Source organism: Myxocyprinus asiaticus, chromosome 28 (assembly GCF_019703515.2).
Source record: "Myxocyprinus asiaticus isolate MX2 ecotype Aquarium Trade chromosome 28, UBuf_Myxa_2, whole genome shotgun sequence".
Classification (NCBI taxonomy): Eukaryota; Metazoa; Chordata; class Actinopteri; order Cypriniformes; family Catostomidae; genus Myxocyprinus; species Myxocyprinus asiaticus.
Genome location: NC_059371.1, coordinates 38,497,848 through 38,569,936, shown reverse-complemented (window position 1 = coordinate 38,569,936; position 72,089 = coordinate 38,497,848). Strand labels below are relative to the sequence as shown.

General features: G+C 39.5%; 3 protein-coding genes across 4 annotated transcripts; 1 reads left to right on the top strand and 2 right to left on the bottom strand.

Moving 5' to 3' along the window:
• Nucleotides 1-16,314: 16,314 nt before the first annotated feature.
• On the bottom strand, nucleotides 16,315-34,624 carry LOC127418776 (podocan-like). 2 transcript variants are annotated; one of them, XM_051659592.1, is made up of 10 exons: nucleotides 34,226-34,624; nucleotides 29,322-29,763; nucleotides 28,930-29,023; nucleotides 26,233-26,297; nucleotides 23,679-23,788; nucleotides 23,429-23,585; nucleotides 22,190-22,305; nucleotides 21,396-22,053; nucleotides 20,053-20,201; nucleotides 16,315-17,474 (listed from the first exon to the last, which is right to left on the bottom strand). In XM_051659592.1, exons 2-10 carry the CDS (start codon nucleotides 29,610-29,612, stop codon nucleotides 17,309-17,311), a joined length of 1,806 nt encoding a protein of 601 aa, XP_051515552.1. In that variant the 5' UTR covers nucleotides 29,613-29,763; nucleotides 34,226-34,624; the 3' UTR covers nucleotides 16,315-17,308. The 2 variants fall into 2 exon arrangements, with proteins under 2 accessions (XP_051515552.1, XP_051515553.1); XM_051659593.1 differs by having other exon boundaries at nucleotides 29,322-29,741.
• A 9,810-nt stretch (nucleotides 34,625-44,434) lies between these two features.
• On the bottom strand, nucleotides 44,435-58,708 carry LOC127418845 (sterol carrier protein 2-like). The gene is made up of 5 exons (XM_051659707.1): nucleotides 58,573-58,708; nucleotides 57,680-57,779; nucleotides 53,502-53,631; nucleotides 46,306-46,385; nucleotides 44,435-45,607 (listed from the first exon to the last, which is right to left on the bottom strand). Exons 1-5 carry the CDS (start codon nucleotides 58,593-58,595, stop codon nucleotides 45,512-45,514), a joined length of 429 nt encoding a protein of 142 aa, XP_051515667.1. The 5' UTR covers nucleotides 58,596-58,708; the 3' UTR covers nucleotides 44,435-45,511.
• A 1,628-nt stretch (nucleotides 58,709-60,336) lies between these two features.
• Nucleotides 60,337-67,679, top strand: si:rp71-80o10.4 (uncharacterized protein LOC100307105 homolog). Its single transcript, XM_051659687.1, has 4 exons — nucleotides 60,337-60,493; nucleotides 62,018-62,353; nucleotides 63,950-64,086; nucleotides 67,390-67,679. The coding sequence occupies exons 1-4, from the start codon at nucleotides 60,418-60,420 to the stop codon at nucleotides 67,459-67,461; spliced, it is 621 nt and encodes a 206-aa protein (XP_051515647.1). The 5' UTR covers nucleotides 60,337-60,417; the 3' UTR covers nucleotides 67,462-67,679.
• The last annotated feature ends 4,410 nt before the right edge of the window (nucleotides 67,680-72,089 follow it).

The window sequence follows — 72,089 nt, the reverse complement described above, 5'->3', positions numbered from 1 at the left end:
AGGGGGACACACACACATTTTTGTTTCAATTAAAAATCAAATTTCAATTTAAGGTGTACAACCCCTTTAAGACAACATAATCCATAAAGAGTGCTTCCCTTTAGTGAAGAATAAGGCCAAAGAAATTTAAATCAAGCTCAGTTATTTAACAGCACAAATGAAGCACAGTGTATGAACAAATAAATGGAAGCTGTAGAGAGAATATACAGATGCAAGCAGTAATAATGGTAAATATGCATTTAAAAAAGGGACAGAGATCGTACAATAAACAAAGACAATATGCTTCAAGGTAATTTGCCTGAATGGACACAATGGGGCAAAGCTTTCCATTGGCCATCAAATTTACATACAACACGTGATGGGCCAATCAGAGTAAAGCCCTTACTATAGATGATGATCACAGTGTCTTTGGGTTTGTATGATGGCTTCACATATTTTATCACTCCATTTTCTACCACAGGTGCAGAACATTTCACTGATACAGAGAAAACAGTATTATGTTTAGTAATGCACATTGGAAATCGCAGTATGGAATAGACAGTTATACATACAGGAGCTGTTACTGAATCTTTGATATACTGTACATAGTATATAAAGTGATTGTTTCAACAAAACAAGTCAGTCTGCAGGAAGTGGTTCTCCTAGGAACAGAATTGACAGACCCTTTTTACAAAGTTAACTTTCAAACCTGCTCCTAGACACCTGCCTTTTATGTTCAAGTACTCCTGAAAATCTTGATTAGCTGGTTCCATCAGCCATGCGCAAGTCACAACTTGGACTAGTTATAACGTAACTGGGCTATTAAATTACAATTTAAGGTCTTGCCACAAGTAAGAGCAGGTTGTGATTGGAGCTGAATTTGGATCTCCAAGAAAAGAAATAAAGCCCTGCTGTAACATGTTAATATGGGTGCAAAATACTTAAATTCTAGCACACCTGAAGATCACCTACCTGGCACACAGGTGGGGACATTTGGTGTCCAGGAAGCATCTGCTCCACAGCGAAGATGACTTGCTCCATTCAGTTTGAATCCAGGAGAGCAGGTGATCTGAACACTGGTGTTAAACACAACCTCACGTGGAGAACCCTTAGCATTAGTTACTACCATACCCTTGGTGACATTAATGACTGCACATTTCACTGAGGAACCAGAGAAAGATATCAGCAGCATGGGGATAAACTCATTTGGAATCAGTTTTCTGAACAGAAGTGATGTTTGTGCTCCTACCACTGACCATGTAACATAACTTTTAAACAATGGGCGAGTAGTGTAGACCATTATTTTGCTTCATTAGCCTATAATTGCAAAAGACTGTCTTTAAATAATCAACTTCAAAAGAACAAAGAATATATTAGTGCTGTCAGTCGATTAAAAAGTTTAAATCGGTGATTAAATCGCTTAATTTTCTCTAGTTAGAAAAGACTGAACATGCTGAAATTTGACTAAAAATTTACTTTTCCTGTGAAAATGCATTTCATTAAACAAAACTAATGTAATGCAAAGCTTCCACAAGCCTCTCTGGAATACTTCATTTTGATTTGTCAATGGCGCAAACCAGAGGTCCAATATTGCTCTGAGACAAACACACATCCACATATCAGACTGCTCATCCAGGTATCGTGAGCAGTCTCCTGCTTCTCAGATCACAGTGTAATCTCTACAAGTAAGCTAATAAAATAACTTCAACTCAAATCAGTGTTTCATGTCCATTTGTCAAGTAGTCTTGTAATAGGCTGAATAATGAGTCAGATGGTCATTTTCACAATGGAATTCTGATGCAAACCGTGGATTTCAGCAGTTCAGCTATTTTTCTTAAATTACATATGCAACACAAATATAATATGTCCAGTATTTATTTAATTTGTAGCAGTGTCATGTGTGGGATAAATGTACAGTTGGCCTGTTACCAAAAACCCCTTCAGGGTGATACGAGATCGCCCTGTCAGGGTTTGTGCGATAACAACTGGCTGACTGTACATTATCCCTTAACATTTTCCAAACAAAGCCTTCCACAGTATAAAAGATAGAAATGCACTAAAATAGCACCAATTCAAGTAACATTAAATGTTTCCCAAATTCCAAGAGTAAGGTTTACTAATCGGAAGATCTAGTCCCCACATAGGTTGCATTTCGATTGCAATGGGCATTAAATCTCTTAAACATCCTCTACAATATTTAATCGGCCAGCAGACTGTGGCTATCCACTTTGCTTCAAAAAGGAGAGATGTTTGCAATGGCTGCTTCTATATTTAAAGCCATCAGAATTGAAGGTGTACGGAGTGATTACTGATATACAGTACATCCGGAAAGTATTCACAGCACTTCACTTTTTCCTCATTTTGTTATGTTACAGCCTTATTCCAAAATGGATTAAATTCATTATTTTCCTCAAAATTCTACAAATAATACCCCATAATGACAACGTGAAAGGAAATCTTTACAAATTTATAAAAAAAAAAAATAATTAAAAAAAATCACATGTACATAAGTATTCACAGCCTTTGCTCAGTACTTTGTTGAAGCTCCTTTGGCATCAATTACAGCCTCAAGTCTTTCTGAGTGTGATGCTACAAGCTTGGCATACCTATTTTTGGGCAGATTCTCCCATTCTTCTTTGCAGGACCTCTCAAGCTCCATCAGGTTGGATAGGGAGCGTCAGTGCACAGCCATTTTCAGATCTCTCCAGAGATGTTCAATCGGGTTCAAGTCTGGGCTCTGGCTGGGCCACTCAAGGACATTCACAGAGTTGTCCCGTAGCCACTCCTTTGTTACCTTGGCTGTGTAATTAGGGTCGTTGTCCTGTTGGAAGATGAACCTTCACCCCAGTCTGAGGTCCAGAGCGCTCTGGAGCAGGTTTTCATCAAGGATGTCTCTGTACATTGCTGCATTCATCTTTCCCTCGATCCTGACTAGTCTCCCAGTACCTGCCGCTGAAAAAACATCCCCGCAGCATGATGCTGCCACCACCATGCTTCACTGTAGGGATGGTATTGGCCAGGTGATGAGCGGTGCCTGGTTTCCTCCAGACATGATGCTTGCCATTCAGGCCAAAGAGTTCAATCTTTGTTTCATCAGACCAGAGAATTTTGTTTCTCATGGTCTGAGAGTCCTTCAGGTGCCTTTTGGCAAACTCCAGGCGGGCAGTCATGTGCCTTCTACTGAGGAGTGGCTTCCGTCTGGCCACTCTACCATACAGGCCTGATTGGTGGAGTGCTGCAGAGATGGTTGTTCTTCTGGAAGGTTCTCCTCTCTCCACAGAGAAATGCTGGAGCTCTGTCAGAGTGACCATCAGGTTCTTGGTCACCTCCCTGAGGCCCTTCTCCCCCGATCGCTCAGTTTGGCCGGGCAGCCAGCTCTAGGAAGAGTCCTGGTGGTTCCAAACTTCTTCCATTTACGGATGATGGAGGCCACTGTGCTCATTGGGACCTTCAATGCTGCAGAAATTTTTCTGTACCCTTCCCCAGATCTGTGTTGATACAATCCTTTCTCGGAGGTCTACAGACAATTCCTTGGACTTCATGGCTTGGTTTGTGCTCTGACATGCACTGTTAACTGTGGGACCTTATATAGACAGGTGTGTGCCTTTCCAAATCATGTCCAATCAACTGAATTTACCACTGGTGGACTCCAATCAAATTGCAGAAACATCTCAAGGATGATCAGTGGAAACAGGATGCACGTGAGCTCAATTTTGAGTGTCATGGCAAAGGCTGTGAATACTTATGTACATGTGATTTTTCTTCGTTTTTTATTTTTAATAAATTTGCAAAGATTTCAAACAAACTTCTTTCACATTGTCATTATGGGGTTTTGTTTGTAGAATTTTGAGGAAAATAATGAATTTAATCCATTTTGGAATAAGGCTGTAACATAACAAAATGTGGAAAAAGTGAAGCACTGTGAATACTTTCCGGTGCACTGTATAAATGTTCATGATTGTCAGATTTGGCACCGTTATTATTTGACCGTTATTCCTGTCTTGCAGGAAATCATGCACAGAATGAGCAGTATGCCTGGTGGCATTGTCATGCTGAAGGGTCATGTCAGGATGAGCCTGCAGGAAGGGTACCACATGGAGAATGTCTTTTCTGTAATGCACAGCATTGAAATTGCCTGCAATGATGACAAGCTCAGTCTGATGATGCTGCGACACCGCCCCAGACCATGACAGACCCTCCACCTCAAAATTGATCCCTCTCCAGAGTACAGGCCTCGGTGTAACGCTCATTCCTCGAAGATAAACGAGAGTCCGACCATCACCCCTGGTGAGACAAAACCGTGACTCGTCAGTGAAGAGCACTTTTTGCCAGTCCTGTCTGGTCCAGCAAAGGTGGGTTTGTGCCCATAGGCGATGTTGTTACCGGTGATGTCTGGCAAGGACCTGCCTTAAAACAGGCCTACAAGCCCTCAGTCCAGCCTCTCTCAGCCTATTGCGGACAGTCCGAGCAATGGAGGGATTGTGCGTTTCCACACACACACACACACACACACACACACACACACACACACACACACACACACACACACAGACAAGAGGAAAATGTTATATAAAATTTTCCCCTCACATATACATATGTGTGAGGGAAATGTCTGTAAGCTAGGGGACCACGTCTGCACCCACGTCTCCGATAGCAGATAACAGTAGGGAAATGAATGGAGTATTTGGGGTGAGTGTATGAGTGCCAGTGCAAAATAGCCTACAGGGATGGTACAGGATGTACTGATGTCCCATACAACTCTTCTCAGTTGGCCCCACAATGTCCATGGCAATGTGCTGGAAGCGTTCGGAAATGACGGGTAGTAGATGTAAGGGCGCCCTGTCCCGCTGGTGTACAGCACTAGTCTTCTGACAAAAGGACATGTGGTGCAGTACGTGTGGACATCAGTGTATATGGAGGGCCAGTTAAATATGAACTAGTGCAGATGTATGTCTTGTGCTGGGCCAGGGGACCGGCCCAGGGAACAGTGCAAGCAAGGTGCATGACAACAAGTAGGAACAATCAAACAGGTCACCTCATTAGTCTGCACATACAATACACAATTCAACATAACGTTCACTCACATTTGACACTCCCGTTCTCCACCTTCAAACAAAATTTGAAAGATAGATCCTCTCTTTGCAAATTACAAATATTATCTAGGAACCAGTCACTGACCTCGAGGCCTTCTGTAAATGACTCTGGAACTGGGACACCCAGGTATTTTGCCGCTCGCCGTTGTCAATGTTTTTCTTAGGCCTTTGGTCATGCCCTGCAATAGACTATCATGCAAGTCTGGCAGTGGCTACAGATGTGCCTTAGCTTAGGCCCAAGTGACAACAGGGCATGACAGAACATTTTAAATTGACTTAAGCCATAAAGAGACAACAGCTGCAAAAACATTACCCACTGAAGATCACCTACCTGGCTCACAGGTGGGAACATCTGGTGTCCAGGAAACATCTGCTCCACAGAAGAGTTGATTTGATCCATTCAGCTTGAATCCAGGAGAGCAGGTAATCTGAACACTGGTGTTAAACACAACGTCATGAGGGTCTACCTGACCATTTAGGGTCTACCTGATTTCACTGAGAGAGAAAGCATGTGAATGAGTCATTTGGAACAGACTGCTGAAAAGAAAGTTTACTTGCAGCCACGCAGAGCCACAATGCTTATACAGGCAGTGTGAATATTGTAACCCAAACAAATACATGCCATTTTCATGTGCAATTTGAAACAGGTCTTACGCCTTAAAAACCTTGCACACCTTAGGATCACCTACCTGGCTCACAGGTGGGAATATCTGGTGTCCAGGAACCATCTGCTCCACAGAAGAGTTGATTTGATCCATTCAGCTTGAATCCAGGAGAGCAGGTAATCTGAACACTGGTGTTAAAAAAACCTCACATGGGTCTACCTGACCATTCATGACATCAATGACAGGATATTTCACTGAGGAACCAGAGAGTGAGAGATCAAAGCGTGTGGACAAAACTAGGTCACATGTAAACAGCAAGTTGACTATGGAAAAAAATACAAATAAACCGTACATTTTAAAATGGACTATGCTTTAAAGATGACAACAGTTGCAAGGGTAGGGTTTCGCTTGCACACTGAAGATCACCTGCCTGGCTCACAGGTAGGAACATCTGGTGTCCAGGAACCATCTGCTCCACAGAAGAGTTGATTTGATCCATTCAGCTTGAATCCAGGAGAGCAGGTAATCTGAACACTGGTGTAAAACACAAGCTATTGTGGAGAACCCTTAGTATTGTTGAGTACCATAACATTGGGGACGTCAATGACGGGACACTTCACCACTGTGGAACCAGAGAGCAAGTTATCAGAGCAGTATGCAGAGCAGAACATTCCTCTATTGTTAGCGTATGGTTCCTGTTTGGTTATCTTTTGGAAACCCAGGACCCATCTTCTGGGTCCCCTCTCTTTAGGTTCTATTTTTCGGACCACAAACAAACGTTCCCAGAAAATTACAAGGAAGTTAAGGTGTTGTATAAAAGCGTTTGTTTTCCTTTCACACTTTGATATATTTGACTTTCATAAATGTTGCAAAGGGGTTTATAGGCAAAAATGACTGACAGTGCAGTACCGCATTTACATGTACTGCAGAAATGAAGCTCAGTGCAGATATTTGAATGCATTATAATGAACCGATACAAAAGACAGCATACAATGGTCATTCTTCAATTGCAGTGGCAAATGAGGCAGAATTTGTAAAAACGCTTTAATGATCTACTTTATTGCTATGCATTTAAAGAGTTTGCCTTATCCAGCAAAATGGAAGCTTAGACATTGTTTTTTAAATAATCAAATACTGGGGATGCAATCGTTTATGTCTGTGGTGTTACCAGAATTAGAAGTTAAATTCTTGGTTGTTGTAAAATGAGTAGGTAAGTGCAATTTTAGGGATTTATTCAGAAAAATATTAATTCAATTTAATTGCATTATTGAAATGTTATTCCTCTTCCCCTTTAAAAAGTGGACATTTTTAGCTTGGACTACTTCAAGGAAGATGTTATCTCTAATTATTCTGACATAAATTGGGGGATAACACACACGTTAAAATAAATCCATTTTCTTAACCACTTTGTTAAAAATGTTTTGTTGCAATTACATCCTACAGTACCTCTTTGGAGGTATCAGGGGGAAATGAAGATTTTGCTACACATGATCCCTTAAACTCAGGAAGATGTGTTTTAAGACAAAGTCAACAATGCACAAATTGCTTTCACCCTACAGAATACAAATGTGAAATTTTTTTGATTTATTGGTATTTAAAGTTGATTTCTATTGTTGAACAGCAGAGAGACCATTAGCCACCACAATTGAAGAATGACCCACAAGAACCATATTAGGTGCCTTCTATTTTGCCATCTTACTTGGAAGTGTCTGATACTCTATGTGCCACCGGTCCTACTTAACTGGCCTGAACGGGATTTGAACCAGCGATCCCTGGCATGGGAGTCGGACATGCTAGCAAGGAAGCTAGAAAAGCTATGCATCTCTTAAGGCCAGGAGAGTGAGGTTTACACACTGCACAGTACCAGCTGGCTATCGTTACACTCAGCCCCTTAAACCTCACTCCCATCTGGGTCACAGCACCAGTGTCACCAATCCTACTCGACCTGCCCAGAGCAGGATTTGAACCAGCGATCACCAGCAAGGGAGTTGGATGCTCTAGCAAGGAGGCTAGTAAAGCTATGGCACTAGCCTCGTTCGCTAGTGCGTCTCTTAAGGCCAGGAGAGTGAGGTTTACACACTGCACAGCTATCACATACCAGCTGGCTACAGTTACATATGCAGGCACATTTGATCCACACACGCTTTATTCATTCCTCCACAGAATTCCACACGCTCACCCTATTTAAAAATCAACGGTCATTCCGGTGAATCGGCTAACATACATTTGTCTATCGATTTCCTAAAATAATTATTTCTAGATGTGAGATTAAAGGCAGCATATAAGTAATCCATATGACTTCAGTGGTTAAATCCATATCTTCAGAAAAGATATGATAGGTGTGGGTGAGAAAGATCAATATTCAAGTCCAATTTTACTATAAATCTCCACTTTCTTCTGTGTTTTTTTTTTTGCAATTCAAATTCTTCAAGGACATAGCCATCGTCACAGCTGGTCAAAAGTGGAGATTCAGAAAAAGGGCTTAAATATTGATCTGTTTCTCACCCACACCTATCATAGCGCTTCAGAGGATATTAATTTAACCACTGGAGTCACTAATATTATTCTACCATCTGGCCACCATTCACTTGCATTGTGAGGACCTACAGAGTTTAAATATTCTTCTAAAAATATTAATTTGCAATCTGCAGAAGAAAGTTATACATATCTGGCATGGCATAATGAGAAAACTTTCATTTTTGGATGAACCATCCATTTAACAGATTATTATCTAAGAAGGTATTGGACACATCTTAAGTTCACATTCCATGGTCAATGGGGTCCACTCTCCGTCCATACACATTGATGTTGGACTGCCACTTGTTTGTGTGGAACCCTGTGCACATTGATACACAGCTTTCTCCCCGTGTCTGAACGATGTTTGAAGGTTTATGTCATCCAGCTGCTTGTCCGTATATATTTTTGGTTCACCACATTGTCTACTTTCTTGAGTCACTAAAACAGAAAAAGGGATGAATTGTTTCAAATCATATCAACACCAAAGTGATTAAGGGTCTAATCTGTTAACTGCCACTACAAGAAATATTTTAAACCTTCAAGTGAGCTGAATAATTCCTTCTAAAAAAAAGAAATGAATAATAATAAAAAGAAATGTCCACAAAACTTAAACACATTGGGTGGAGACTAGCATAAAGAACAAATGTCAGTAGACTAACATATCTAAAGAACTGAATAAACTAAGTTTATAGCTTAATATAACAAATATGCTTAAAATAAGCTTAATTTAATCCAATTGCCTTCTGGCATTTGTTTAATTGGACTTTGATTTAGAGCCAGTGGGGTATAGTTGGGTATGATTTACAGTGTTTTAAAACTTTTCTTTTAGGCCTTTACTAAACTCCACAACTATTGTTGAGAAAACAGTTTCTCACCTACAAAATGCACAAACACAAACATCACAACAGTCCGTTTCACAATGACCCACATTCTGTAGAAATATTGAAGAAGTCTATCAGGTCCAAAAATCTAGACATGCAACCCAATTTACTTTCCATCAGCGCTAACCTAAATAGGATGAGAGATTGCATTCACACGAACAGACAACTGGTCATGATCAAACATGACACTTCACGCATTCGCAGTTGGCGAAGGGCTCTTTCGCTCTCTTTCCTATAAGGCGGATCTAGAAAGAAATGAGGGAGTATGTCGGTCGGACATTTTTAACGGCTGGTTTTGAGGTATGCACATACTTTTTTGCTTCATGGAGTGAAAGTTTTCGAAACACTAACCTCAAGTTTGTATGCCTCTAAATTTAAAACGATATCTAGTATATCTTTTGATGAGAAATGTACAGAGAATGGGCTGGATGATAAAAGTACCTCAGAAAATATTTGTTTTCCCTCTTCCAACTCAAGTATTATTGACAATATTACGAATTAAAATTTGAACAGACATTTCATGTTTTTCTTCAAAGTATTGCTTTTATTACATTCAAATGCATTCCCCAAGAAAATATGAGAAAAGATTTGAACATTTGCCTATCTTCAGATCAGTGTGGTCTTCTGCATGCTGCCACATTACTGATAGATAAAGATGGTGAGTTGATGCGTATTTATACCAAGTTATCCGGACAGGGACCATTTTAAATATTTTTCTGAGAAATTTGGCCTACTCACAGTGCCTTTCCCCTGCCATTCAAATGTATACACCCTCCAAGAGGAGGATAGAAAAATCATTTTAAGGGTTTTGTATGAGTACTGGATTAAAATTATACTGAAAAGTCAAACTAGTGAAAAACATACCGTAACCCATGAGCAAAAGTAATAAGAAAAGTATCCACATTTAATAGTTCACCCAAAAATTATAATTCTCAAATCATGTACTCACCCTTGTCGTCTCAAACTCGTATGACTATCTTTCTTCCGTGGAACACAAACATAGATATTTTAATGGAGATTTTATGTCTGTTTGCCCATACAATGCAAGTGAATGGTGACCAAATTGTTAAACTCCAAAAACAACATACAGGCAGCATAAAGGTAATCCATAAGACTCCAGTGGTTAAATCAATGTCTTCTGAAGTAACAGACCAAAATGTAAATACATTTACACCATACAAATTGCCATTGCAGTCTCTAGCGCTTGACTCATGCACAGAACGCTAGATGCCGCTAGGAAGTGTAATCGAGCTTGAAATCATGATCGCCAAGGAGACTGCTGATATCAAGATTTATATTAAAAAAGGAGTTAGGTTTTGGGCAAGAACAGACAAAAATATATCACAGACCACTAATGACAAGTCAGAGTAGATAATACTCTGCATTTGTTATTGTTAACTTTCGAATCACAATGTTGACTACTTTGCCATAAACGTTCTTTATTTTTTTATTTTCTCCCCTTTTCTCCCCCATTTGGAATTCCCAATGCGCTGTAAGTCCTCGTGGTGGCGTAGTGACTCGCCTCAATCCGGGTGGATGATTTTAATACGTTGAAAAGTAATATGTATATGTTGTCACTTGGTGTGTGTGCGTGCAGTATACATTTGAGCAGAGAGAAGACACATTTTAGTAAGTCGTACTGTATCTTTCAATATGCACTCTAATGTTCATTTAGGTTTCTTTTTTCGTGCTATGAGAGGGAGCGTGTGCGCCTGGCTCTGTTTGAATGGGCAGCTATCTCAATCTATCACACACTGAATTAAAGAGTATCAAAACAACACTGTATTCTTACAATTTCCTACTTCAGGCACTTACAAGCAAATATCACTGCGGTCTGGTGAATTCCAAACATGCAGTCTGAACACTGCTTCTTTCTGTGTCCTCTGACTGGATGGTTAACAAAGTAATATGCAAAACAATCTCAAAACACTATCGTTTTATCCTGGTCGGGATTGAAATGTGTAGTGATGCTGTTTTTTGTTTTGTTTTTTTACTGCATCCATGTCAACCAGTGGTTTGCATTTATCAGTGATTCATATCTACATTATGAAAACAGTGACTATGTTTTCTACTACTAGCGAGAAAGTGGCATTCCTGTTTACATACACCATATAAGAGGCATTCTCTTTACTCCTTTATACTGTACATGAGGCTCGGTCTGTAAGCAGCTTTCTCCACAACAACGTAATTTCCATGCGACGCTTGTGTAAATATCAACATGGTATCCGAGGAAGACTTTGCTATTTTATTGTCTGTTGCTTCGCTTTATTTCCAGAGTTGTTGCTGTGTTTGTTTCATTTACTTTCTATCGAAACCTGCAGCGGAATTGCGCTGCAATAGTGGGGTTTCCCTCTTATGCAAAACTCAAGGATTCCCCTAATGTACGAGCGCATATACCCAAAAACGAGGGTCAGTTGATATTTTACATTGGTGTGTATATATGGGTATAGTTTATAGTGTGTGCTTTTTCCACTGTTTTCAGAAGCATTGGAAAGAATTTTGAATTCTTTCCACTGCTTTGACTAGTTGTTGGGCTCCATCATATGACGTTTGTTAATCATCTGTTCACGCACATGCGCACTCTTCAAACACCCATCAGAACACCGCTTATGTTTTTATATGACCACATAAGCTGCAGTCTCCAGGAGAAACCCAAGTGTGTTAAACTGCTATACCGTGTCTTTCTGCAAAAACCCTGGAATAAATCGTTTTCTGAAGTGAATGTAAACTTGGTCAATACTTCCAACCTGTGAAAGAGTTCGGCCACTCGATTGCTCTTTTTTGAAGGGAAGGAAATTTCTTGAGTCGCGTTAGGCGAAGCCAAAGGCTTAAAGTGACATTATTGAAGCAGCAGCAATTGCATGTCCTGCAAAAAAAAAAAAAAAAAGAAAAAAGAAAAACATTGCTGTTTTGATCTCTCACAGAAATTAGTGTTAACAGTCCACTTTCTACAACACCAACCAAACTTTTCATCACCCAAGCCTATAATGCACTTCTTCGACACCTTTTAAATTAACTTGAATTAGGAAAATGAATATGCATTTGACAATAATACAATCTGAACAGACTGTTCACTAAACACTACTGTTTTATATTAACAGCATGACCATTAGAGACTATGTGTATGTTCTAGGAGCTCAGATATAATGCTTTATCTTTGTGAAATGTTTGATTTGAATTACAGTAGGTCTAACCGAGAACACACTAAGAGTACATACAAAAGATTGTAGATTTATTTTGAGAACTAGTGGTCTTTCTGGGAGCTAGAGCCTGGGAAAAAATATGGTCACAGCTAGCTCCATTTCAGCAAATATATCCTTTCTCTTACATGCTACAACTTCCTTTTGTTTGTACAACACAAGCTTTAACTCAAGTTATCCATAACGGGGTGTAGGATTACCCATAAAATTATTTTACTCTACGAGACACTTTTATGGACTAAGCGTGCAAAAATATTTACCGAACAAAAACATTGATGGCACAGAGTGGTGATCGACACGTATAGAGAGGTCTCAAAGCAGGAAACACTTCAGTCAAGCTGCAGTTTGATTTGAAACGACTGTGTTACATTAGACAACACAGCTTTTCCCCCCCTCAGAGATAACCAGCAAGAATAAAGAAGAAAAAGGTAAAGTGAAACATTTGAAATCTGCATTGTGTGATGTCATTAAGTGTAGTTGAAAGTGTGTTCATATTTCCTTTAAATGTGATTAGGATCCCGTTAACTCAAGGCCAGGCGACTGAAGGTATGTGGAGGTGGACAACACTTTTGGACAATTTGTAAGGATGCAGGAAGTTGAAGACTGCTGTGGATGAGACGTATGAAGGAACTTGGAAGCATCTCTGAGGAGTCCCGAGTGAAGTACTTGTATGTGTGAATCAGCACATCGAAAAGAGTTTTAATTCATTTTTTATCTTTATGAGAAACAAAAAACTGAAACAAAATTAGGCCTGGCTTAAAATCTGTAAAATTGAAAGGAACAGTTGACCCAAAAATGTTGATTCTTTACTTATGGGCATATTATAATTTGGTTTGCATATTCAACAGGTTTACAGTAAGTTACACCGAAGGGTATTTATTCTCATGTGTCTCAAAGTGAGATTAACGAGAAAAATGTCCACATTTTATGGACTAGGGCTTCTCTTGAGACTGTACCATCGTAAGTGACGTATGGAATCTGGAACCGAGCGCTGTTTACATCATTGGATTTGAAGTTGATCCAGAGGCGTCGCGATCGAGCAGTGAAAGCGATCGGTCTCTCGTATATCTGACATGTCTCATAGGCAGGGTTGGGGAGTAACGAAATACATGTAACGGGATTACGTATTTAAAATACAAAATATAAGTAACTGTATTCCACTACAGATACAATTTAAATAATTGGTAATTAGAATACAGTTACATTCAAAAAGTATTTTGATTACTGAAGAGATTACTTTGCATTTTATTGTCATTTGTTTCATTTAATATTTAGTCCTTTCAGATGGAAAACATTTATACATATAAATGATGCAATCCAAAGTGCATTTGAACAGTGGTGAAACACTTTCTTATGATGTGTTACATTCATACGAGCAGACAGAGAAATAAGTTTGAAGTAAGTTTGGAGCAGAAGAAATAGAAATAAACCTTGTGTAAATTGTCAGCTTTACGCTAAGCTAAAATGCTATTTCTAACCATTTTACATGCACGTTACCAGACACGATCATATTTTGTTTAATCAAGAAAATTCACGTTGGATCATAATTAATTTTTTTCTAGTAAGACCTTTGATATTAGGGCAAAATCATATTCTTGAAAATAATTTTTGTATTGTTTTCCTGTAAAAAATATCTAAAAATCCTTAAAACAAGATCAATTTGATTTATCTTGATTTAGAAACAACACTTCATAAGATATTTAGGTTTTTCAGTGAATGTATTTTTAACATGTGTATTTTGTCTGAAGAAGTAATCCAAAGTATTTAGAATACGTTACTGACCTTGAGTAATCTAACGAAATATGTTACAAATTACATTTTACAGCATGTATTCTGTAATCTGTAGTGGAATATGTTTCAAAAGTAACCCTCCCAACCCTGCTCACAGGTAGTGACAGAGGTCGCTGACCGTGGGAGGAGAATAATCCAGCATCCAAATCAAATTCTTTAGCATTTCTAATATGAAGAGACTGTGGACATCCTGGTAAGTTAACATTGAAAATACACTCAGACAGTTTATTTAGACAGAAAGGTTAATTTATAAAAGCACAAAAACTCAGCTCTTTCTCATCACTAGCACATCTTCACACTCATCCTCAGACAGAAGGAAGAACTCTGGAACTACGATCAGAATCCTGCAGTTGTGTGGAGGGTTGATCATCCATTCCAGACACATTTAACATTAGCTGTATATTTTCCTGGATAGTTTAACAATGTGTCCAATAAACTTCCTTATTTCACCCCAACATTCCTGATCTAAACACACTCCCACAGACCAAAGAGAAAACATTTAAGTTTAAAAAGAACAGTTACTGTAAATTTGCATTGGATGTTTGGAGGACTGTGCATGTTTGACTCAACAAAACTGGGATTTTGAAACTACTTTTAAACTAAGTAATCTCAGCATTCCATGTTCCTTATTTAACTTAGGACAAAATTATTTTTCCATGACCTTACCAGTTGTTTTTGATTACTGAATAAGGATTTTACTTAGTTACTGAATCGGTTTGCCTGACTCTTTCTAAAAAATTCTTAACTTCAATGAACAATTAGCTAACAAATCATAACTATGTACTGCAAGCTAGTTTTACCCCACACTTCTCAACACCAGAGCAATATTTAGCCATTTAAATATTTTAGAGCAAAACCTAAAATTAAAATGTAATATTCACTATAGAAATTTCCATGACTTTCATGTGATTAATTATGACTTTTCCAGGCCTGGATATTCACAGGTTATCCATGACTGTTGGAACCCTGATGACATTTCTATTTCATTTTCGTGGTGAAGAACAATTTCTGAAGATTCAGAGCCAGCTGCTGCTAATGAGAAACATTTCTGGAGATAGACTTTGACCCTGTTGGGCAAATGTGCTACTCAAATAAGGATGCAGAGCAGGACAAGGATGCAAGGCTTTGACAAATGCATAATTTATCTTGCTACGTTTCACTGAACAATTCTCCTCTGAACAACTGTCCTTTGTTGATCTGATGTTGGTTTTGCTTCCAGATTCAAACCAAGAACTGACTCTTACAGTGATTAAGGATGCCAAAAAAGCAACACTTGTGCTTAAAGGGATAGTTCACCCAAAGAATGAGAATTTAGTCATTGTTTACTCACCCCTGTGTTGTTATATCCCCATATGACTTTCTTTCTTTTTCTTAACACAAAGGGAGAAATTGAGAAAAACATTTATGCTCAGTGATATCATATAGTGGCAGTTTATGGTGACCACCTCTTCAAGCTTCAAAAGGATGCAAAAGTACTGTATAAATCAGAAGTCTAATAATGATTCCATGAAACTCATGATTGTTATGAAAGCATACGATGAGGTTTGGTAGGAAACAAACCAAAATCGAATGTATTATTTAGTTGAAATCATCATCGACCGTTGCTGTCCTGTGCTTGTTCATGAGAGAGCATGAGAGCAGCAGTTACGCTGCCCCCGCTCACAAGAAGAGCGTTCAAGCTAAATTTGTTTTGTTTATCTAAAAACTGGTCCAGCAAAGATATAGCGACAACAGGCTGGGCACAGAAATGCATCTATTCTTCGACTTTAATCTCTTCAGATATGTTTAGTAAGTTAGGTTCTCTGGTTTGTGTGCAGTTGTTTTGTGTTCTGTTGTCACTATCACTGTGGTGGACCTGTTTTTAGATGTTTTGCTTGAACGCACCATCTCATGAGTGGGGGCAGCGTAACTGCTGCTCTCGTGCACTCTCATGAATGTGCACAGGACAGCAAGGGTCAATGATGATTTCCACTGAATAATACATTCGATTTTGATTTGTTTCTCACCAAACCTCATCGTATGCTTTTAGAAAATGGCATGAGTCTCATGGAATAATTTATCAGACTTATGATTTATACTTTTACATCCTTTTGAAGCTTGAAGAGATGGTCACCATAAACTGCCATTGTATGACATCACTGAGCATGAAAATTTTTTCACAAGTTCTCCTTTTGTGTTTAGAAAAGGAAAGAAATGTATGTGTATAACAACACGAGGTGAGTAAACAATGACTGAATTTTCATTTTTTGGGTGAACTTTCCCTTTAAGTGTGTCATGGTAAATAAAATATGCATGCGAGCCAGATTCTCTGGAAAAAGTGAAATTATTTTCATGACATAAATATGTTTTCATAAATGTAAAAAAACACAAACATATGTGAACAAACTGCAGCAAAAATTTAAAAAAATAAACAATTGTCTGGTATCCTGCACCAGATATTAATATATGAAGATTTCTTTTTTCTTAATATTGCTTCCTATTATTATATAAAGCATTTTTTAAAGGAAAAAGATAGAAAGTCAGACATAACAGCATGGCACAATTAGTATTTCCAGATTTTGGCATTAAAGTCAACATGAAATAACATTCAGAACCCATTTAACTCCCATAACATGACTTATTTCTGAGTAAAACAGGATAATCAATGAGATAAAAAAAAATAAAAAATCACAGGCCTTGATTTGGATCAGGTATGGATTGGATTATGAACTGGAAGTTACATACCAGAATGGAGTCAGGTGGTTGGAGGGGATGGGTTGAAAAGTAAGAGGGATTATTGAAACAGGCTGAAATAGAAAGTTGTTTCAGAGATGGAGCAAGTTGTTACATTTTGATGAAAGATTTCAGAAATATGCACAGATGAACTGAGCACAATAAGATAAAGACATGTATATAAAACCTGTATTAATGGAGTAAATGGGGTCAATTTTGATTTCAAGTGGACTTTGAAGGTTGTTTATAGAGGTATGTGGAAGTTACATGCATGAACACCCCAGAGGAAAATGCACAGGCTTAAGCTGTAAATACTGTATGCATTTGCATTTGGTCAAAGTTTTTGAAATAATCTGAATCTAACTAGTCCACATTCATGAAGCAACCTCTTAATGCCAACCTCTCTCAACCATAATGCTTCTATCATTTTATGCCAGTTGTCTTTTTTATTTTATTTCATTTCTGATCAAGGGAAAGTTCATTGCATGACTTGGGGGTTATTTTTTCTATCTATTCTTCTCCTGTGTGACTCATGAATCTGTCTTCTCTTCTTCATATGGTAAGTGCTTGTCCTCTACTCCCTCTCCCTGGCCTTGGTTCGGAGAGATATTGCCATGGCCGATGTCCAACACCTGAAGCTTGGACAGGTGAGAGAAAGACTCTTCCGATACGGAGTGAACTGAGATACGGTTAAATCTGAGGAAGAAAGAGAGAGAATAAGAACAACATTTTCATTTTGGGCAAACCATCACTTTAATGTTCTGAAAGATTAATATAAAACATCATGAAATAATTGGAAACTTTAAGAATACCACAAGGGAATCCTGCAACTCATGCATTTTGGAACAAATTCCCCAGTTTCAAGCATGCCATCTTAATCCAGTCTATTTTTAAAAATGCCTTCCACAGTTCTTAGATGTGCTTAGTGAATTCTCAGAAAAGCTGAGTGGTCACATCCAGAAGTTTTCACATTTTTCACAAATTGGTGCTTAACGAAATTCAAATTGCTGCCCCCAGTGGCCAGATGCTGGAAGTATTGTTGAACGTATGGGCCCGTGGGAGCTTCAGTTTCTGGGTGAAATGTCCACAGAGTGCTGCCAAATGTGAATGGTATTTTTATTTGTAAATTATGTAATACAGTCAACAGGAATTCATATTTTTTTTAAACTCTAACCCAAACGCCAACACTAAACCAAACTGACAGGGATTCACAAAATCCTAAGCTTGTAGCTCGATTCGGTACTCTTTCTGCAGTGCCGGTGGGGTCCCCAGGACCTGGACCGGGGGCATGTTAGCCTTCCTCGTTTTTGTGTGCAGCCCTGGTATTTGGAGCATATGACTCCCCATGAACCCGACAGGGCCCAGTCTCAATGCAGCACGATTGCTTTGGATACCTCGGCTGCCCCATTGGCTGCTTTCAGCTTTCCTGTATATTGTCTAACTATTCCCACACTAGCTGGCAGTTACTGACGTCAACAATAGCGTTCATGGACTTGAAGAGGTCCATCCCAAATATGGCTGCCTCCAGTGCCGGCAGCACATAGGCTTGAGTTGTGGTGGAGTGATCTCCTATGTCAAACTCAATCAGTTCTGACAGGTATGCTCTCTCTTGGTGTCCCATCAACAGCTTGATTTTAATCGTTTGTTGAGTGATAGGGAGATCCAGGTTAGTCAACCTGATGGAGGCTCCAGTATCTATCAGTAGAATTTTCATACACACGAGAGGCAGTGTGTATTCAACCCTCGTGACCGTGCCTACCACAGCTGGGCGGAAGCAACATTTTATAGTTAAAGTTTTAAATATGAATCTTTTTCTTACACACACCTAATGTTTCGCTTCACAAGACATTATTGCTTGAGGAGGTCCATCCCCAATATGGGGGCCTCCAGCCCCGGCAGCACGTAGACTTGAGTTGTGGTGGAGTGATCTCCTATGTCAAACTTAATCGGTTCTGACAGGTATGCTCTCTCTCAGTGTCCCGCCAACCCCTTGAATTTAATCGTTTGTTGAGTGATGGGGAGATCTAAGTTAGTCAGTCTGATGGAGACTCCAGTATCTATCAGTAGAATTTTCATACACGTGAGAGGCGGCATGTATTCAACCCTCGTGACCGTGTCTACCACAGCTGGGCGAAAGCAAAATCTTATAGTTAACATTTTTTAAATACTGATATTTTTCTTACACACACACACACACACCACACATGGATTACTTTTATGACTATATGTGCTTTTTGGAGCTTCAAGATTTTGGCACCCATGCACTTGCATTGGACCAGCAGAGCGGAGATATTATTCTAAAAATCTTCATTTGTGTTCTGCAGAAGAAAGTAAGTTACACACATCTGAGATGGCATGAGGGTGAGTAAATGAGAGAATTTTCATTTTTGGGTGAACTAATCCTTTAAGCTTTAGCTGGTCTAACAGGTGAAAAGTGCCCAAAACCCATCTAAAACCATCAAAACAGGCTTGGCCACACTGAGAGACCAGCTAATCTTAGGTTGGTGTTCCCTGCAGAGGGTCACAGCTCCTACATTCATTCAGTTTTTCTACTGAAATCCTGACAGGATGAATTGCGTTTTCTACTAGTTTTGTAAACGCCACCATTAAACCTGAATCAGCATGCAGACAATTGTTACACCATTGTCCAACACCACCTGCTGTTCTTTAGGCCTTCAAGACAACAACACACTACCACCATCTAAACTAGACTAAATCTTGCTGTTCCATGTGTTTCTGAAATAAAATAATCAACTCTGAATGTGAAAATCTGTCCAAATCATCTGCCTTCTAAAAATGAATCATTTAATTCGCTCCATATTCTCTCTGAGTCTGGTTCAGTTTTAAAGTCTGCACACTGTTGATTTTTTAGGAAACTGCAGCTGTGAGAGCTTCTTAATGAGTTCATTATATCAGACCAGGAAGATAATCCAACAGAACTGCTGAGTTTGAAGGTTATTCTACTTCTAATCTACGAGGACAGAAATGATCAGATTACTTATTGTTGCAGAGCGGATGGGTTTATCATTTGCAAGTGCATATATACAGTATTCACAAAGTAAAATTTTTAGTTTTGTGGCCTTTAGTTTCAATTTTATTATTCTTTCTTTTTCAGCAAAATGGACCAAAAATATTTATGACTAATCTTAGATTTGTTCCGCCCGGTAAATCGAGTCCCCATACAACATCACAGCGATTCCATTGGCTGGTAGAGCTAGTAATGGGTAATCTTAGATTAGTCCAGATTTGGTTTAGATTAAAAAAAGGAAGCTACCTGAGGAAGATTCCTTTGATGTTGGGAGTGTTGAGGAAGGCTGTGTCAGATACTGTACTGATTCTGTTGTTCTGCAGGTGAAGAAACTCTAGAGACTCAGGCAGGTCAGCAGGTATATGAGACAACAGGTTACCAGAGAGATCCAGTGTCTAAAACATACAGACACACAATCTTCAAATGTGAAATCAGAAAGCCACATTTTTACAATTCAGAAGATATCAATAGACACATTTTTGCAAATCACTTATGAAATCATGGAATAAAATACATTTCATAAAAAACATTTTACTTTAATAAATCTTGGAATTTGTGTCTGCTAAATTCCCCTCTTTCCTCAGCAGAATTCCTTTGCTGTATCTGCCTGAAAACAGAAATAAAAGCTCTCTCTGCATGATGTTATGTATGGGTTAATACTGTGGTGGCTCAGTGGTTAAGGCTTTGGGTTACTGATCAGAAGGTTGGGGGTTCAAGCACCTCAAAGGTGCCACTGTTGGGCCTTGAGCAAGGCCCTTGACCCTATCTGCTCCAGGGGTGCCATATCATGGCTGACCCTGCACTCTGACCCTGATGTCATGATAAATATAGTCCACCTGGTAAATTGAGTCCCCATACAACATCACAGCAATTCCATTGGCTGGTAGAGCTAGTAATGGGTACTCCATTCAGTTCCTGATTAAAAATCGTACAAATTCACTTTATGGTATATGCAGATGTAAATATGGCATTTAATGTCTTTTAAATCATGTTACACACAATAATATATAACTGAAGTTATAGATTGTGAAATTAAAGATGTGTCGTTTGTGTTTTTCAGTTAGCCTAGACTTCAATGACATGCTATCACGATAACATGATAGGTTTTTGCTCAGGCATTACAAAAGGTTACCCCCATGGGGACTCAGTTTATCATGACAGGTGTGTTACTTAACTTGTTTTACTCAAAGTGTTGCTATTAAATGTTATGGTACTGGAAACATAGCACAGGGAACTAAAGAGTCATACATTACAAACTTACTGGAAAACTTCAAACAAAACCAGTGTGAAATCTGAGCAAAGCCCAGTAAAATGCCATTAGTGGAAAACACTTTTTCCATATTGAACTTGAATAAAAAGGAATAAATAAATAAGACATAATTTCCTTACAGAACATTTTATTCTTAGCTGTGCTTTGTGTTTCTCTATATACTCCTGCTGAAATGTATGACAGTCTTAAAGGGGACATATCATTTTTTTTCATCAGTTAATTAATTTAACTTTAATTTAATGTTAAAGTCAATCCTTTAAAGAAAGACAAACAGCTAAAAGTCCCCACCACCAGAGAGCACTTTCTTGCTATTTCGTACCGTGAGTGTGCTCAACTCCTGCCAAGCTCCCTGATAGATTGAGTTCAGCTTCAGTTGATTGTTTGCCAGGTAGAGCTCTCTCAGTTTGCTCATTCCCAACAGTGCCCCCTCTGGTATCAATGTCATTTGGTTGTCCTTCACCTTGAGAATCTCAAGGCTCTTGGGCAGTCCCATTGGAAGTGCCTGCAGCTTGTTTCCCGACAGATCCATAGTTTCCAGAACCCTGAGCTTCCTGAAGGCCTCTCTGTGAAGCTTTGTGCTGGTGAGCCGGTTGTAACTGAGGTTGAGCTCCGTGAGGGTGTACAATGTGATCAAATCGTTGCGTCCAATCTCGCTGATGAGGTTGTGGGGCAGCATGAGGATCTTTGCTCGGCGAGGAAGACCACGTGGAACTCGCTCTAGCAGATTATTGTACATGTGGATGGTGTGGAGTTGTTTAAGACCCTGGAAGGCGGCTGGATGGATGGAACGAGACCGGAGACAGTTGTTGTGCAGGAGAAGGTACTCCAAGTTCCGAATGGGTGACAGAGCATTGCCTGCAATGCTCTGGATAGAGTTCTTCTCCAGGTGTAGCAGGATTAGATTCCGCGGAAGGCCAAGAGGAACCATTGTCAGGTTGTTATTTGACAAATCCAGATATTCCAGACTGTTTAATTGACTAATGAGAGAAGGCAGGATATATTTCATCATTTACAACTCTGGTAGGTTTTTATAAGACGATGAACAAGAAGAAAGCTGAGCAATAGAAAGAGTGGGAGGTAAATTGTTTTACTTGGTTATTCAGTCATGCTGACCTGAAGGTCTCGCTATCTACACCATCATTACTCAGGAAGTTGTTTTGAAGGTAGAGCTCTCGAAGATGGGACAAATGATCAAACGCACCTGCGGGAATCTTCTCCAACTTGTTATTCTAGTATGAAAAACAGATTATGATAAAAATAATTTATGGACATCTATTTTTTCAGGAACAAGGCACAGAGATGCACTGTACGGCAATATTGTCATCAAGTTTCATGAGCAAACTTTACTTTGCCTTTTTGTTAACACTTACTGTTCTTAGTCTCACAGGGTTTTTAAAGAGAGCCCACAACCCTTGCTAGTCATATGATCGAATTCCAATCAGATATGCACATCAGATTTTGACTGACAGTCTGAAGCTAAATGGTTGCTAGATGGTTGCTAACTGGCCCAAGTCAAAAGAGACCATCCCCAAGTCTGTATGATTTCCTGATCCCTAGATATGCGTCATACCTTTTCAATGGAAGTTTAAGAGACTTTTCACACATTTTGTAGGCAGACATTCATATTCTGAGATAAAAAATCATTTAGTATATAAACCATGATTCTGTATTTGTTTAAAAAAGACACAATGTGTAAGTATTCCAATTATAAACTTTTTTTTAAACTCAAAATGAAGGGTTTATTGCATTTCTACTGTAGAAGAATAGCACCACCACCGGCAAATAGATGACACTCTTTCCAAAAGTTATGGTACTATAAAAGCAAAAAAACAAGCCTATGTCAATGTTCAGGTTTATAATCAAAAGAGAGTTGTGCTGTGTATCTACTGTACTCTAGCGGGTCTTTTTTGACCCAAAAAGAACAGCTGGAATTTTCTAAAAAAAAAAAAAAAGGGAGGGCTTGACACGAAAGGACCAGTGATTTTTGACATTAAAAAAAAAAAGTGGCATGACATAACTCGATGCGCCTTATTTGAAATGAACGCTGTGCAAATGAGATTTGAGAGCTGTGGTAAAGCGCAAGATTTTGGAAAAATAACGACTTATATTTCAATCAGCTTCAGAAGACTTTTAATACGGCATTATTCATGTAGATATAGACATAGATTTCTTTGTCATTTACAGAGCCTAATCATTGTGCAATATATCTTCATTTGTGTTCCATGAAAGAAAGAAAAGTCATAGGCCTGTGGTTTTGGAATTGCATGATGGTGAGTAAATGGTGACAGAATTTTCATTTTTTTGTGAACTAACCCTAATTATGCAGCTATTTGTGTTCAGGAGTGGCCATACCTTCAGGTGTAGTCGGTAGAGGGCGGTGGGCAGATTCTTAGGGACATACCGGAGGAAATTACTAGAAATAATGAGAATTTCTAGGTTGTCTGATCCATTAAACATGTTCTCTGGTAGACTGGCATCTGTTAGCTTGTTGTTATGGAGATACACAGACCTGACCCACAGCACATAGATGACTGATTAACATACACTGAGCAACAAAATGTCACACAATATAGAACATGTCAAAAGAGAGCTTCATGCTTACTTCAGAGCAGGCTTCTGGCCAAAGGTGCTGGGGTAGATTCTGGTGAGCTGGTTAGCAGCGAAATCAGCACTGACCAAAGAGGCAGGAAGGTGTCTCGGAGCAGCTGTGAGCTGGGAAAAAAGTTTGAGTTTATCATTATGTAAGGGATAATGTACAGTCAGCCGGCCATTATTCTGCTTTACGTCCGGGTCCTGATGACCTTGTCTAGGTTTATTTTGCAATAACAGCTGGCTGACTGTACATTATCCCTTACTTATTGCAAGGCTCTCTGGGATGCTAGATTCTGATTTGTCAATAGCGCCATCTAGCGGTCTGATATTTCTCTGTAACAACCGCACACCCACATATCAGACCGCTCATTCGGGTATTTGCGAGCCATCTTTCCTAACCCTAACCCTTTCACTTACACTCACTAATAGTACTTAGATGTCTCAGGAAATCTATCACCCCCTTGAGTACTGAGGTTACCACCACAGTAACACAAGAATGCACGTTAAGTTGGTTCAACCTGTAATGGTGGCGAACTCAAAATAGCTATTTAAACAGTTAATTCAATTAAATGAAATAAACTGAATTAAAACATTCAGGCACCAGACAGGATTAAGCCTGTCAAAATATCAACCACTTAACCCAGGATAGCTAAATAAAAAAAAAAAAAATAAAAAAGCCACTGGTCACAGCGACGGAAGAATTTTTAAATGCTGGTTAAATTATTGCCAAACAAAAGAATCTCTACAAGACAAAGAAATTATAAAGACCATGAAGGGCACCAGTGTTGGTAAATCAAATACCTTCAAACATTTATTTTAACAATAGCAAACAAAACCAAACAATTACATAAAAATACAAATAAATCAAAGAAAATTACAATGTGTGTAATGTAGGTGTGTGTGTGCGAGTGCAACAGGAGAGAGGTTCGTTGCATTCAACTAGTTGCATGAACTGGAGTGCGTTTGAAATCCAGGTCAACACTTTCAAGTGAGATTCAATCCTTCCAGTGATGGTTCTTACTCCTCAAATCACGTTCCTTATCACAACACATGTACAAAAGGCAAATTCTCTCTTTCTACAGACTCAGACACAACTCCTGCTTTCCACACTGGTCACACACAGTACCTGCTCCTACCACCACCAGGTGCACCACAACAAGCAGCCATTTTATTTGCTCTCTCTCTCTCTCTCTCTCTCTCTCTCTATATATATATATAGAAAATTGAGGGGCGGATTCTTAAAGTGGCAGGACTGATTTGCACTCTGCCACAAACTGGACCACGCAGTGGCAAAACATTGGCATAGCACTCGAATAAAACGGCCCGTTCACACATGCAGGGACTTTATTGCTTGATGTCGCTAGTCACTATCAATGTATGAACTGAACTCACTAAGACTGTTGACAGTTTTTTTACACATGCATTATTTTAATGAAATCCAGATATGTGGTTACAGATAAATCATAGATAACACTGATATAGTTTTTTTTTTATTTTTCCCCTTTTTCTCCCAATTTGGAATGCCCAATTCCCAATGTGCTTTTTTTTAAGTCCTCGTGGTCGCGTAGTGATTCGCCTCAGTCCGGGTGGCGGCGGACGAATCCCAGTTGCCTCCACGTCTGAGACTGTCAACCTGCACATCTTATCACGTGGCTTGTTGAGCGCGTTGCCATGGAGACATAGCGTGTGTGGTGGCTTCACGCCATCCACTGTGGCAACCATGCTCAACTCACCACGTGCCCCACCAAGAACGAACCACATTATAGCGACCACGAGGAGGTTACCCCATGTGACTCTACCCTCCCTAGCAACCGGGCCAATTTGGTTGCTTAGGAGACCTGGCTGGAGTCACTCAGCACGCCCTGGGATTTGAACTAGCGAGCTAGCGAACTCCAGGGGTGGTAGCCAGTGTATTTTACCACTGAGCTACCCAGGCCCCCACTGTCCTTTCCTTCTTTCTATGCCATTATCTCATAGGAGACGGATGACGTGAGCACCACTGGCACCGTCTTCACTTCTTTTGGTTGTCTCTGATGAAAGTCACTCCTCATTTGCATAAAGTTAAACTTTTCTCAACTTTCTGATGTCACCGGACACGACCACATCTAGTCGTCAGAGGTTGCTGTCGCTGGTGTCGCTAGCTCTCATTGAAAATGAATGTGATCACGTTGCAGTGTCGCTAGAAGTTTCTGCATGTGTGAACGGGCCCTAAGAGTGGTGAATTTGCTGTCATACTACTAACACCGTTTCCCGTCTTCATGTACATCAAGTCCTTTTTTAGCAGGCTGGTGAGATTACACAGGCCAGTGTCATTGTGCCTGCAAGGATAAAATCATGGCGGGAAGTTTCGCAAGACCAAGCACAACTTAAATGGCCTTTTAAATTGTGTCAGAGGGGGTGGAAATGGTCATGAAAAACTAATTAACGACCGTTTTCTGCTGTAAGAAATCTTGATTAACATTATATTTAGGATTCAGGGGAGAAAAACAGAGCTTTTTGATGGTGATTATAGGATACATAGAAGGAGTGATATGAGAGCTTAAGAATAAAATGTTATGACTCACCTTATTATTTGCCAAGTATAAATAACTCATTCTTTCCAGAATTGTAAACACTTCATCGTCAAGACCTGCACACACACAAACATTATTCCATTACATGCCGCACATATCTTCATTTCATGCTTGATTTTATGTTTTTAAAGCAATTTTCTAAAATAATGAATGTGTATGGACAGTCTACATCAGGGGTCGGGAACCTATGGCACGTGTGCCAGCATTGACACTCGGAGGGGTAATCACTGGCACACCAGCAACGGCAAGAGAGGCCATTTTATTTATAAATTCCGCACCTGCATCCCAATCTACATCTTGATGTAATCCTTCCTCATGATCACGCAGCATATTTTCATGAGCTGAATGGAAGGCTAAACAAAAAGTTAAAATACACGTCCTAAAATATGACGAGACTGCAGTATACTTTTTATTTTTATTAACAACAAATATGGGCAGTCACTGGGTTGTGGAATGTCGAAGATCCCGGCACTGGCTGCAGCAGAGGGAAGCAATCTCCGATAGTGTGTGTGCCGTGGCCGTGCAAGGAGCAATCCGTGAAGAGTGTGTTCGTAGGATGAGTGTGCGCACACAGCCATTGACCAGTAAAATAAAAAATTGGCACTCCATGTCAAAAAGGTTGCCGACCCCTGGTCTACATCATAAAACTAGACTGAAGCTAGCACATAAACAACACTGAATTTGAGAATTCAAAATTTCTTTGATCCTTTGAGATAAAAGTGCTTGTTGTACTATGTAAACATACTGTAACTTTAAGAACTCAAAAATTCCTTCTTAGTCCAAAAAGATCATTTATTAAAACAAATGTCTCGCTTTGCAACTCATTCTGAACTTCTGCAACTTGACGTCACACAGGTAAACACATCAACAAAATGACACCTTTTGGGTGATCAAAAACTTCTGTAAAGTAATTAGGATGAGGAGGATAGATGCTATTATTCCAATCCTAAACACCAAAAGACACACCAACTACAATATGTGAGAAAGTGTAACAGGTGTGGCGGAATCAAAACATATATAATACGCAATGTAGGAAAGGTGTACTGAGTTGTTCCTCGCAGGCTACTCAGCCTTACAGGCTCCGATTAGGGTGGAGGCAGGGTTAGGGCATCTGCTGCCTTCAGGAACAAACTCAGGCACCTTTGTACAATAGACGAAATGCCACTAATCTTTTGCCCCACTTTCCGTGGCTTAAATTGGCATATATACATTTTCAGAAGGTGCACGCTTGACTTGACTGCACATCCTCGCACAGAAACTGATTGTGTGGAGCAGTGCAAGCTTATTCATAACACGCAATGCATATCCTGGGCATAATAAACCCTGGAGCGGATTTACTGTACTGAAAATGGAGACTTCACCCGCAAGCGGTGAACCAGGTGTGTAAGAGATACAGGCAAGCTGCTGTATCTCATCACATCGCCCGAAAACCCTCACTCACTTTCATCTTAACCAGTGTCAAAAGCAAAACCATGAAAGAGAGACCCAGCTTGTGCAGAGACTGAGAAGGACGTGGCCGTTCAGCAAGCTGCAGACTGAAAGGCAGCCAAAGAAAATAATAGTTTTTATTTTTAAACTTCAGCAAATTCAATTTCATCATTCAAAATGTTTTATATCTGTATGTATTAGTGTCTAATAATGCATTGGCAATGTACACTTAAGAATCTCTTGCCAATAAAAATTTGATATGAATCTCTCTCTCTCTCTCTCTCTCTCTCTATATATATATAAGGCACATTAGCGAACAGACGAATTAGGCGCTGTTAATGCAGAATGTGTTTTTGCATGCGTCTGCACTATTTTTCAATAGTTTTTCTATGCAAACACGTGCTGGATGGACGACTTTTCCAGTTGCACCGATTCTCGCTGTTTTTCAGTGTCTCACGCAGGGCTGCTGCATATTTTAGACACTGTGTCAAATTAAAAGGAACTTCCGTTTTTAAAAACGCATCTCGTGAAAACTTTTTTTAGTACAAGTGTCACAAAGATTCAACTTTCTGAAGAAACTCAGGTTGCAAAGAGGACTTCATGTGATTGATACACATGATTCCAGATTGTTTTTCATGTTGCAAAGTTTCACCGCTTGATAAACTTAAGGCATTGTTTTTCCTTTTGTTCTGGTGTGCTGAGGGGCAGGTGTGATTTGTTAAAAACTTTGTGTGTTTACAGTTACTATATGGTTACAAATGTTACGATGCTTAAATAAAATACAGCCTACTGCAACACATGTACTTCCTTGGAGATGAAATTGAAAAGAGCAGTCGATTTCGGGTTGGGTTCGGGCTTAAAATTTGACAGTCCTGGTCGGGTCACACGGTCTCGGGTATTGGCCTGGTTTGGGCTTCAACTTAATGCACGCGCAGACCTCTACACTAGAGGCACAGAAATTACACACTTGGCCTTTAAGTAATGAAAAGAAAAATGTATGATGTGATGCCCTTTGAAAAAAAAATTAAAAAATGTTTTTCCACTTTAAACAGTCATGTTGACCGCACATGCAGGAAACAGAGTTCCTCTGTTGGCAAAGAGCAATCTAAACACAGCACACCCCTCTTCATCCTGCTCTCTCTCTCTCTCTCTCTCTCTCTCTCTCTTTCTTTCATCCTGAACTTCTGTAACACATTATTTCCCTCTCTGTTTAGCTGCTGTTCTCTGCTGACCCCCTCATTCCGCTCTCTTCCTCTGTACCTTGTGTTGTAAGGCGGTTGTTCTGTAAGTTTAGGGTCTCCAACTGCTGAAGGTGTGAAAGATGTTCTAGTGTGACCTCTGTGATCTGGTTATTCTGGAAAGACAGAGAAAACATTTATTTAAAGAAATAGTTTACCCTAAAATGAAACTACTGTCATCACTTACTCCCCCTAATCTTGTTCCAAACCAGTTTGACTTACTTTCTTCCATGGAACACAAAAGGAGATGTTTAGCAGAATCTCCAAGCTGCTCTTTTCCATACAATGAAAGGGAATGGGGACTTACACTTTTACTCCTAACAGAGCACGGTTCTAAGACTTCTGCTTCTTTTCCACGAATTTTCTTGTAAATCAATGAGATACAAGCAAACTATTCAGTAAAAGAACACACACCTGCAGAGAGAGCTGACGGGTGTGTTCAGACAGTTCTGGCGGGAATTCTGTGAGGCTCACTCCATTGCAGTCCACCGCCCCCTCCACAGTGCAGCTGCACTTTTCTGGACAAAATATCTCTTCATCCACATTTTTCACTGCTACAGATGTGTCTTCCCCCTCTCCATCCAATCCCACTTCCTTCTCATCCAGCAGGTGATGATCCAGGTTAGTTTTTCCTTGACCTCGCACAAGAGTCCAGCCCAATAGAACCAAACACAACAGCTCCAGCAGGCCACACCGCTGACCCATCGCTTACAGGCCTGAATATACTTTCACGTGGCCCAAACAAAGTCCAAAATACCTCCTCCAGCTCTGGAATATGTCCACCAATCCAGCCAGAACCAAATCAAATCTGGACTTCTGGGCATCAAAAGAAACCTGCTCAAATGTACAAAGAGTTCTGTAGAAATGAGGCAAACAATTGAAACAAGTTTAGTAATTAAGATGTGATTAAAAAGGGGTAAGAAGTTCATTACTTGTAACAGAGAAAGAGTTCGAAAAGACATTTTAGGGAGATTAGCTTTCCCATATATATATATATATATATATATATATATATATATATATATATATATATATATATATATATATATATATATATATGTAACAAATAAGATCTCTTTAACATCTTGGTTATTTCCCCGAGACAAAAATGAGATTAATGGAGATCAGCTGGAGATTTTTGCTTAAAGGAATATTCCGGGTTCAATGCAAGTTAAGCTCGTATTGCTTGAATGCACTGTTAGTGGCTTTTGATAAAAGTGTCTGCAAATGCATAAATGCTAATGTAATGTGAAGTATTGATGGCTGACAAAATAAAGCCAGAAAGCTGCTTAATGCATGATCAAAGAGTAATTTGTGTCATTTTTATGCGCTTTCTATATATTAACCCTCTCAAACCTACATTACAATTCTCAAAGAAGCATATATATTTTTAAATCTACCATTATTTTTATATCTTCCTTTCAAACACATAAAACGCAAAGTACAATCTCATGACTTGATTTGTGATTTCTCAGTGGTTTGCATTGCTCTTTAGAGCAGATGGTAACTGCTTGCAAACAATATAACAGCAATTAATGTAGAGTGAACAAATTTAAGTGGTTTATTTTGCTCTAGTAAATAAAAACTAGTGTGGAATGTTTCCTAGAGTTCATTCACCCCTTTCTCCCAGTGGAAACACCAACAAACCCCTGATTTGAGAGCAGTTTTCACTACAGAAACACCCACATTACATTTACTGAAGCAGGTTTCCCAATGTCCTGCTAAAGAATTGGAGGGAACGTGAACTGGAAAAATATTCTGGAATGAGTTCCAACAATTACATAAACATGGTTCAAATCAGAGTAGGAAGTTCTGAAGTGGGTACTTGGGGAAAATGCTAAAAAAATAATATTTTTATATATATATATATATATATATATATACACACACTCACCGGCTACTTTAGGTACACCTATACACCTAATTATTCATGCGATTATCTAATCAGCCAATCGTGTGGCAGCAGTGCAATGCATAAAATCATTCAGATACGGGTCAGGAGCCTCAGTTAATGTTGACATCAACCATCAGAATGGGGAAACATGTGATCTCAGTGATTTAAACTGTGGCATGATTGTTGGTGCCAGATGTGCTGGTTTGAGTATTTCTGTAACTGCTGATTTCCTGGGATTTTCACACACAACAGTCTCTAGAATTTACTCTGAATTGTGCCAAAACCAAAAAAAAAAAAAAACATCCAGTAAGCTGCAGCTCTGCGGACGGAAATGCCTTGTTGATGGTCAATGGAGAATGGCCAGACTGGTTCGAGCTGACAGAAAGGCTAACTTTGGCTTCCACTTCCACTAAAGTTCCACTTCTGTCAGCCAAGAACAGAAAGTTGAGGCTGCAGTGAGGCTACCATCTGTGTACCTCAGCAGAAATCCAGATATGTCAGACCAAGCAATGTTTTTCCAGTCATTAACTGTCTAGTTTTGGTGAGCCTGTGCCCTCTGCAGCCTCAGCTTTCTATTCTTGGCTGACAGAAGTGGGACCCAACGTGGTCTCTGGTTGTAGCCCATCCGCCTCAAGGTTCGATGTGTTGTGCATTCTGAGATGCTATTCTGCTCACTACAATTGTTATCTGAGTTACTGTAGCCTTTCTGTCAGCTTGAACCAGTCTGGCAATTCTCTGTTGACCACTCTCATCAACAAGGCATTTCCGTCCACAGAACTGCCGCTCACTGGATGTTTTTTGTTTTTGGCACCATTCGGAGTAAATTCTAGAGACTGTTGTGTGTGAAAATCCCAGGAGATCAGCAGATACAGAAATACTCAAACCAGCCCATCTTGCACCAACAATCATGCCACGCTCCACACCACTGAGATCACATTATTTCCCCATTCTGATGGTTGATGTAAACATCAACTGAAGCTCCTGACCCGTATCTGAATGATTTTAAGCATTGCATTGCTACCACACGATTGGCTGATTAGATTATCACATGAAGGCGTAGGTCTACAGGTGTACCTAATAAAGTGGTCAGTTGAGTGTATCTATACTGTATTTATATATATATATATATAGAGTCGGAGCCAGGATACTTTACCAAAGGGGGCAAAACGGTTGGTCAAGATTACGATCAAAGAAAATGTTTCACATATTTCATATAAACAACACATAAACATATTTCCAATTTCTCTCATTCATTTAATAGAAGTGACCCGTCTCTGCTAAAGAGTCTCTGGGCTTGCAAACCACACAAATCTAAACACCTCCTAAAGCAGAGTGCATGATATATGTTCACTTCCTGGTAACAGCTGTGAAGCAGAGGCTGCAGTGAGAAAATGCTTCTTTATCCCTTGTCTGTACATGGGTCTAAAATTGTGGCATGACAGCACTTTAAAATATGCCAAAAATATACAAAATTAACAAAAAGCGAAATCTAAAAAATTTTTGTTTAATAAATATCTAATCAAATAATCCTCTGGAGAGCACACTCCAAATACATGCTTATATTTCATATTTACGCATCTCAATTTCATAACAAAAGTCCATGAAATTTAATTGAGTAACCTTAAACAAAATTAAATGAATAAAACCTCAATATATTAAAATTGTATTAATGTAATTTTTTTTTATAAGACTTTCAATTCAATTTGATGGAATTTTGTTTGTTTGAGTGAATGAAAATCTATCCATTTATCAACCTAAATGATGTTTAAGACAACTTCACATATATTTATTAACAAAGCACAGCAAAAGGTAGTAAACCGCTGTAATTTCCTTCTTTTAGCCTTTGAGCCTCTGAGCTCTGACTGAATTACATGGCAGAAAACATTTTTCTAATAAAGAAGAGAGCGGTCAATTGGCCAGACAGTGCCCCACCTTCCACCTGAAATGTTCAATTACTCACTACAAATACTTTAAGGATTAATTTGCTTTATTTCATTTATTTCACAAGTTAGTTGAAAATTTAGGTTTGCAAAAAAAGTAAAACACATTTAAAAGATTTTGACAGAGGGGGCACTGCACCATATATATATTTATACAGTATATATATATATATATATATATATATATATATATATATATATTATAAACATACATTTCTTTTATTGTATATGTGTTTTATAGTATACTAGTTTTAGATATTTTATGCAAAAATGGCTAATAATAATAATAATAATTATATATATATATATATATATATATATATATATATATATATATATATATATATATATACAGTATATATATATATATATATATATATATATATATATATATATATATATATATATATATATATATATACTGTATAAATATATATATATATATATATATATATATATATATATATATATATACTGTATAAATATATATATATATATATATATATATATATATATATATATATATATATATATATATTATAAACATACATTTCTTTTATTGTATATGTGTTTTATAGTATACTAGTTTTAGATATTTTATGCAAAAATGGCTAATAATAATCATAATAATTATATATATATATATATATATATATATATATATATATATATATATATATATATAAGGTTAGGGTATATATATTAAAAAATATTTAAATGTATGTATTGTATATTAATATTTTTACTAATATATTTTTGGCCATTTGCTGTATATTTCAAAATATATATGTCTATGTATATACATTTAATTTAAAGCTTAAAATGCTAACTTCTTTGTACAAAAAGTACGATTTCCTTTCTTCTATTTAAACACTCAAGATGCTGTTTGGAACATTCTCAAACCGTGCTGGATAACATGATCATCAGGTTTTGTTCATGCAAGCTTAAGAGCATGCTATTATTAAAGCAGAAGAGGGTCATACCAAATACTATGACACTCTGAAATTCATGCAAATAGTTCAATGATATTTTTCACTCAAACTGTAATGAACACTTTTGCAAAATAGAAGCATTTTCACTAGTGGTCTCAGACTTATGGACCCCACTGTATACGGTATGTTTAACTCTGTGCTCAGTTCATTTGCCAAATAATAAAAAGTCTTAAATTATTGAAGAAAATATATGTTCTGAGACTAAAACAAATACATGCACACATACTGTACACACACTGTCTTTAAAGTTTGTAAGACTAAATGTATCTTACTATCATTTTCCAGAGTTTAAATACTATACTACAGCACTATGAAAACCACAGACAGCACTGCATAAACATGACACGAGATAACCTAGAAAACACCTGTTTAATGTCATAACATCAGTTGAAATGCTCTGGAAAAGGCTGCATGGATTGTATCGACATGCAACTATCCAAAAACTGTGAATTGCATTAACAGAAACTACTGTATAATCTACAGATTCCATACCTTTTTGTCCTTTGAAATGTGTCCAAAGACAAGCTCAAGACCTGAGGCAAATGTCCAAGGGTCAAAGGGTCCTAAAAAAGCTCATCCACATCATAAGATCAGGAGAGATTCAGAGACACAGTCACCGTCCAGATGTGTGAAGACTCAGAGTGGAAACTGGAAAGAGGAAAAAGGAATAAGTGGCGTCGTCAAAAATGAGCTTCTTACTTTTGCCTGTCCTGAAACTTTTTCATGATTTTAGTGGAAATATAAAGCTAGTATGGATTTTGTGTTCTGGAAAAAATCAGTTTGAACATCAATAGCTTGGAGAAATGTTCTCACTTTACTCGTACGATACTATAAGCTGTCATTCAAATCTAGAAAGTTCCTCAGCACAGTTAGGACACAAATAGGTCAACCCAGTAGAACATGTGGCTTTTATTATCCTCTTGGGTTTAGACTGCATCTCTTATAATAAGCAAGCATCTGTAGGTCGTGGTAACTTTCCATGCCATTTTAATTCACTGTTGTATCATTTGTAATGTGTGCTTTACAAACTGCAAATATTCAATGGTCAGCATGAAATGGCTTTCACAACCCATTTTAAATCAGCAATATTTCTGAGTGAAACAGGATATTCAATAAGATGAAAACACTTGATTTAGTCCATTGGTTACTGATTGGATCACGAAAAGTGATTCTATACCAGAATGAGCTGAATGTGAATGTCTGAATGAAAAATGTAACCTATTTACTTATTGTACATGATTCATCAATATTTGCTTTTGTATCCATTTCTTTTCATGTTGACCATAAGAATATAACCAGTGGTCCAGAGAGTGGCATTAGAAGTCTGCTAGTTTAAACAGGAAGATCCAAAACTCTTTGTCATTCTTCTAAAAACGAATGATTAAAATGAAATATTTGAAAAAATAAATTAACACATATTCTTCCACACAACTTGAAAGCCCTTTTGAGTCCATTTTGATTGGTATGATTTGCTTTGATTATTTATCATGGATGGGAAAACACTGCCTTATTCATTTAGTCTGAGCCTGGCTCATTTACACGCTGTGTTATTACGGTAATGTTAGATATGTCATAGTCAAGATGGTAATAATGAATATACGAACTGTACCACACACACCCTAACATACACAAAGTCTCTCTGTTATTCCTGAAATCCTGGCACTGATGAAAACATTCCTAGAGATCCTGAAGGATTGAGTATCATTCATTCATCAAGGTTTACACTAGAAAAATATATGATTTATTTTATTTGTTTGGTTTTTTTTACTTTCAGACAAGGCTTTGTCAAGCCAGTGTTAAAATGTATCTTTGCAAACTCTACATTATCTCGTTTTAATTAAAGGAATATTCCGGGATCAGTACAAGTTAAGCTCAATCGACAGCATTTGTGTCAAAATGCTGATTACCACAACACTTTATTTCGACTTTTCTTTAAAAAAGGCAAAAATCTGGGTTTCAATGGGGCACATACACTATATTGGCAAAAGTATTCGCTCACCCATCCAAATAATTGATTTCAGGTGTTCCAATCACTTCCATGGCCACAGATGTATAAAATGAAGCACCTAGGCATGCAGACTGCTTCTACAAACATTTGTGAAAGAATGGGCCGCTCTCAGGAGCTCAGTGAATTCCAGCGTGGTACTGTGATAGGATGCCACCTGTGCAACAAATCCAGTCGTGAAATTTCCTCGCTACTAAATATTCCACAGTCAACTGTCAGTGGTATTATAACAAAGTGGAAGTGATTGGGAATGACAGCAACTCAGCCACGAAGTGGTAGGCCACGTAAAATGACAGAACGGGGTCAGCGGATGCTGAGGCGCATAGTGCGCAGAGGTCGCCAACTTTCTGCAGAGTCAATCGCTACAGACCTCCAAAGTTCATGTGGCCTTCAGATTAGCTCAAGAACAGTGCATAGAGAGCTTCATGGAATGGGTTTCCATGGCCGAGCAGCTGCATCCAAGTCATACATCACCAAGTGCAATGCAAAGCGTCGGATGCAGTGGTGTAAAGCACGCCGCCACTGGACTCTAGAGCAGTGGAGACGCGTTCTCTGGAGTGACAAATCACGCTTCTCCATCTGGCAATCTGATGGACGAGTCTAGGTTTGGTGGTTGCCAGGAGAATGGTACTTGTCTGACTGCATTGTGCCAACTGTGAAGTTTGGTGGAGGGGGGATTATGGTGTGGGGTTGTTTTTCAGGAGCTGGGCTTGGTCCCTTAGTTCCAGTGAAAGGAACTCTGAATGCTTCAGCATACCAAGAGATTTTGGACAATTCCATGCTCCCAACTTTGTGGGAACAGTTTGGGGATGGCCCCTTCCTGTTCCAACATGACTGCGCACCAGTGCACAAAGCAAGGTCCATAAAGACATGGATGAGCGAGTTTGGTGTGGAAGAACTTGACTGGCCTGCACAGAGTCCTGACCTCAACCCGATAGAGCACCTTTGGGATGAATTAGAGCGAAGACTGCGAGCCAGGCCTTCTCGTCCAACATCAGTGTCTGACCTCACAAATGCGCTTCTGGAAGAATGGTCAGAAATTCCCATAAACACACTCCTAAACTTTGTGGAAAGCCTTCCCAGAAGAGTTGAAGCTGTTATAGCTGCAAAGGGTGGGCCGACGTCATATTAAACCCTATGGATTAAGAATGGGATGTCACTTAAGTTCATATGCGTCTAAAGGCAGATGAGCGAATACTTTTGGCAATATAGTGTACCATGGAAGTGAATGGGGGGACATTTTTTGAGCGCTTAAATTCTCACTGTTTCAAAAGCATAGTGACAAATCATAAACAATATGTGTGTTAACATGATTTTAGTGTGATAAAATCACTTACTAACCTTTTCCGTGTAAAGTTATAGCCAATTTTACAACTTCGTTGCCATGACGATGTGATGTTAACAAACCCTAAAACCCTAAAATGACCATTTAAACAAATTTACAGCTCAAATAATACATGAGTTTTAACAGAAGATTGAATCTAAGTGCTTTTATAAAATTATAAGCTTCACATTTCTTCCTTTAAACCCTCCAAAAATTGGCCCCATTCATTTCCATTGTAAGTGCCTCACTGTAACCTTTTAAAGAAAAGGAGGGACAAGTCTAAATACATTTTTGTGGTAATCAACATTATGCCACAATTGCTGTCATTTAAGCTTAACTTAATTGAACCTGGAATATTCCTTAATAGAGCAACCAGAATGTTAAAAAAACTCCTTTTGTGTTCCATGAGAGCAACGACATGATGGTAAGTAATGATGACAGAATTTACATTTTTGGGTGAACTATCCCTATAACATCCTCCGTCTAGTCTAGACATATTTTTCTTTCAGCACCTGCCCAACGAACTGGAATGAAAAACGCAGCTGGATTTGTCCTGCATATCATATCCATGCATGAGCTATGTGACTATCTACAGTAAAGATGAATTTACAATATAAACACCCCATTAAAAAGATTTATCATCAGATACGACAAATAAAACCTGCAGTCTGCTGTATCTTTAAGGAATAGTTCAACCAAAAATAAAAACATTTGTGCAAATACCATGCACACTCAAGGATTCTTTCGAGTTTTGTGTGGTCACACAATTCAGTCCAGATCAAGTATCATAAAAATTCTTTCTCTCCTAGTTACTCTTCACTGTCTGGTTGTTATATTGAATGCAAGGAAACAGACCATAACTGTAATGGCCACAAACTTTATTGCTTATGCTCTCTTGTTAAAAACTCTCCCAACATTCAGCTGCCCGGTAAACACTCCCTGCAGGTCAGACAGCAGATGAGACCTTACATGTTGCGAACAGATTTTCAAACTTGACCTTTCTTCTTTTAAACTGTTCTTTCCAAAGAGACACTGATAATTCAGCACACTATCATAACAAAACATTCATATGGCGAGGTTTAAGGCTGAAGTGTGCAATTCCTACGCCACAAGCGTCACCAAACAGAATTGCAAGCACTCCCTCCATCTTCCATGGTAAACCAAACAGATAGTCCCACCACAAACTCAAGCCATTGTGCCAGTGTTGCTTTGTCAGTTTTTCTTTGAGTAACAACATTTAGTGGCTGTATATTAAAGGGATATTTCACCCCAAAATTAAAATTCTCTCATTATTTACTCACCCTCATGATATCCTAGGTCTGTATGACTTTCTTTCTTCACCAGAACACATTTGAAGAAAAATAGAAAAATATCTTAGCTCAATAGTTCCTTAAAATGCAAGTGAATGGTGATTTCTCTTTTGAAGCTCCAATAATCACAGACAGTCAGCATAAACGTCATCCATACGACTCCAGCGGTTAAATTAATGTCTTCTAAAGCGACACGATCTCATTTGGTGCGAAAAAGATAAATATTTAAGTACCTTTTAACTATAAACCAATCGCTTCCAGTCACCAGCCGTATACGCATTCAGGAGAGCGTGTGACGTATTCGCATCTTGGTTGAGACATCCAGGATAGGCACACAAATGAACCATTGTGAGTAAACAAACAGACACAAATACAGATCTAAACCAAAACCAATGAATCTTCTGTACAGCATTCTTCCTACTCAGTTGTATATAGCGCTGCTCTTCCTGGTGTGTCGCAAGTTTGCCAGTTCTCACGTGTCTTACATGCCAACATGATGCAACATGCGCATACCACTGCTGACCGGAAGCGATACTTTATAGTTAAAAAGTACTTAAATATTGATCATTTTCACACCAAAAGTGATCATATTTCTCCAGAAGACATGGATTAAACCACTGGAGTCGTATGGATTCCTTTTATGCTGCTTTTATGTGCTTTATGGAGCTTCAAAGTTCTGGTCACCATTCACTTGCATTGTGTGGACCTAAAGAGCTGAAATATTCTTCTAAAAATCTTCATTTGTGTTCTGCTGAAGAAAGAAAGTCATACACATCTGGGATGGCATGAGGGTGAGTAAATGATGAGAGAATTTTCATTTTTGAGTGAACTATCCCTTTAAAATCACTAGAATTTATGTGATGTTTTCTTTTTTTTCCAGCAGGGATATGATAAAAGTCATAATGTAAAAAAGTCAAAATAATTAATTAAACTGATTATTAATAACAATAATTATTATGGCAAGTATAGAACATGATGCCTCACAGGTGTGCGCTTTTATCGGCAATAAATAAAGATACATTAAATACAGTATTGGCATATCTATACCATATAGCACTAAATTCAATGTTTGAATATAATATTATAAAGCACTTGCACTAAATATGTTAGCATTGTAGGGTAATTGAAGTGTAGGGAATGCATGATGGAATGTTAGCATAGTAGGCTTATCAATAGGGTTGCTAACTGTCCTGTAATAGCAGAATGTCCCAAGTAGGTATAGCTGCAGCCCGGAGATCTAAAACGGGGTGGAAACTTCAAATGAAGGTGGAGTAACTCCACAAGGGGGCGGGGTTACTCCAGAATGGGGTTGGGCCAACTCCAACTGGGGGCGACACTTTCACACACACGATAAGGATTAGGGATAGTTAGGTTGGGGCTCTGTATATCTGTGCTGGTGGTTTAGAGCTCTTCTTGGAGCTCAGCATGCAGCTATATCCTTCTCGAACGTCCTGTATTTTGGCCAAAATTAAAACGTCCCCTCTCGTACTGAAGCAGCAAAATGCTCAAGGAGGAATATAATGTTAATTCTTAAAGGTGGAGTAAGTGATTCCTGAGAAAGACTGTTGATATTTGAACTCAACAGCCAAATAAACACACCCCTCCCTTCAGTGCTCCTTCAGAGGCTCCGCCTCCCAAATTCATGCACATGCAAGTGTTGTGTGGATCGGTCCGATCCACTGTTTATTTTCTCATTTACACAGCCAGGGCTGTGTACAAACACCAATGTTTTTTCAGCGCACACACAGAACGGACAGCTAGTGGACCGTGAAGAGATATTCACAGAATTTTACAAAAAGTGTATTGGATTAAAATGATTTACCCAACCTTTAACTACTTCAGAATACTGAATCCAGAAATCTTCAACAGTACATCCAACATGGGGGGAGGGAGAGAGAGAGAAAGTGAGACTGAAAGGATCTCAGCATTGGAATCTAGGTCAGAGCTTGTTAATTTCAGGGATTTAAGGTTTCAGACATAGTTTTCAAAGAAAAAACAAAAGCGTGGCAGGATGGAAACAGGCCAGTATTCTGTGGAAAGTTCTGAGGTTTCCAGAAGTGCTAGACACAGAAAAACAAGAATCAACAAATCTCCAAAGTTCTTGCCTTGAACAGTGCTGGCTTTACGCCGCCAGCTTCATCTTAAAGACTGACCCCTCAGCATTAAGTAGTATAACTTTAGCACACGGGTTGTCAAACTTTTTCGATCCAAGGATCCCCCACCGAGACTGTCAGGCAACTCAGCGACCCCATTTCATTAATAACTGTCTATGAATTATATAAGGGTCATGATGAATTAACTAGCAGCAGGTGTGACACCAGCCTCACAATCAGCCAATCAACGTTCTCCATCCCTGGCTTATTGCCACCACCTGTGGCTCATCACAGTTGCCCATTAGTATCATTATAAAAGACTTTATTTTCAGTTGTAGTTTTGAAGTATTGATACCTTACTGAGTCTGTAGACCAGCCTACTGCAAAACATATGTCTTGTAAGGACAAACCGTTCGTCCATGCCCATGAAGAGGCCATCCCTCTAGTTGAGTGTGCTTTAACACCAACTGGACAATTCGCACTCTGCGACTCGTAAGCCAGGGTGATCGCATCAACGATCCAGAGAGAAAGTCTTTGCTTGGAGATGGACATTCCTTTTGTGCGTCCTCCATAGCACATAAAAAGCTGGTCAGACAGTCTGAACTGGCGGGACTGTAGCTGGGCGAGGGGGATTTAGCAGCCTCACACCCCTAAGGAACTTTATGATCAAATCATGTTTACCTATAGAGGTGCCAGCTTCAGGTGCGTGATACGCAGAGATAGTCACTACATAAACTTTGAGCATTGACGGAGTGAGCCCTTTGTCCAATAGCTCTTGAAGAAATGTAAGAATTTCAGGTATGGGGCAGTTCACTGGGTCTTTGCCGTGTGAAAAGCACCAATTAGTGAACACGTTCCATTTCAGTGCATAAAGCTGTCTTGTAGATGGTGCTCTAGCCTGTAAAATGGTGTTCACTGACTGGGTCAGTTCTGGGAAGTTTAGCATGCTCTGTCCAGGGGCCACACATGCAGGTTCCACAGTTGGGCCGGGGATGCCAGATTGTGCTCTGCACTTGAAAGAGGAGATCCCTCCTCAGCGGTATTTCCCATGGAGAGCCGTCCAGAATCTCTATCATTTCTGGAAACCAGGACTGATTGGGCCACTTCGGCTCAACCAATAGAATTGTTTCCTTGTCCTCTCAGACTCTGTATATGACAGAGTGAAGGAGGCACACCAGGGGAAACGCGTATTTGCTTTTTGCAGGCCATTCGTGGGCCATTGCATCCACTCCTTGCGGAGCATGGGACTTGGAGTACCAGTCAAATCCTCAGGACAGTCTGAGGATGACATATCCATTTGCTGGGCATTGCTCCTTGGTGTGACAACAGGTCAGTGCCGTAATTCAGACGGCCTGGGACATATGTTGTCCGCAGGGAGAGGAGATGACCGGCAACATGTCAGTCTCATCAGTGGCAGGGAACAAATTCCGCCTTGGCGGTTTATGTATGCCACAATGAGCAAATCAGAACATGATAATTCGCTATTACGGACTGAAAAGCATTCAAGGCCAGGAAAACAGCCGACAGCTCCAGGCGGTTGATGTGCAACGCCCTCCTCGCACCTGTCCAGGTACAGAAGGCCGGGCGTCCGTTGCACAATGCACCCCAACCTGATGCCACCACTATAAGCCCCAGTGCTTTTTGAAACAGCTTCAGTGGAAGTGTTCTCCCCAGCTTGAACTGAGACAGACACTGGAGAATGGCCTGAAAGCGCTAGCTCGTGAGATGGGAGACGGACTCCCAAAAAGGAGATTTGATGGCTGGGGGAGAACATGCTCTTCGCCCAGTTGACATTGAGGTGCAGGCTGTTCAGATATTGGAGCAATAAGTCCCTGTGCTGGCATAACAGAGCCTCTGATTGGGCCAGTAATAGCCAATCGTCGAGGTAGTTCAAAATGCACACCCTGTTCAGTTTCAGAGGGGCTAGTGCCGCATTGATGCACTTTGTGAATGTGTGAGAAGCTAGGGACAGATCATAGGATATTACAGTTCTAAACAATCTCTATCACGTTTTCTGTGAGGAGATTGTGAATTTTCTGCACACCGCACCATCACACCCCGTTTATTATGGGACTGTGGATGACAGGATACTATTGGTGAAATATGACCCTTTTGGCATTCCATATTGGAGCGTGTAGCATTGCAGTTCTAAACAATCCCTGTTGTGCTTTCTACGAGGAGATTGTGAATTTTCTGCACTGCACCATCACACCCCATTTTTTAATGGGACTGTGGATGATAGGACACCATTGGTGAAATATGACCCCTTTGGTGTTCCATATTGGAGAGTGTAGCAGAATGTGTGTGCAAACTCATGCAATGAGTGCTTTGATCTTTTCTGAGAACGTTCTTATTGAACGTAATACACAGAAACAACATTTTGAGTAACATCCTGGTCCTGGAGGAAGGAAAATAATTAGGATGTCACAAACCACACAGGGCGGTGATAGCATCCAATACATTCCTCAAGTGTGATAAGTAAAAATTAATTACACTACTTACTGAATTCGGGAGGGAAGATTAACATCACATTGGGAGCAAGGTGGCCAGCGTACAAACTGAAATGGCTGTGAGGGCCCACCCATCATTCGTGGAGCGAGAAAATGGCATGTCGGCTCGCTTGCTAGATGAGACTGAGCATCGCTCACCACTGGGAAGCAGTTGTGCACAGTATTCAATACATGCCTCAAAGTGTGATTAGTAATGAGGAAGGAAATAATCAGGATGCCACAGACCACACAGGGTGGTGACAGCATTCAGTATACATACCTCAAGTGTCATTAGTAATTATTAATTTCCCCACCTAGTGAATTTGGGAGGGAAGATTAATTTCAAACTGAGAGCTGGTGTACGAACTGAATCGTGTAGCCTTGTGGACCCACTACACATCAGCGGAGCGGATAATATGCGCATCCATGGGGGTGTAACCCCAGTGTCCTGGCCAAATTTCCCCCATAGGCCCTTCTCAATCATAGCCTCCTAATAATCCCCATCCATTAATTGGCTGTATCACTCTACTCTCTCCTCTCCACCAATAGCTGGTGTGTGGTGAGCGTACTGGCACACTATGGCTGCCGTCGCATCATCCAGGTGGATGCTGCACACTGGTGGTGGCTGAGGAGAGTCTCCCATACTATGTAAAAGCGCTTTGAGTGCCTAGAAAAGTGCTATATAAATGTAAGAAATTATTATTATTATTATGTCGTCAGGCTCGCTAGATGAGACTGAGCGCCGCTCATCACCGGGAAGCAGTTGTGCACAATATTCATTAATACACACCTCAAATGTGATCACAATTTCAACAATACGCTTATAAGAATACAAAACTCCTGCCGAAGCGCTGGGGGGAATCAGGATGATGAAGTGGCCCGTTCACCAGCGAAGAGTCAAGCGGGGAGGTGGAGTAAATGTTCACTGGAACACCGCGTTGGAGTGGAGAGTCATCTCGTTGCCGTTTATGTTGACGGTGAAGTTGTAGAGGGGTTCTAGACGACAGTGATGCTCGCAGTCTTGAAGGAAGAAAATTCTGAGGAATGGTGTTTGCGCGCCCCGTTATATAGTGGACAGCTTTGCGCCTAAAAGAGCGGGGCTTAAACACCATAGCCAATCTTAGGATTGCTGTTATTGTAGTATTTCAACTAGGTCAGCGGAAAAGGATTTCCCATATGCATCAGCATGATGCAATGTCGAGTGAACTGAATTGTAAGGGAACTAAAAAGTACGACACTAGAGCATTAATGTACAGTGCAGTGGAACTACAACCTTTCAGTTAGCAGATGTTTAACCACTCCACAGAACCTTTGGCACAATATTACATACTCAGTCTAACCAACTGACATTCCTACACTCATGTGTCTAAAAATGTAAAGACAGAGCAAAAGAGTGATATTTAAACGCCACTCTAAAGATCTGACCTTATCTGAATGTCTGACCACCATCCATCTAAAACATTGTTTAAAAAAGGAGGAATTGAAGAGCAAGACTTGTCATTTTAATGAGAAAGACTATGTTTAATTAGTACAAAATAACTTTAGAATCTGGTGAGCACAATTTAGATGTGTACATGCATACATACAGGGAAAACACTCATAAGTCACAGACATAAACTTCCAGTTAAAACTGTACTATACAGATATATCCTTTCACTGATTGGTTTTATTAAAGAGTACTGTAAACCTGCCCCATCAAACAGAAGATCTGGAATAACTAAAGATGAAAAGGAATTCATTGCTGTCCAACATTTTAACAAAGCCATGTGCCATGCAGTATATTTGTGTTGATAGTTGAGGGGTTTTTCAAACGCACGCACGCAAGCACGCACGCACGCACACACACACACACACACACACACACACACCCTGCAGGCACTTGAACATCCTTTGCTTCCAATATACTACAGAATTCATACATACAATTTAAATCGTTTTGGGGGGGCCAATTATAGGAAAACTGTTGCAAAGATACAAATAGACCTTATTAAGAGCAGTATCTTCTGTGTACCTCTTTCAGACTCATAATTAAAGGGATAGTTCACTCAAAAATGAAAACTCTGTCATTATTTACTCACCCGCATGTCGTTCCAAACCTGTATGTTGTTATTTTTGTTGTGGGAAAAAAAAGGGACCAAAATACACCAAAAAAGTAGTCTATTTGAGTTATATTCCAAGTCCTCTGAAGCCAGACGACAGCATTGTCAGAGGAAAACACAGAAATTGAAGTTGCAATTCACATCTTCACCTCCTTTTTGTACTTTTTGGAGCTTGACAGACATGGTCACTGTGAACTGTTGTAGATTATTTTTAAAGTTCTACTATTGAGTTCCACGAAAAAAGTAAATAACAGCAAATGGGTTTGGAATAGTGTGAAGGTGAGTAAATAATAACAAAATGTTCATTTCAGGTTGAACTATTCCTTTAACTTGTTAGAGAAGAGCTGAACACTACAACGCAGAAACACATTTGTTTCTGACTCCTGTGCAGCTACAGTAACGGAGTAAACTCTAAGGGAGGATCTCCTCAAGACTCTGCCCACTGGAGGCGGGGCTTCTCACAGCTTGGCTTTGCCTGGCTGCAGCTGCAGGTTTTGAAGCTTCATGGCCATGCCCATGTTTCCAGTGATCTTCAGTTTGCCCTGGAAAAACGCCTGTGAACGAAAGAGAGAAAGTGTACAGGTGAATCTCACGAAAACATGTACAGGACACATTTCACCTCCAAAATCACATGGATCAAAAACAAAACAAAAAAAATTATAAACTGCATAAAGAAAAAGAAAAATCTGACTTCCCCAGAAACTTCTCAGTCACACTGTCAGAATATATCATGGGCGGGTCTAAGGGGGTCTTAGATATTTCTTGTTCCCCACAGGAACTTCTGACAACCCCTTCCTGGTCCAATGAAGAGACAATGAACCTAAAATAGGCTTTATTTTCTTTAGGCAAAATGTAATTTCTTATTTCTGTCAGTTGACTTTGGGGTGAAATATTTCTTCAGTAGACTAACCCCCATCCCCTGTCCTGACCAGTCCCGTGATTTCTCTTTTATAAAAATCTTCATGACGCGCTCGGTTCTACTATAACATTTAAGGCAAGTGTATCCAAACTTTTGACTGGTACACTGCAAAAATAATTTTTTAAGAAGTATTGTTGCCTTGTTTTCCAGTAAAAAAGATCTAAACATCTTTAAAAGAAGCTAAATTGACTTGTTTTCTTGTTGACTTGTTTACAGAGAATGTCTTCAAATTCGTTTAGTTTTCTTACACCATTAGCAAATCATTTTGTCTTGTTTTAAGCATAAACCTAACAAAATTTGGTGAAGTTTATGCCATAATTCTTTGGAACTTACAGTCTGTGGATTAATCTTTCCTGTCATCAGATCCAGCAGGTCAGAGTCGGCCATGGCAATGGTGCAGTCGGCTTTCTTTCCTGGGAAAGACAATAAGACAATGTTAATAATGTTAAACAAGAACTGGAGGTTAAAATAGTTGTGAAAAAGCATATTACTGTGGTTCAACACATGTGGGTTCGGTGACTTTAGAACTTGTAAACCACATCAGAATCTGGAATTTATGAGCGGGTTTGATCCCGAAACATACTCTACGCAATTATGTGAACACAGACGCTTCTCGATACGCAAGCACGATTTCGTGCGAAGATGCGTTCCAATATTTGTCAGACCACAATTCATTACAAAACGCAAGTACGTGTTGCATTCTCAACATTGCCATAAGGGGCACTATAGTGAGATTAGTGTAACCTGTCTGCTTTTACAGTGGGTTTTCTCTTTCAACTCAACAGTTTGTAGAGAATATTGCTTAACAAGTAAGTTAAAGTCAATATTTTTATAGCAACTTATCTGAATTATAACACATCCAGTATAATGGCACAGATGCTTCAAGGTAACTCTGTCGCCCCCTTGAGGACTGACTGAGGTTTGTTACCGCTACAGTAACGCAAGAACGCGAGAACAACCATACCATGCACTGGCAATGCGTTGGCCAAGCACTCACATCTGCATTCACGTATTTGCGTAGAGTACATTTTTTAGCCTTACGGTATGGTGACGTCAGTCGAAAAGGAAAGTAATTTCAGTGGTGGAGCAAGTTATTTCAATAAATGTTTACAAAGATAAACAAACAACGTACACTGATGTATACTTCACATTAAGACCAGTAAAATGCATTAACAATGAAGGAAGGAAAAATGTCCTTTATTCTATTTGTATAATTCTTAGCTATAATAGTAATAGCTTTTAATAGAATTTCTGTAATCTTATTCATTTTGTTTTTGGGCTTTATTATTTATTAATTATTACATTAAGTTTACTCATTTTAATTTGATGTATGCAATTTATTAAATACTTATTTGTTGTGTGTGAAGGAATTATTCAATTATTTGTTTTTGTTTTTTGTTTTTTGATTTTTCCCCTTTTTCACCCAATTTGGAATGCCCAATTCCCAGTGCGCTTTTTAAGTCCTCGTGGTTGCGTAGTGATTTGCCTCAATCCGGGTGGCAGAGGATGAATCCCAGTTGCCTCCGCATCTGAGACCATCAACCCGTGCATCTTATCACGTGGCTTGTTGAGCGTGTTGCCACGGAGACATAGCATCCGCGCTCAACTCACCACGTGCCCCACCGAGAACGAACCACATTATAGTGACCACGAGGAGGTTAACCCATGTGACTCTACCCTCCCTAGCAACCGGGCCAATTTGGTTGCTCCAGGGGTGGTAGCCAGCGTCTTTTACCACTGAGCTACCCAGGCCCCCTACTATTCAATTATTTGTTTGTATGTTTTTAGTTTGTGTGTTTATTTTTTGCTTAAGCTTATTTATTAATATATTCATTCAACCGGGTTTCCACCATTTTTGACCATAGAATTTCCATGAATTTTCCATGATATTTGCAATTACTGGATACAGATACTTATATACATACAGTATATATATATATATACAGGTGCATCTCAATAAATTAGAATGTCGTGGAAAAGTTCATTTATTTCAGTAATTCAACTCAAATTGTGAAACTCGTGTATTAAATAAATTCAATGCACACAGACTGAAGTAGTTTAAGTCTTTGGTTCTTTTAATTGTGACGATTTTGGCTCACATTTAACAAAAACCCACCAATTCACTATCTCAAAAAATTAGAATACATCATAAGACCAATAAAAAAACATTTTTAGTGAATTGTTGGCCTTCTGGAAAGTATGTTCATTTACTGTATATGTACTCAATACTTGGTAGGGGCTCCTTTTGCTTTAATTACTGCCTCAATTCGGCGTGGCATGGAGGTGATCAGTTTGTGGCACCGCTGAGGTGGTATGGAAGCCCAGGTTTCTTTGACAGTGGCCTTCAGCTCATCTGCATTTTTTGGTCTCTTGTTTCTCATTTTCCTCTTGACAATACCCCATAGATTCTCTATGGGGTTCAGGTCTGGTGAGTTTGCTGGCCAGTCAAGCACACCAACACCATGGTCATTTAACCAACTTTTGGTGCTTTTGGCAGTGTGGGCAGGTGCCAAATCCTGCTGGAAAATGAAATCAGTATCTTTAAAAAGCTGGTCAGCAGAAGGAAGCATGAAGTGCTCCAAAATGTCTTGGTAAACGGGTGCAGTGACTTTGGTTTTCAAAAAACACAATGGACCAACACCAGCAGATGACATCGCACCCCAAATCATCACAGACTGTGGAAACTTAACACTGGACTTCAAGCAACTTGGGCTATGAGCTTCTCCACCCTTCCTCCAGACTCTAGGACCTTGGTTTCTAAATGAAATACAAAACTTGCTCTCATCTGAAAAGAGGACTTTGGACCACTGGGCAACAGTCCAGTTCTTCTTCTCCTTAGCCCAGGTAAGACGCCTCTGACGTTGTCTGTGGTTCAGGAGTGGCTTAACAAGAGGAATACGACAACTGTAGCCAAATTCCTTCACATGTCTGTGTGTGGTGGCTCTTGATGCCTTGACCCCAGCCTCAGTCCATTCCTTGTGAAGTTCACCCAAATTCTTGAATCGATTTTGCTTGACAATTGTAAGGCTGCGGTTCTCTCGGTTGGTTGTGCATCTTTTTCTTCCACACTTTTTCCTTCCACTCAACTTTCTGTTAACATGCTTGGATACAGCACTCTGTGAACAGCCAGCTTCTTTGGCAATGAATGTTTGTGGCTTACCCTCCTTGTGAAGGGTGTCAATGATTGTCAGATCAGCAGTCTTCCCCAAGATTGTGTAGCCTAGTGAACCAAACTGAGAGACCATTTTGAAGGCTCAGGAAATCTTTGCAGGTGTTTTGAGTTGATTAGCTGATTGGCATGTCACCATATTCTAATTTTTTTGAGATAGTGAATTAGTGGGTTTTTGTTAAATGTGAGCCAAAATCATCACAATTAAAAGAACCAAAGACTTAAACTACTTCAGTCTGTGTGCATTGAATTTATTTAATACACAAGTTTCACAATTTGAGTTGAATTACTGAAATAAATGAACTTTTCCACGACATTCTAATTTATTGAGATGCACCTGTATATATATATATATATATATATATATATATATATATATATATATATATATATATATATACACACACTGGCGGCCAAAAGTTTTGAATAATGTACAGATTTTGCTCTTATGGAAAGAAATTGGTACTTTTATTCACCAAAGTGGCATTCAACTGATCACAATGTATAGTCAGGACATTAATAACGTGAAAAAATTACTATTACAATTTGAAAGAAATGTTCAGAACTTCTTAAACTACTTCAAAGAGTTCTCATCAAAAAAACCTCCACGTGCAGCAATGACAGCTTTGCAGATCCTTGGCATTCTAGCTGTCAGTTTGTCCAGATACTCAGGTGACATTTCACCCCACACTTCCTGTAGCACTTGCCATAGATGTGACTGTCTTGTCGGGCACTTCTCACACACCTTACAGTCTAGCTGATCCCACAAAAGCTCAATGGGGTTAAGATCCATAACACTCTTTTCCAATTATCTGTTGTCCAATGTCTGTGTTTCTTTGCCCACTCTAACCTTTTCTTTTTGTGTTTCTGTTTCAAAAGTGGCTTTTTCTTTGCAATTCTTCCCATAAGTCCTGCACCCCTGAGTCTTCTCTTTACTGTTGTACATGAAACTGGTGTTGAGCGGGTAGAATTCAATGAAGCTGTCAGCTGAGGACATGTGAGACGTCTATTTCTCAAACTAGAGTCTCTGATGTACTTATCCTCTTGTTTAGTTGTACATCTGGTCTTCCACATCTCTTTCTGTCCTTGCCAGAGCCAGTTGTCCTTTGTCTTTGAAGACTGTAGTGTACACCTTTGTATGAAATCTCATTGTATAGCCTTCATTCCTCAAAACAATGATGTTTCTAGAGAAAGAATATTTCTAATATTGACCTTAAGACATGCCAATCTATTACATACTGTGGCAACTCAAAAACAAACACAAAGACAATGTTAAGCTTCATTTAATGAACCAAATATCTTTCAGCAGTGTTTGATATAATGGCAAGTGATTTTCTAGTACCAAATGATCAATTCAGCATGATTACTCAAGGATAAGGTGTTGGAGTGATGGCTGCTGGAAATGGGGCCTGTCTAGATTTGATAAAAATGACTTTTTTTAAATAGTGATGGTGCTGTTTTTTACATCAGTAATGTCCTGACTATACTTTGTGATCAGCTGAATTCCTCTTTGGTGAATTAAAGTACCAATTTCCTTCCAAAACAGCAAAATCTGTACATTATTCCAAACTTTTGGCCGCCAGTGTAAATATATATATATATATATATATATATATACACTATATTGCCAAAAGTATTCGCTCACCCATCCAAATAATTGAATTCAGGTGTTCCAATCACTTCCATGGCCACAGGTGTATAAAGTGAAGCACCTAGGCATGCAGACTGCTTCTACAAACATTTGTGAAAGAATGGGCCGCTCTCAGGAGCTCAGTGAATTCCAGTGTGGTACTGTGATAGGATGCCACCTGTGCAACAAGTCCAGTCGTGAAATTTCCTCGCTACTAAATATTCCACAGTCAACTGTCAGTGGTATTATAACAAAGTGGAAGCGATTGGGAATGACAGCAACTCAGCCACGAAGTGGTAGGCCACGTAAAATGACAGAGCGGGGTCAGCGGATGCTGAGGCGCATAGTGCGCAGAGGTCGCCAACTTTCTGCAGAGTCAATCGCTACAGACCTCCAAAGTTCATGTGGCCTTCAGATTAGCTCAAGAACAGTGCGTAGAGAGCTTCATGGAATGGGTTTCCATGGCCGAGCAGCTGCATCCAAGCCATACATCACCAAGTGCAATGCAAACCGTCAGATGCAGTGGTGTAAAGCATGCCTCCACTGGACTCTAGAGCAGTTGAGATGCATTCTCTGGAGTGAGGAATCATGCTTCACCATCTGGCAATCTGATGGACGAGTCTGGGTTTGGCGGTTGCCAGGAGAACGGTACTTGTCTGACTGCATTGTGCCAACTGTGAAGTTTGGTGGAGGGGGGATTATGGTGTGGGGTTGTTTTTCAGGAGCTGGGCTTGGCCCCTTAGTTCCAGTGAAAGGAATTCTGAATGCTTCAGCATACCAAGAGATTTTGGACAATTCCATGCTCCCAACTTTGTGGGAACAGTTTGGGGATGGCCCCTTCCTGTTCCAACATGACTGTGCACCAGTGCACAAAGCAAGGTCCATAAAGACATGGATGAGCGAGTTTGGTGTGGAAGAACTTGACTGGCCTGCACAGAGTCCTGACCTCAACCCGATAGAGCACCTTTGGGATGAATTAGAGCGAAGACTGCGAGCCAGGCCTTCTCGTCCAACATCAGTGTCTGACCTCACAAATGCGCTTCTGGAAGAATGGTCAAAAATTCCCATAAACACACTCCTAAACCTTGTGGAAAGCCTTCCCAGAAGAGTTGAAGCTGTTATAGCTGCAAAGGGTGGGCCGACATCATATTAAACCCTATGGATTAAGAATGGAATGTCACTTAAGTTCATATGCGTCTAAAGGCAGATGAGCGAATACTTTTGGCAATATAGTGTATATATATATATATATATATATATATATATATATATATATATATATATATATACATATACACACACACACAACAATCTCTAAAATTTACTCAGAATGGTGCCATCCAGTGAGGTGCAGTTCTGCAGACGGAAACGGCTTGTTGATGAGAGAGGTCGATGGAGTATGGGCAGATTGGTTCGAGCTGACAGAAAGGCTACGGTAACTCAGATAACAATTGTAGTGAGCAGAATAACATCTCAGAATGCACAACACATCGAACCTTGAGGCAGATGGGCTACCACAATAGAAGATCAGGTCGGGTATCACTTCTGTCAGCCAAGAAAGCTGAGGCTGCAGTGTTCCATCTGTGTACCTCAGCAGAAATCGAGATTCATCACATCAGGCTATGTTTTTCCAGTCTTTAACAGTCCAGTTTTGGTGAGCCTGTGCCCACTGCAGCCTCAGCTTTCTTGGCTGACAGAAGTGGAACCCGATGTGGTCTTCTGCTGTGGTAGCCCATCTGCCTCAGGGTTCGATGTGTTGTGCATTCTGAGATGTTATTCTGCTCATTACAATTGAGTGGTTATCTGAGTTATGGTAGCCTTTCTGTCAGCTCGAACCAGTCTGGATATTCTCCTCTGATCTATCTCACCAACAAGGCGTTTCTTTCCACAGAACTGCCGCTCACTGGATGTTTTTGTTTTTGGCATCATTCGGAGTAAATTTTAGAAACTGTTGTGCATGAAAATCCCAGGAGATCAGCAGTTACAGAAATACTCAAATCAGCCCGTCTGGCGCCAACAATCACGCCAAGGTTGAAATCACTGAGATCACAATTTTTTTCCCCATTCTGATGGTTGATGTGAACATTAACTGAAGCTCCTGACCCGTATCTGAATGATTTTATGCATTGCACTGCTGCCACACGATTGGCTGATTGGATAATCGCATGAATATGTAGGTGTGCAGGTGTACCTTATAAAGTGGTTGGTGAGTGTATATATAATTTTTATCAGAGTGTTATGCTTACCGTGATTTGTGAACCGTTTCAACTAATTCACAGAGAAATACTGACTTAAACAATGTTTCATTGACAAATCGGACAAATCTTTTCCATGACTTCTGACATTCTATTAATTTCTATGATTTTTCCAGGCCTGAAAAAAAAATATATATATATTAAAATTCCCTGATATTTACAGGTTTTCCATGACTTTGGGAACACTGATTTAAGTTATTTTTGAAGTTTGTAAGAAGTGTGTGTGTGTGTGTGTGTGTGATAAGAGCAAGAGTTGTTCTGTTAATTGTTTTTCAGGTTTTCAGTATCACACAGGAGAGTGTCATAAAATATTTTGGGAGAAAACCTCTCTTTTAACATCTGACCCCAACAGACGATCTTTACAGCAGTTTTCCTGTAAAATACCTGCACCTGAGATGTTTACAAGCAGTGAAATGCTGACTGTGCACAGACAAATACAGTGTTTATCTTCTGCTAGAGTTTCTAACAGACTCACCGGTGTCATTGTCAACAGAGCCTTTTCCGTTCTTCACATCAACAATCCAGGTGGCTTCCTTCCCGTCCGGCCCCTCCTTCACCTTGAAGGCAAACACGCCTCCAATCTTCTTCACAAACTGCTCTCCATCCTACACACACACATATCACAGGACATCAGTTTCTCACCCGCAGAAAACTGAACTGTCGCTGAAGTAAAAAAAAAAACAATGCTAATTTTGAATAATGGTGAAGAGCTAACAAATATATATATATATAAAACATTTTGTTAACTTTTTAAAGATAAAAGAAAAATAGAAATTTGATTTTCCTCATGGTACTTTTGGGTGTATATCAGGCCTTTTTGAGCTGTTATTTTGTGGCTAACTGTAAGTGACTGACTCGCATGTGTGAGAGTGAAATGGGGTGACTCTTAAGAGGGTCCAACTGTCAAGGCTAAAAGATAACAAAAACTTCACGAGTTGCATCTTGCAATGGGACCTAACAAACACATGCTTCAGGGCAAATAGAGCGCAACAGTCTGATTCTGGAAATGAAATCCCATTCATTTTGCTCCAATGGGGAATTGATTATTAACCATAACTTCAAAACCTTTAAAGTACTCTGAGCTCAGAGTTTGTTAATCAATGATTCTGTTGAAGCCATCAGTCCATGTTATTTCATCTTAATTAAAAAACAAAAAACAAAACTTGTTTAATAGCGCAATTTCTAGTAAAGAGCTACACTACCCATGATCCTGAGGGGGCAAATCCACCAATTGGAAAATTGCAGCAAACAAAGCGCACCAAAAGAGCTCTGCAGTGACAGCCCACTCCCATGACTCACTGCGAATGTCACAACAAGTTGCTTTCCTTACACCTTCGAATTACTTATACAGTGTATTTGTATATATAAATGTGAATATTTTGCAATCAAGTTAAAATATACTGTTTCCATACATATAACCAATAACGTTAAATCAGTTGTTTACATTTTTCCATTGTTTTTAATTTGTTTACATCATTTGCAATGCTTCATGAGATTGTAGTTTATTCTAGGGATGTGCACGAGTAATCGCGTACTTGTTCAGCACCAGCTACTCAAGTATTAAAAACTACTTTAACATCGCAAATTCATTTCATTTTCGCATTTGCCTGCGTGAGCAGCGCTGAATTACACTGTTTTCCTTCTGAACCTCTCACCAAATACCGCAGTTACAATTGAGTCTGCTGGGGGGCGCTGTGGATGTTGTCGATGTGTTGGATGAGAGAAGAAATTAGGAGGTCGACAGATAGTGAGTTTTGCCAATACCGATAATTAAGTTGGTGTATAAGGCTTATTCGTTTGCCTTTAATTGTTAAAATCGATTTATGGAATAATCTAAAAATGTCTTGGTATTTCTTTACTGTGAATTGCACAGACAGAGAGACTGCTGAGAGCAAATATTTTGCAGTTCTTTTTAAATATTTTTATTTGTTTATTTTTTTTATTAATGCATATTGTTCATTTCATTTTTTTTCCCTAAAAGAAAGGCATATTTTGTTGAAGTTATATAAGTGTTATTTTTAACATGCATTTGAATTTACTGGTTTTTTTGTGGGTAAGAGAAATTACTCGAAAGTGCTCATCCCTAGTTCATTCCCTCATTAAAGACGTTAAGTACACAGTCTTGTACCTTTGTCTGTTTCTCCGATTCTCAAGTACTTTTTTGCTTTAAATAAAAGTTTGTACTGTTGTGATTCACCTCTGAGCTGGTTGGTTTTATTCATGGCTTGGAACGCTTTTATGAAGGATTTTATGAAATCCCTATGGCAAAAATGAATGGGAAAAGTACTTCCGGGACCAAGATGGCTGAGAAAGTGGGGGGCACTGTTACGCTCTAAAGGAAGCACGAATGAATAAATGTTTTAAAGGGTGGACTCGAGCAAAAAAAATTTAAACAAAAAAGATTTCTGTCATTATTCACTCACCCTGTCCTTTTCCTTTTTCACTGAACACAAAATTCAACGTTAAGACGTTGTTTTCTATACAATGAAAGTGGACAATGAGTGGACAAATAATGCAATAATGCAAATTTCAGTCTGTTCCTCACACAAAGCCCTCATTTGGTTTCAGAAGACTTAGAATACAGCAGAAAAATACATTCATGGTCTATGGAGCTTTATCCCCTTTCTGAGCTTAGTGGTAAAACATATATAGGGGACATATATATACAGTTGTGCTCAAAAGTTTGCATACCCTTGGAGAATTGGTAATATATGTACCATTTTTAAAGAAAACATGAGTGTGCAGGCAAAACACATTTCTTTTATTTCTTATGGGATTCATATTCAACTGTAGGTTATAACAGAATGGCACAATCATAAAACAAAACATGAAAAAGAAAAAAATGAAATGACCCCTGTTCAAAAGTCTGCATACCCTTAGTTCTTAATACTGTGTATTGCCCCCTTTAGCATCAATGACAGCGTGCAGTCTTTTGTAATAGTTGTCTATGAGGCCCCAAATTCTTGCAGGTGGTATAGCTGCCCATTCGTCTTGACAAAATGACTCCAGGTCATGCAGAGTCTTTGGTCGTCTTGCATGAACCGCACGTTTGAGATCTCCCTCGATGATATTAAGGTCAGGAGACTGTGATGGCCACTCCAGAACCTTCACCTTTTTCTGCTGTAACCACTGGAGGATCAACTTGGCCTTGTGCTTAGGTTCATTGTCGTGCTGAAAGTACAAGAGCGTCCCATGCACAGCTTTTGTGCAGAAGAATGCAAATTGTCTGACAGTATTTTCTGATAACATGCTGCATTCATCTTGCCATCAATTTTCACAAGATTCCCCGTGCCTTTAGAGCTCACACATCCCTAAAACATCAGTGAGCCACCACCATGCTTCACAGTGGGGATGGTATTCTTTTCACTATGGGCCTTGTTGACCCCTCTCCAAACATAGCGCTTATGGTTGTGACCATAAAGCTCTATTTTGGTCTCGTCACTCCAAATTACAGTGTGCCAGAAGCTGTGAGGCGTGTCAAGGTGTTGTCGGGCATATTGTAAGCGGGCTTTTTTGTGGCATTGGCGCAGGAAAGGCTTCTTTCTGGCAACTTGACCATGCAGCTCATTTTTGTTCAAGTATCGTCGTATTGTGCTCCTTGAAACAACCACACCATCTTTATCCAAAGCAGCCTGTATTTCTCCTGAGGTTACCTGTGGGTTTTTCTTTGTATCCCGAACAATTCTTCTGGCAGTTGTGGCAGAAATCTTTCTTGGTCTACCTGACCTTGGCTTGGTATCAAGAGATCCCTGAATTTTCCACTTCTTAAGTGAATGAACAGTACTGTCTGGTATTTTCAAGGCTTTGGATATCTTTTTATATCCTTTTCCATCTTTATAAAGTTCCATTACCTTGTTACGCAGGTCTTTTGACAGTTCTTTTCCGCTCCCCATGGCTCAGTATCTAGCCTGCTCAGTGCATCCACGTGAGAGCTAACAAACTCATTGACTATTTATACACAGACACTAATTGCAATTTAAAAAGCCACAGGTGTGGGAAATTAACCTTTAATTGCCATTTAAACCTGTGTGTGTCATCTTGTGTGTCTGTAACAAGGCCAAACATTCAAGGGTATGTAAACTTTTGATCAGGGCCATTTGGGTGATTTCTGTTATCATTATGATTTAAAAAGGAGCCAAACAACTGTGAGATAATAAATGGCTTCATATGATCACTATCCTTAAATAAAAGACTTAAATAAAAAAAATTTGCACGATCAGTCATTTTTTCAAAATCAATGCCAAAATGTCACAATTTCTGCCAGGGTATGCAAACTTTTGAGCACAACTGTATATAAAACATATAGAGGACATAAATGTCACAGAAAGATCAGAGTATTTTGATATAGACAAAAAATAACACAAAAGGCATATCACTTCCTCAGTTTAAATATTGTCCTCCTGTGTGAGGTATTTGGGATTAATGAAATCGCAGCCCTTTCAGAACCCAGTAACTCTGTTGTTCCAACACAAGCCAGCTGGGAAAAGCCTGAAACCTGACAGTGAATCATTGCTCACATGATTACAGCTGCAATAACACAAATTCAGATCCATCTGGTCTCTCTATGATGCTGCTAGCAGAGACTCCGAGGTGTTAAGAGGCTTTATCACCACAGTGGATGAATTCAGATCAATTGAGATGTGCTTCTCGTACCTCTTGCAGCTTCTTATTGATCTCCTGGAAGACGGCATGAGCTTTGAAGCCCTCTAGACCTGAAGCAGCGCTGGTCAACACTGCCTGGATCCTCGGAGAGCTGGGAATAAGAGATATATACGTATGAATGACACATTTGCAAAAAATGTGTCCATATAAGACGGTACACAGTGACCAGAGGCTGTCAAACTCCATAAAAAAAAGCATATTTTCCCCCAGAACTTGGTGTTAACAGGGCGGATCTATGGTGCAGTGGTAGTGCACATCTCACTAAGGACACTGGTTCGAATCCAGCTTGTCATATCCCGATAACGCCTCTCTCTGCAATACTTTTCTATCTTTTCCCACTTGTCCTGTCATAAAGGCATTAAAGCCCCATAGCTGGTGCTGGGTTATATAAAACTCCCCAATACAATTTAAGATCTGTTCTATGACCATTGAGGCATTTATACCATAGTACTGAAAGATTATTATATTCATATAACATGGTATTTACTGTACATGGTACTTCAAGGAACTAACACTGGGTGCATAACCAGTATTACCATGGTATATGTTTAAAAGACATGGTAATATCATGGTACTTTTTTGTTCGTGACAAATCACACAAATATAAAACTGCACATTTAGTGTATTTTCGATGCTGACTTTCTCCTATTCTTAAAACTGGACACTAATTTGTGCTTTTCAAACCACTGAATCTGTCCATTGCCATCATTCAGACTGATCTAAATGTTTCAGATCAGAGAATAATAATCACACACGCACGCGCGCGCGCGCACATGCTTGCGTCCAGCTGTCACGTTGCTTCAACTGTTCAGAACCATCAAACACACAGTGTGATTACAAGCACATAAATCGTGTTGTGCAGGTCTGATCATCTTCATTCTCACCTTGACACCGCTGTGACTCGCATTGTTCTTCTGTATCAACAGTAGACAGACAGTGAAGTGAACTCTCATCAAAGGCCGCTGATACTCAAATCATCGATTGTTACGCTGTATCAGGACGCTACTTCCGGGTTCTCTGGCCACCAGGCAGAATAATCGAATACCGATTGAATATTTTTTCATTCGTCAAATATATGCATATAATCTGTTAAGACAGTTAAAGAGGAAATAAATAATAAAAAGTAATAATAGGTAATTGTAATAAAATATGGTTTGTTTTTCTCTGTTAATAATAAATAATAAGAAAAACGAAGAACATGGAGCGGAAACAGCGGCAGAACATCTGGTAAAACATCTCTTCTCCAGATCAGCACAATGGGATAGAGGGATAAAGGGATATAAGGATGGGATAAAGGGGTTAGTTCACCCCAAAATGGAAAATCTCTCATTACTTACTCACCCTCATGCCATCCCAGATGTGTGTGACTTTCTTTCTTCTGCTGAACACAAATAAAGATTTTTGGAAGAATATTTCAGCTCTGCAAGTCAACATCCAAAACTCTGAAGCCCCAAAAGGACATAAAGGCAACATACAAGTAATTCATAAGGCTCCATTGTTGAAATCTATATCCTCAGAAGCCATATGATATGTGTGAGTGAGTCCTTTTTTTAATTATAAAATCTCCTCCCTGCCCAGTAGGTGGCAATATACATGACAAGTGTGAATCGCTAAAAAGAAAAGAAGAATGTGAAAGTTTTATAGGATAAAAGCACTTAAATATTGATCTGTTTCTTTTGGTATCTAAAGAGTGGCTTAGCAGGGGCATTGCCTCCTTAGATTTGCCTCGGATATCAGATATCACTACTATATTGCCTATATGATTTTCTCAGGTTAGTTCACCCAAAAATGAAAATTCTCTCATCATTTACTGACCCTCATGCTATCCCAGATGTGTTTGACTTTCTTTTTTCTGCTAAACGCAAATGAAGATTTTTAGTAGAATTTTTCAGCACTTTTGGTCCATACAATACAAGTGAATGGGTGCCAACATTTTTGAAGCTCCAAAATCCACAAAAGGGTAAAATAAAAGTACTCCAGACGACTCTGGTTGTTAAATCTATGTTTTCAGAAGCCATATGATAGGTGTGGGTGAGAAACAGATCAATATGTAAGTCCTTTTGTTACTATAAATTCTCCTCCCTGCCCAAACAGTTTCCACTTTACTTTCTTTTCCTCCTTCTGTTTTTGGTGATTCACATCCTTCTTGCATATCGCCCCCTAATGGGCAGGGAGGAGAATTTATGACAAAAAATGACTTAAATATTGAACTGTTTCTCACCCACACCTATCATATCACTTCTGAAGAAATGGATTTAACCACTGGAGTCTTATGGATTACTTTTATGTGTGTTTTGGAGTTTAAAAATGTTGGCACCCATTCACTTGCATTGTATGGACCTACAGAGCTGAGATATTCTTCTAAAAATCTTAATTAGTGTTCTGCTGAAGAAAGAAAGTCATACACATCTGGGATGGCATGAGGGTGAGTAAATGATGAGAGAATTATCATTTCTGGGTGAACTATCCCTTTAAATTATGTAAGAACAACAGGTCTGATCAACAGAATTAAGATTAATGGATTTGATTTGATTTGTTTGTAGCTGAAGTTGTTTTTAACCCGCTTCCAATTTGAAGGCTTCACACTCCAGATCAGTAGGTGGCGAAAATGCACATTTTGTTGGTTTGTTAGTTAAGAGGAAGAGGAAGAAGAAGAAGATGACGCCGGCTAACACGTGTGTTTGCTAATGTTCCTAAATGTGTAACATCAAAAACAAAACAACACCAAAATGTCATCGGAAAGTGAAAGTGTAATCAATAAGTCGAGGGTTACCCTCCTGCCTATGCTTTTGGCATTCGTCACGTGTAAGTCTGGACTCAATAGTGTGATTGCAGTTTTAGTTTGATGAGGCATTTAGGGGAAAATAATGAAATAAATCTCATAGCAATAACTAAAACATTTAGGCTAATAAATGGATGCATCTGAAGATATTTCAGGTTTAAATGTGCTTTTTTATTATAAGCCTAGAAAGAGTGCAAAATCTTTTTTTTTAATTATTTATTTTTATTCTGTTTTTTACAATTTACATCATAACGTTACTAACGATAACTACTTATTATCATTTTAAAAATAGGTCTAATGTTAAATAGTGAAAGAATTAAGAGTGGGTCATTCTTGGGATTCAGTAATATTTCAACTTGAATGTTTCTTCCAACTACATTTGATTAGTTGTCTGAATACTCCACATCATAATTTCCCACCTCAGGCATTAAAGCCCTTTTATTATTATTATTATTATTATTTTCTGATTTGGACTTAAAGGAAGTGGTTTGAAATTAATTCTACACAATTCTGGTCATAACATAAACATCTACTGCTCATGTGTCCCTCATACCAATTTAATGACTACAGATATAACATTTATGACAGTTTTCTAATTTTTATGTGATGGTGCTACAATTTATGTCTGTCTGAGGTCTCATTATTGTTGTTAAAAAAAATTGAAATTCAGATTTTTGTGCTTGCCTTTAACATGTCAGGCAGTGCTCTCATTTTAATCATCCAGTATTGTAACTCTTGTCTCAACATTGTCTTTAAAATTAATATTTATGAAATTTTCTTTCATAAATTTTTTTTTTAGGTAGTGAAAATGGTTGGTGTGACTGAGGGACAAAACTTTATAGCCTGGTTTATATATATATATATATATATATATATATATATATAAACAAAATCATGCATTTTTTGTGTGTGTAAAATATCTTTCTCAGCAAAGGAACACAAATTATAAAATCAGTAATTATTACTGAAATTATTGATTTTCTAGGTAAGTGCCAAAGATACATGACAAAATGCTTGGTATAGATTATTTTAATGCAATAATTCTATTAATCCGTTATAATGAACATATCAACATCTTGTAAAAAAGCGTTTAACATTTCATTTTAGTGAACCACCAACTGAAAATAGACTGAAATATTACTGAATCCCAAGAATGACCCAGGTATTGGAATTACGTAGTGACAAAAAACGCTGAGCAAATCAAAACTATATTTTAGGTTCCTCAGAGTCGCCACCCATTGTACAGCTCTGCGCACTCTGGTCATTCAAGTAATTTCATGAGGTGCATCCTCAGATGCTTTTTTTTATCTGTATTGCTGAAGTTCACAAATGCTGGACACTATACTGTCCAAATAATACACCCGAGTTACTCCAGGAGGACTAAACTTGTAATGTTTGTATGAAAGCCTCAGTAAATGTAAAATGACTGTTTTTAAGTTTATACTGCAAACATTTTTTCTTTTTTTGCATCATTTGTTTAATTTGGGTGTAAATCTGCTGTATTTATATATATATATATATATATATATACTGTTTTGTTTTAAAAGGTCCTGCTGCAGCTGTTGATGTTGAGATCGAATCGCAGGAGGTGATGGAAGGAAACAATGTCACCATCTCAATTCAAATCAATAAAATGGAGAAAGACCCTCAAGTTCTGTTTATGCACATGAAAGGCACTTTAAAGGATCCAATTGCACAGTTAACTTGCCATTTTCAGAACTGCATACGCGAGTGCTGGAAATCTGGAGTGTCACTTGAATTCAATGAGGAGAATGTCACGCTGATCCTGCTGAACGTCAGCCACAGTCAATCGGGGCTTTACGAAGTGTACAACCTGAGTAGTAAACGAAAAAAAAATACGATTTTTAATGTAACTGTTTATGGTAAGTATGATAGCACTATAGCTTGTCTTCTTAAATGTGAAGTGTATAATTTTGTAGACATTGAACTTTCTCCTATCCCAGTTAAATGTGCAGTCACCTACAGTATAAGTAAGCCATTCTGGAAAGTGTAAACACTGTGACTGTGAGAAATGTTGGAAAACAATTAGGGATGTCCCAATACCGCGCTCGTGTACTTGTGCTCGTAAAAATGCTCAGATACCATAAAACCGATACCATCTGACGTATAAATGTCATTACGTAGACATTCAGCGCACAAATTAAAATTGCATCATGTCCTAGTGTGATTATTAAACGACAAAGGTTGCAATTTAATGAGATAAACATAAAGTTTGCACGTGCTGCGTGCTTTAAATGTGAGCGCTTCTGCCGACATTGGCTGCTCAAACCTTTTAAAACTGTTTGGCTGATACACGGAAAACACCATCATGAGCATCACACGCTCTGTTTTATAGCAGATGACAGAGAGCCGAGCGCTAATTCACTCTGTAGCGAGAGGCACATACAAACTACATATTTACTTAATTAAATAGCAGCCTTTTGTGATTTAATAATCACATTGGGTCACGTAGGGACCTGCTAGGGAAGTGAGAAGCTACCGTCAAAAACACACTGGAATGTAAAGGGCTTCATATCGCCAATACAAAAGCTCAATTAAAATGGAAAACAGTAGGACAGAAATACTGTATATCACTCACTACTGTATAGTTATGTAATATTCACTATGATACTACTAGTACTACTACTAAAATGAATACATCAATAGTAGTTGTATTGTATTCAAGCAATATCTCGTGTCTGTGATGCTCTGTTATGCAGCACTTTATTTGACAAAAATAACTCCAGTGTTGTATTTTGGACTGTGCTGTAAGGTTCTGTCTAAAACCACTTCTTTGCATTCAAATAATAAAATATTATTGTGCTGATGGGGGCGTGGCTGAGAGCGAGACAGGGAGAGGAAGAATGGTAAGGATTGACACCTGTGGGAAATGATCTCGAACAGCTGTTTTGTGTTGCAGTGAGAGCTGGAGAGGGTTAAAAGGGCAGTCCAGAGCAGAGAGAGAGAGGGAGAGAGCGACGCATGCAGTCGAGTTCGTGTGTATATGCATTTGTTGCTGAAAAGCAAACCCTTTTGTGTGTTATACTGAAAAGGATTTCAAATAAAGACTTACGTGGATTGTTTATCCGACTCCCGCTTCCTCCTTCACAAAGAGAGTTAGAGATTCATTACAGTTATGTTGAAAGTGTATTGTTCTATATTCATTTGATTGAAGTTTTAATTAATTCATTTATTTAGACACCAGTTTGATGACATTTTTTAAATAAACTTAATTCAGGAAAAAAACGGTATTGTCGAGTACCGAAAAGGAAATATTGTTTCTCGTAGTCGTTTAAAAAAAAAAATGGTACCGGGACAATCATTGTTTTTGTCATTGTTATTATCATTTTCCTATCTCGGCCAGCTGGTTGTGGCAATTTCAGGTTATCTGTTACCAAGAGAACAACTCGGGTAAGAAGAGTTCAAATGTAATCTGAATTTACTGTTTTAACTCTTGTTTTTATTCTTGTCACTTACAGAACTCCCTCCAGAACCTCCCCCCTCTTCAATGTACATTAGTTCATCTTCTACTGGTATAACTACAGCTGTAGTTATTATGGTCATCTTGGTGATCATTGGTGCTGGTGTCATCTGGAAATATAAATGTTTTAGAAGGGCAAGTATTCTAAAAGGAACGTAATGCAAACAGAGTCATCTGCATTGGTAATACAACACCAATTCCAAAAAAGTTGGGACAGTAAGGAAAATGCAAATAAAAACAAAAAGGAGTGATTTGTGAAATTTATTCACCCTGTGCTATATTGAAAGCACTACAACTACACATTATTAGTTGATGTTTTTAGATTACATGACCTTTTGACTTTAATTGATTGTTTGTTTTTTAAAAATATACTGTCATATCAAATCGGATGATTGCAACACATTCCAGAAAATTTGAGATGGGGGCAATTTAGGACTAATGACAATCTGACAAGTTGAAATAACAAGGTAATGTGAAAGAGATGTTAAACAAGTGAGGCAAACGTGTTATTGTTTATAAGGAGCCTCCAAAAAAACCTAGTACTTCAAGAGCAAGAATGGATTGAGGGTTGCCAATTTGCCAACAGATACGCCAACAAAAAAATCCAGCACTTTGAGAACAATGTTCCTCAAATACAAATTTGAAGGATTTTGGGCATTTCACCTTCTTCAGTGCACAATATACTGTAGTTAAAAAATACGAGGAATCCAGTCAAATCTCCATAAAGGGCAAAGCTGAAAATCACTTCTGATTGCATGTGACGTCACTGTCTTTTTCGAATTGTAATTTGTCTGTAATTGATATCATGTCATGGGCTCTGGAATACTTCGTAAACCTTTGTCAGTAGGCTTTACTGTGCAAAGGAGAAGCCATACATCAACACTGTCCAGAAACGCTGCTGACTTCTTTGGGCTCGGTCTCATCTGAGATGGAAAGTAGAACAGTGGAATCTTGTTTTTTGGTCCGACGATTCCACATTTTAAAATAGTTTTTGAAAAAAACAGCCGTCATGTTCTCCGGGATAAAGAGGAAAAGGAACATTCAAGCTGTTATCAGTGTCAGATTCAAAAGCCAGTGTCTGTCATGGTATGGGGGTGTGTCAGTGCCCATGGCATGGGTAACTTGCACATCTGTGAGGGCACCATTAATGCAGAAAGATATGTACACATTTGGGAGCAACATATGCTGCCATCCAGATGCTGTCTTTTCCAGAGACGTCCCTGCAATTTCCAGCAGAACAACTTCAAAAACCACATACTGCCTGGATTACAAGTGCATGGCTGCATAAGCAGAGAGTGTGGGTGCTAGATTAGCCTGCCTACAGTCCTGAGCTATCTGCAATTAAGAATTTGTAAAATTATTAAGCGCACAATATGACAAAGAATGCCCCGTACAATTGCGCAGCAGAAGACCTGCATAATGGATGAATGGGGGAAAATTCTGCCTGCTAAATTTAACAAACTTTTGTTTTCAGTGCCGAAATGCTTAATAAGTGTTATTAGAAGAAATGGAGGTTACACAGTGGTAAACAATCGACTGTCCCAACTTTTGTGGAGCGTGTTGCAATTGTGTATTTTGAAATAAGTGTACTTAAAAAAAAAAAAAAACAATTAAATTCACAAGTATAATACAAAATAATAATGTGTTGTTGTAGTGCTTTCAATAAAGCACAGGGTGAATAGAATTTACAAGTAACTCCTTTTTGTTTTTATTAGTATTTTCCATAATGTCCCAAATTTTTTTGGGAATTAGGGTTGTATAATTTACTGAATTGCAAAAGCAAAAAATGAACATTTTCAGATTTGTTTGTTTGCTGTCACTATACGTATACACATCAAATGGACCCTTTTTCACATTTCTGGGTTTTGAAACGCAGAAGTAAATGGTTGTAGGGTAAGCTTCGATAGAGATGAATGGGAGTACATGGGAGACCACAGCCAATATACTGTAATTATATTGCTTATGCAATTGCTCCAACATCAAAAGAAAAATGCCACTATTACGTTTCCACAACTTTCCAAATGAAGAAAAAAATAGAGAGCGATGGATTTCAACAGTCAGAAGAGTGATGGCAAATTTATTGTCACTCTCTTAGCAGCAGTATTAGAAACCTCATCATATCTGTGGTAACCATTTTTAAAAAAGAATTCCATGGTAATATAATACAAAGCATAATGTTATAAATTTACACTAAATAGTTAAAAAATTGCAAAGAAAAAAAACATTTGCTAGATTTGCACTGCTAAACAAGGTGGAAACGTGTCATCACAGTCTGTGAAAAGGGTCTATTGACGAAAGACAACATAAAATTTGAACATTATCACAGCTAAAATACACTGCCTAGCCATTATGTCATTGGACCACCTTTAGCTTTGATTACGGCGTGCATTCGTTGTGGCATTGTTTTGACAACCTTATGCAATGTCACAAAATGTATTTCCGTCCAGAGTTGCATTCATCAGATCTTGTATTGACGACGGGAGAGTCGAACCACTCCGTAAAGTCTTCTCCAGCACATCCCAAAGACTTCTAATGGGGTTAAGGTCAGGACTCTGTGGTGGCCAGTTCATGTGTGAAAATGATTCCTCATGCTTCCTGAACCACTCTTTCACAATTTGAGCCTGAAGAATCTTGGCACTGTCGTCCTGGAATATGCTCGTGCCGTCAGGGAAGAAAAAAATCCATTGATGGGATAACCTGGTCATTCAGTACATTCAGGTGGTCAGCTGACTTCATTTTATTGCCGCATAACATTGCTGAGCCTAGACCTGACCAACTGAAGCAACCCCAGATCATAATACTGCCTTAAATCCAAAGGGCAACTTATTTTTGGCCAGGCAGTGTATATACAGAGGATCAATATAAGTGTTTAATGTCTGATATTACTGATTAACAAGTGTCTATAACCAAGAGAAAAAAAAAATACTCTTTTGTAAGTCTTTGTTTTTGAAAATTTGAGGTTGCAGGCCTTTAAAGTTTATGATGACTTAAGTAATTTAAAAACTGTAATGTCACATGTATTACCCACATTGTGCACATAGCAACTAAAATACAAAAATCAAGATCTGACCAGACTCATCCAACCTGTGTTCCTACAGGAGTGCAAAAAATATTGTATGATATTGTATTTAATGATATTTACATGATATTTGTATGTTTTAGTCTTTAGATTGTTCCTCTTATATTATAAACGATTATTTTTGTGATCATGTCATAGTGTTAGAGTGTGGTAACACTCCCCATGGTGTGTTTTTTTATTTGCTCAGTACTGGCTAATTTATTTGTAAGTCATAAAATGTAATGTGCCTTAAGTGCTTAATGTATATTTACTATTATAACCCTGAAATTGTTTATACATTTAGCATCAACAGCATCAACACTATTTTTTTTTTCACTTTGTTAAAATGTCCTGTAATTATATTTTTTATTGACTTGCAGAGGACTGAGCAAAATCAGAACCAGCCACAAGAAAATGAGATGATGCTGCAGCCATCAGGAATGGAGAACTAAGTGTTTGTGGATTACACACGTATCAGATCTGTTCATGGAAAAAAAACACTTCTTTTTTTCCCCACGTCATAAAGGATGCATTTTTCTTTGTTTCAACATTTCACCTATCTATGGTTTCTCCAGGACCACTTAAGGCTATTTTCTTACTTTGTGTAGCTATAACCTGATGCCATCCTATTGGTTTCTGTGCTTTTAGTTTTTTTTTTTTTTATTTATTTATTTTTTTTTAACCAAATCACACAGGGATCTGTTATTTATGACTGAAAGCCAGTGGAGTAAAATTTTTATGTTACAGGAGGAAATGCTACCTCCAAATCATGCTAGTTACTGATAGCCTAACGTGTATGCGATTTGGAGGTTGCATTATGGTGGTTAGGTTTGGGTTGGGGTTACAGTTTGTAAAATATGCATTCCTCTTCACTGAATTTCATCCTGTACAGCTGAAAACAACTCCCTTCACAACTCGCTTGGAAAATGGAGCTCACACGAGCACATACGCCCAACAACACTTACCGCTTTGGCCACTGGGGGCAGGGTTTCGCACTTCGATAGAAGCATAGACCGATTTTACCTAAAGAAAATATTCAACCTGCTGTTTCTGATTTTACTGTGGCACATATTCTGTTCTTTGCCTAAATAAGCTATGCCTGACTATGAGCCAGTGTTACACTGTGAGCACTGCTGTTCTATTGGGACAGTACTTTCCAAATGTTGCATAACTGAAGATGTTGTATCTTCCCAGCAAGCATTTTTGTTGCAGTTAGGTTACATCACAGTATGTTTTAGAAATCACATCTAAATATATATACATACAAAACTACTTATTGCATATTTTTTTATATTTTAATATTTATTACTTATTTACAAAAATGATGTGTGCCAAAATGCAATTTTGTGAAGTTATTTTATATACAAATATGTTTTTTAATTTTATATAACTGAAATTAAGTGTTTTCCAAACATTGTAAAAATGCCAGCCTGGTCGGTTTTTAAGTATACTGTAACTTGCTGCACATTTCCATGATACGTTTAAAAAAAGTAATGAAACTATTTATATAATTAATGTTAGTTAATATTATTTCAATTATTTTTTTATCAACCTTTTCACAAGTTAAAAAATGTACAAGGTAGTTGTACTATCTATCTATCTATCTATAATAAAAAAATATATGTGTAAAGTAAACTAAATCTTGATTTTCTTTCAGAAATAAGCACATCACATTTTACAGGCCAATTTTGCAATGACAGTCATCATGGGTCCATTTTAAATCTTGACAAATTGTCAGTTATTGTCCAGACACTTTTTGCATTGTTCTAGTATGATTAATATGTTTTTTCATATTGGCTGCAGGTGTAGCATAACTTCAATACATTCACATTGTACTTCCTCTGAGATCTGCTTTTTGGGGGGCTTTAGTACAATGCAAGTGAATGGGTACCAAAAGTTTTAAGCTCCTTAAAGCACATAAAGGCAGCATAAAAGTCATCCATATGACTTCAGTGGTTAAATCCATGTCTTCAGAAGTGATATGATAGGTGTGGGTGAGAAACAGATCAGTATTACACCCTTTTTTAATTATAAAATTCTCCTCCCTGCCCAGTTGGTGGCGATATGCATAAAGATTGTGAATAGCGAAAGAAGAACAATGTGGAAGTGAAAGTGGAGATTTATAGTAAAAAAAAGGATTTAAATAATGATCTGTTTCTCACCCACACTTATCATATTGCTTCTGAAGATACGGATGTAACTACTGGAGTCATATGATTCCCTCTCTGTCACTCACTTGATGTTGTGTCAATGCAGTGACACTAAAGGTCACTCTTGGGAGCCCTAAACACCTCTGATCTTTGAAAAATTGCCAATGGGAATTGGTGAGTGGAATTTGCATGCCACTCCCCTGGACATACGGGTATAAAAGGAGCTGGTATGCAACCACTCATTCAGATTTTCTCTTCGGAGCCGAGCGGTTCTATTCATTGAAGTTGAATTCATCCGCAAGTTCATTCACCTCATCTGCTGGATTTTACGGTGCATTTCAGCGGCTTCTCCCCCTCTGCACCTGTGGAGTGCAGAGAATGCCCCTGGGCGCTTCGGCAGAATAACAAAAAGAGTATATTCTAAAAAGAGTATATTTTCATTCTAAAAGAGCGGCACACACGGAACGTCTTTTTAAATATGCCTTTCCATTTGTGTGTTATTCCTGGTTGCGGTCGTTATCTCTCCGCTTCTGACGGCAACGATTGCTGTCTTACGTGTCTGGGCGCTGCCCACGTGGAGACATCGTTCGTGGATGGATCTTGTCCTCATCGCGAGAACATGACCATGGCAACGTTGCGGTCGCAGCTTGCATTCGTAAGAAAGCAAGCCACCCCAGCAGCTCCCCGCATCGGTCCTTCTACCTATGGGTATGAGGCCGTGCCGGTTAGCACTGGGGGCGATTTGGGGACCTCAGTGGGAGCACCTCCGCCGGGTAAACCCCCATGGACCTCCCATTCCCCAGCATGCTTGCTTGCCCCGGTCGGGCTCTCGGATGAGACTCGTCTCACGGCGAGTTCAACCTCTTATTTGGAGCCCGGGAAGAAGATGAGTTATCGAGCACAGCATCCGAGAGCAGGCTCGTCCACTCTGATGCGGACGCCTCGGCTGGGCTCCCTCCTTCGGGTGTGGTCGCCCAGTCTCAGGCCGATGCGGAGATGACGGACATGCTTTCCCGGGCAGCCGCGAGCGTTGGGCTACAGTGGAACCCTCCACTCTCCCCTGAACCCTCGCGGCTCGATGATTGGTTCCTGAGCCCAGAGTGCCACTCACGGCCGTGCCCCGCTGGTCCCTTTCTTCCTGGAAGTACATGAGGAGCTGACAAGATCATGGGGGGCACCTTATACTGCCCGATCCCGATCTTTCAGCTCCCCTGCTCTCACTACCCTCGATGGTGGGGCGGCCAAGGGGTATTCGGTGATCCCCCAGGTGGATAAGGTGCTCGTGGTGCACTTGTGCCCGCAGAGCGCCGCCACCTGGCACGGGCGCCCAAAGCTCCTATCCATTATGTCATCCCTGACGGCTAAAGCTTACAGTGCCGCTGGACAAGCCACCTCAGCCCTGCATGCCATGGCTCTCCTGCAAGTTCACCAAGCCAAGGTGCTAAAAGAGCTGCATGAGGGTAGTTCTGACCCGGGACTGATGCAGGAACTGCGCTCGGCCACCGACGAAGGTCACGGCGCAGTCTCTCGGGCAGGCGATGTCCACCCTGGTGGTCCAGGAGCGCCACCTTTGGTTCAACCTGGTCGAGATGAGAGAGGCCAACAAGGCACGGTTCCTTGACGCCCCCATCTCCCAGGTTGGCCTATTCGGCGACACCGGCGAGGACTTTGCCCTGCAGTTCTCGGCGGTGAACCAGCAGACAGAGGCCATTCACCACATCCTGCCCCGGTGTAGCTCAAGACCCCGCACCCTGTCTGCTCATCACCAAAGGCGTCCTCCTGCAGCAACAGCACCAGCTCTGCCGCAGCCCGCCCCATGGCCCGGCCCCGGCATGAAGCCCACCGCAGGAAGCAGAAGCCACCTGTCTCACGGCCGGCCGCCAAGAACCCTAGGAAGGCTTCGAAGTGCCCCTGAGATGGGCGACCCAGGGATGAGGAGGTCCACTTCTACGAAGCTGGTAGTCAGACCACTCCATCCCCCGGTGGAGGGCCGGGAGGAGAATCTTTTTTTCATTTTTCGCCGCATGCCCAAGAGGCTGCGGTACCCAAAACTTCAACAAAAGAGTGGTTTCCTCGTTCTCTGGGTCACATGTCAGGTGTGCATGGCCATCGTCAAGACCGCCGTCCACCGTCCCATTTACGCAGGTTTGGCGCTCCAGCGGCGGACCCCCCACCCCTGCGCGCCCAGCTGTGGCACAAACACGCCCACACCGGGTTGGCTCCGACAGACTGCGGGGACGATGTTCCTCCTTCCCCCTCCTCGACCAATCTTATGGTGGGCATTAGGAGCCAGGTAAGTGCTTCGATGTCCCTGGACTCAGCACGGCCACGGGGCTCGAGCCCCCGTGATGTGGCGCCCCACCCGCCGGTACGTCCAACATGATTATCCCCTTGGTCCCCCTCGCCCGGAGTTTGTATGTGTGGCTTGCGCTTTCCAACCCGTCACGATGGCTGACCCGGACCGTCCGACTTGGTTATGCAATTCAGTTCGCCAGGCGCCCGCCCAGGTTCAGCGCCGTCCGCTTCACCTCGGTGAAGGGCGAGAGCACCACTACCTTGCATGCGGAGATCGCGACCCTTCAGCGCAAGGGCGCGATAGAGCCTGTCCCTCCAGACGAGATGAAGAAAGGGTTTTATAGCCCTTACTTCATCGTACCGAAGAAAGGCGGTGGGTTGCAACCAACCTTGGACCTGCGAGTTCTGAACTGGGCCTTGCACAGACTCCCGTTCAAGATGCTGACGCAAAAATGCATTTTAGTGAGCGTCCGGCATCAAAATTGGTTCGCGGCGTTAGACCTGAAGGACGCGTACTTCAATGTCTCGGTTTTACCTTGACACAGACCCTTCCTGCAGTTTGCTTTCGAGGGCCGGGCGTACCAGTACAAGGTCCTCCCCTTCAGCTTGTCCTTGTCCCCTCGCATCTTCACGAA

What these genes read in the sequence shown, in the direction of transcription:
- LOC127418845 (XM_051659707.1), bottom strand. Translation starts at nt 58,595, where the DNA reads ATGCGAGTCACAGCGGTGTCAAG. An exon ending in TCAATAAGAAGCTGCAAGAG is followed by an intron (nt 53,632 to 57,679) that starts GTACGAGAAGCA and finishes GTGTGTGTGTAG; the next exon opens with GATGGAGAGCAGTTTGTGAA. An exon ending in CTCTGTTGACAATGACACCG is followed by an intron (nt 46,386 to 53,501) that starts GTGAGTCTGTTA and finishes TGTCTTTCCCAG; the next exon opens with GAAAGAAAGCCGACTGCACC.
- LOC127418776 (XM_051659592.1), bottom strand. Translation starts at nt 29,612, where the DNA reads ATGGGTCAGCGGTGTGGCCTGCTGGAGCTGTTGTGTTTGGTTCTATTG. An exon ending in TCTACCGACTACACCTGAAG is followed by an intron (nt 22,306 to 23,428) that starts GTATGGCCACTC and finishes TTTTCATACTAG; the next exon opens with AATAACAAGTTGGAGAAGAT. An exon ending in GTAGATAGCGAGACCTTCAG is followed by an intron (nt 22,054 to 22,189) that starts GTCAGCATGACT and finishes TTCTCTCATTAG; the next exon opens with TCAATTAAACAGTCTGGAAT.
- si:rp71-80o10.4 (XM_051659687.1), top strand. Translation starts at nt 60,418, where the DNA reads ATGTCATCGGAAAGTGAAAGTGTAATCAATAAGTCGAGGGTTACCCTC. An exon ending in GCTTTTGGCATTCGTCACGT is followed by an intron (nt 60,494 to 62,017) that starts GTAAGTCTGGAC and finishes TTGTTTTAAAAG; the next exon opens with GTCCTGCTGCAGCTGTTGAT. An exon ending in TTTTAATGTAACTGTTTATG is followed by an intron (nt 62,354 to 63,949) that starts GTAAGTATGATA and finishes TGTCACTTACAG; the next exon opens with AACTCCCTCCAGAACCTCCC.